This window comes from Chrysemys picta, chromosome 2, assembly GCF_011386835.1.
Source record: "Chrysemys picta bellii isolate R12L10 chromosome 2, ASM1138683v2, whole genome shotgun sequence".
Classification (NCBI taxonomy): Eukaryota; Metazoa; Chordata; order Testudines; family Emydidae; genus Chrysemys; species Chrysemys picta.
Window position 1 is genome coordinate 248,876,152 of NC_088792.1, and position 72,089 is coordinate 248,948,240.

The window sequence follows — 72,089 nt, forward strand, 5'->3', positions numbered from 1 at the left end:
GTGCCACCAGACTCCTTGTTGTTTTTAAAGTCTCATAGCAGTTTACAAATTTGTCTTATCTGCTGCTGGGATTCTCTGAATTGCCGCTCCCTTCCTTGTCATCTATTTTAAATATACTTTTGCTCCTTTCAATTGATTACTTTTTAAAATGTTATTTTCATTACTCTTAGCACTTCATCATTTACCTTTGTTATCATTGAGCAGATGCATGTCATTGTACTATTTAATTTATATTTTAATAACATACTAATCGAAAATATGTATAAGCTGCATAATACATGATGTTTAAATGACCTCACTCTATTAAGAGGTAATTGATACATTGGTACAGGAGGCAGGGTTGTTTGAAAGCTGAAGACTTTATGCTTCCATCCCACACCAATGTCAATTTTTTTCTTTAGACACGCTTTGTTGCATATAAAAGAAAGTTAGTGTAGCCAGTGGTGGGCAAAATAGGCAGATGTACCCCGATCGCTCACAATTTGCTGTCTATCCCAGGATCAGAGGACGGGAAAGGTGGGAAGGTAGCAAATTAGGACAAGTCAGCAAATAAGAACAACTTTGTATCAGTAACTGTTACCGGTAGCAAATCACACCAGAAGCAGTTGTTTACATTACCGGTCTCAGAGACCGGGCGGAGGCCCAGACCGGCACTGCAGGCAGGGGGTGATTGACAGGAGGGGCGGTGCACCAGGCAGCATGGCGGCCGCCATGGCACTGAGCTGCGGAGCGCGCTACAGGCCCTGTTCCCGGCAGCTGCTGGGACCAAATGCCCGCGGGCGGCTCGTGCGGCCGGCGGTCTGGGGAGGGAGCGCGGCGCCAGCCTCCAGCCGGCCCGGCCCCGGGGGAGAGGTGCAGTACTGCGCCGAGCTGCTGCGGTGAGTCCGGTGTGGAGCGGGCGCAGGGATGTAACCCCCGCCCCCACTCTGCGCACGAGCCCCGTGCGGGGGAGGGGCTGTAACCCCCGCCCCCACCCTGAGCCCCAGCCCCGTGGTGGAGGGAGGCTGTAACCCCTGTCCCAGTGAGCCCCAGCCCCGTGGGGAAGGAGGGCTGTAACATACTAAAAAAGCAATAAAAGGCATGACCCTAATTGATTTAGTAGTTGTTGTAAGTCACCTTTAAAATTAATCCTCATTTTGCGGGAGGTGAAGTAACACAAGCAATGTAAGTCTTATAGACTAACAGACGTGTTGGAGCATAAGCTTTCGTGGGTGAATACCCACTTCGTCAGATGCATGATCTTTCCATGAAATCGATGGGTGTCTTTCCATTGACCTCAGTGGGCTTTGGATCAGGCTCTAGAACAGGTTTAGAAAGTAGTTGCCCAAGGTCACCCAAAGTGCTTTCAGGGATTTGTTTTGAAAATTCACAGTAGATTTCCAGTTACTGTTTTTATCTCCACAAAGTACTTGTTTGCAAACCTAGTTTTCTTTTTGCCTTGACACTCATAATTAAATAGTTAAAACTTGCCCACTTAGTTTTTATTTTTACCTCATCTATGAAACAAACATAACTAAAATGGGGTGGGAGGGGATCAACAGTTATCATGAAAGTGAGTAAATGTGTGTCCAGATGTCTCTCTCTTGAAGTTAGGGGCTGAACCTTGAATGCAAAGTTTCACCCTATAAATGCAAGGGCTGAAAAAACAGGCACCTTAACCATATAAAGAAGAACAGGAGGACTTGTGGCACCTTAGAGACTAACAAAGGTGCCACAAGTCCTCCTGTTCTTCTTTTTGCGGATACAGACTAACACGGCTGCTACTCTGAAACCTTAACCATATAGACAGTTTTGAATTCTGCTTGCAATAAGAATAGGTGAACAGAACTATGCATTTTATGGTACGGTTTTGTGTGCTGTAGCTGTTTTTAATTGGGAGGGATAGCTCAGTGGTTTGAGCATTGGCCTGCTAAACCCAGGGTTGAGAGTTCAATCCTTGAGGGGGCCATTTAGGGAACTGGGGTAAAAATCTGTCTGGGGATTGGTCCTGCTTTGAGCAGGGGGTTGGACTAGATGACCTCCTGAGGTCCCTTCCAACCCTGACATTCTATGATTCTATGATAATGGCACTCCCAAGTGGCCAAAGGAGTGTACATCAGTTTAGATCAGCAGCATGCTACCTATAGTCAGTATGCCACAGCTGTAAACTTTATGCTGTGATTGGAATTGCAAACAAACAAAAGGAGGTATCTGCACTTCAAGCTGGGAGTTTGATTCCCAGTTCGAAGAGACATTCTTGCATTAGTGCTCAGTGAGCCTACATGCTAAAAATAGAGTGTACACATGGAAGCACAAGTGGCAAGAGAAGCTAGCTGCCCCGAGTACATGCCCATCCAAGACCTTAGGGGGTGGCTAGCCCGTCCAGTGGCTCGCACTACTGCAGCTATATTATATGTTTAGCTGTTAGTTTCATCAGAGCTAACGTGGGTATGTCTTCTCAAGCTGGGAATCACACCTGCAGCTCCAGAAGTAGACATACCCAGAAACTCCACAGGTTAAACAAACTGTTCTCTGCCAAGCTCCAAAGAGTGTTGTGTTTTATAATAAAATATTACAATCTCTGTAAGCGTGGTTTCATTAGAACACAAGATTGGAAGTCAGGAGATCTGGACTGTAATTGCAGTTTTGCCACAGACTTGCTTTGTGACTTTGGGCAAATCTCTTAAAGCCTGATTCTGAAAGGTGCAGCTGCTCCCGCTGGTGCACTGGGTGTTCAGATTACTTCCCAGGGGGGAGTGAATGAAATCTGTTCATTTAACTGTTTAAAATAAAAACATCTATTTTTGCGTTGGCCAGAGTTACTAGTTGATGTCACAGTTCACTCCTGTTAGAAGTAAGTTCAGTGCTGACCAGTCAAATGCTTAATTTACATATATTAGAGGGGTAGCCGTGTTAGTCTGGATCTGTAAAAGCAGCAAAGAGTCCTGTGGCACCTTATAGACTAACAGATGTATTGGAGCATGAGCTTTCGTGGGTGAATACCCACTTCGTCGGATGCATGTAGTGGAAATTTCCAGAGGCAGGTATAAATATGCAAGCAAGAGTCAGGCTAGAGATAACGAGGTTAGTTCAATCAGGGAGGATAAGGCCCTCTTCTAGCAGTTGAGGTGTGAACACCAAGGGAGGAGAAACTGCTTTTGTAGTTGGCTAGCCATTCACAGTCTTTGTTTAATCCTGAGCTGATGGTGTCAAATTTGCAGATGAACTGAAGCTCAGCAGTTTCTCTTTGAAGTCTGGTCCTGAAGTTTTTTTGCTGCAGGATGGCTACCTTTAAATCTGCTATTGTGTGTCCAGGGAGATTGAAGTGTTCTCCTACAGGTTTTTGTATATTGCCATTCCTAATATCTGATTTGTGTCCATTTATCCTTTTACATAGGGACTGTCCAGTTTGGCCGATGTACATAGCAGAGGGGCATTGTTGGCATATGATGGCGTATATTACGTTGGTGGACATGCAGGTGAATGAACCGGTGATGGTGTGGCTGATCTGGTTAGGTCCTGTGATGGTGTCGCTGGTGTAGATATGTGGGCAGAGTTGGCATCGAGGTTTGTTGCATGGATTGGTTCCTGAGTTAGAGTTACTATGGTACGGTGTGTAGTTACTGGTGAGAATATGCTTCAGGTTGGCGGGTTGTCTGTGGGCGAGGACTGGCCTGCCACCCAAGGCCTGTGAAAGTGAGGGATCGTTGTCCAGGATGGGTTGTAGATCACTGATGATGCATTGGAGAGGTTTTAGCTGGGGCCTGTGTGTGATGGCCAGTGGAGTTCTGTTGGTTTCTTTCTTGGACTTGTCTTGCAGTAGGAGGCTTCTGGGTACATGTCTGGCTCTGTTGATCTGTTTCCTTATTTCCTCGTGTGGATATCGTAGTTTTGAGAATGCTTGGTGAAGATTTTGTAGGTGTTGGTCTCTGCTCCAACCCCTCAGACAGAGACTTTCAAAGAGAAACTGCTGAGCTTCAGTTCATCTGCAAATTTGACATCATCAGCTCAGGATTAAACAAAGATTGTGAATGGCTAGCCAACTACAAAAGCAGTTTCTCCTCCCTTGATGTTCACACTTCAACTGCTAGAAGAGGGTCTCATTTCTCCCCCCCCCCCCCCCCCCCCGATTGAACTAACCTCGTTATCTCTAGCCTGACTCACTCTTGCTTGCATATTTATACCTGCCTCTGGAAATTTCCACTACATGCATCCGACGAAGTGGGTATTTACCCACGAAAGCTCATGCTCCAATACATCTGCTAGTCTATAAGGTGCCACAGGACTCTTTGCTAATTTACATATAGTTATAAATAAAATGTATAATCTCTTTTTGTTTGTCATATATAGGAAACGTGACTATGAAGGGTTTTTGTGTTCTCTGTTGTTGCCTGCAGAATCCCGCACCTCTGCTTTTGCTCTGAGAGCCTTCAACGTTGAACTGGCCCAGGCAGGTATTAAAATATATTTGTGAAATACTGAACTATAACAATCATTTCAAGACTCTAGGTTGAACTGTAAAAAAGTGTTATATGCTGAGATTAAAGTTTTGTGTTTCAAAGGGTGATAAACAGATGGTCCACCACAAACCCCCAGATCTAAACACCTGTAGAAACTGAGGAGGCTTAGAATCTAAACTTAGGAGTCAGCTGCACAATTCAGATCCATCTGGAGAGGATCAAACCAAAAACCTTGAGGGCAGATTCATTTCTAGGTCTATGCTGGCAGAGCCTTGGCAGACTTTCAGGAGGGAAGGTTGCAGATTTAAAAAATAACAACAATGTGGTTACATCTTCTCTCTGCTAGATGGCTGTAGTAGGCTATACTTCTCTAATGTCCCCTTGGGCAGAGGGTTGGCAGTACTTCTGTCTCTGGTGCACAGCCCTCCAGCTGTGCTGTTCAGGGCATCTGCCCCCTGGTGGGAGGAGTTAAAGTAGTCCAAACAAAAAGTCAGTATGCTTCCACAGCTCTCAAAAAGCAGAGCCCTGGGCCTTCAGGAAGCCAAGGAGAAAAATAAAAGAGAAAAGTACCTGCCCTTCTCTTTCCTGAGAGGGCTTGGGCAGCCAAGACTCTCAATCCATTTTCTGGTCAGCAACCCCTATTGCAAGGTGCTGGGGAACACCTTCAGAGTGCCACCCTACAGGCAGCAAGCATCATCCTCCCTTTTAAGGACCTGCTTATCTGCAGGCTTGACAAGCTTCACAAGTGTGCTGCTGTGTTAAGGCTGATTTTGCCCAGAGAAGCTCTTTAACTCCTTCTTGACTGGGTTGGAGATCTGCCCCACCACAGTGACCCACAAATTGCCTGTTGATGCTTGCAAGGAAGGCCTGGCTAGAACAGCCCAGGGGATGTGCTGGTTAAACATAATCCTGTTCGGCCTCTGTTGTCAGGACTCTTGGCAAACTCCTGGCAGAATTTAAAGCTGCCCTCCCTAGCAGTGGGAACGCTGCCTGTGATCCCCTGGCGTGGATTCCTCTGAGGTGAAACTGGTCCAGGACCTGAACTTTGTGTGATTGAAATCCAGATTCTGATCTGGATTTTGTGGTTCAGCCCAGTCTCATAATATGTGTGCCTTCAGAAGAATATTTGAAATAGCTGCTGGTCTTTGGGTTTCAGTAGTGCGATGCTGAATCTTTAAAAATATATTTTATATCTGTGATTAAAAAGCATAAGAAAATCTCAAGAGCAGTAAAACAAATACTAATCACAAAAACAAGAATTACATTAGCATGCAATAGCTTGCTGAAGTTTAGTATTTTAATTGTCAAGTGATACATATAAAAATATTATCTAGTAGCAATGTTTAAAAATTGCTTAGTAATCTAGTTGAACTGAAGTAGGTAGATGTGATTTTTGTGATAGGTAAAGCAAGTGACTAAGGTGAAATGTACAACAAAACAATCTTTTATAATTTACAGGAAGATTTGGGCAAAGTGTTTGATCTTCGCTGTGGAATATTAGATACATTTTTGTTTGTCAGAGGTATTGGCCCTTCCTGCGAACAGCTTGTCTATAGTCATAGACTTCTTATTGGAAAATTGCATGACTGGAGAAAAGCTGATTTTTACACAGGCATGATCGATGAAAAATCTTAATTGTTGCATATTTTGGTGAACTGAAGGCGAGCCAGTTGAAACTTTAAGTTAACTGTCAATTTTTTTAAATAAAATACCAGAATAACTTGGCAAAATGTTTAAAGAATAAAATTGTTCATTTAGTATGCTATGTCTGTGGGGTGAAATCCTGCCCCGATTATTTCCCCCTCCCTGAGTTTTGCCATTGATTTCAGTGGGGCTAGGATTTCACCCAACGTGTGTTGTTTCATTTGGGATATATGTGGCCATATTTTTGAGAGAAGCTGAGTGCCCACAGCTCCTGTTGATTCATGGGTAAGCTGCTGGTGCTCAGCACCTTTGAAAATCAAGCCGTTAATTATTAGGGGCTTGTCCCTGTGAGATGCTGAACCTGTAGGTTGCATTGGGGAGCTGAAAACTCAGCATCGCTGGCAAGGCACTTAGTGCCCAAACCTGCAAGATGATAAGGTATCCAGACTGCAAATAATTTAACATTCTGCTTTGTACATCATCACAAACAATTGAACACTGGAATCCAAGCTCTGCTGGCAGTTTTCTTGTTGATAGATATGTCACTATCTGACTTGTTCTCTTGCAGCTGTTGAAATCCTGATAGTAGTAAAAGTTTGACTCACTCTTGCAAGCCCTCAGTGTCTTTAGTGCCTTCATTTTGAAGTCATGTTAAAAAAAAGAAAAATAAAAAAGTACGTGTGTGTGTGTGTGTGTGTGTGTGTATAAAAATTGTATGTATTTTATTTTCTCTTTCTCCTACTCCTTTTGTATGTTGCTCACTGTTTTAGATTGTAAACTCTTTGGGCAGTGACTGTGGCCTAACAAATTAGGTGTTGTGAGGCTGAGTGTCACAACTTCTAACTTTTAGGCACCTAGAAAATCCCTGTGATTCACAAAGCGTGACCCCTGATTTACACTCCATAATTACTTTGGTGTAGCTACGTCGCTCAGGGGTGTGATTAATCCACACCCCTGAGTGACATAGTTATACCGATGCAAGTGCCAGTGCAGACAGTGCTATAGTGGCAGGAGAGCGTCTCCTTTTTGTAGTGGTAGAGATATAAAGCCAACGGGAGAGACCTCTCCCATTGTCTTAGAACATCTTCACCAGAAGCTCTACAGCGGCACAGCTACTGCTCATAGCTACTGTGCTGCTGTAAATTTGTAGCGTAGACCTGCCATGAGTTAAGTCCCTAACCTCCTATACAATTAGTGGGGAGAGACACCTTCAACTGTGATTCACAAAAGCCATCATGCTGGGCCGGGAGCCACCCAAGCTAGTCATCCAATAAGAGGGGTGTGTGCTACAATTCGCCCTTGTCTTGGAGAGAGGCACCTAAGTCTGGGCTGCAGGGAGGCGCCCATGTTGTCTTGGCATTCTCAGTTGCAAACACTCTATTTACAGTAGGTGCCTACTCTGTTAGCAAAAAGCCACAGAGGAGGAAGAGGACTTTTCTCAACTTTTAGCCCAGTGGTTAGGATACTCACCTGGGATATGGGAGACCCCTGGTTCAAGTCCCTCCTCTACCTGAGGGGAAGAAAGGATTTGAACATTGATGTGACTCCTCTTAAGTGAGTGCTCTAACCATTGGGTTATGGGATATTCTGATGTGGGGCTCCCTCAGTCTTTCATGTTGAAGTTGTTGCACTCTGACTAAATAAAGTCAATGGATTAGGGGACTAGATCCTAGGTCTCCCACTTCCTAGGTAAGTCCTTTATGAGTCCTCAAATGACCAAGTTGGTCTACACTACACTGTAAGTCGATCTAAGTTATGCTATTTAAGTTATGTTTGACTTCAGTTACATAACGGAGGTCGACTTACAGTAGTGTCTGCACTGAGCTATGTTGACAAGAGATGCTCTCCTGTGGACATAGCTTCTGCTTCTCAGGGAGGCGGAGTAGAGACTTGATGGGAGAGCACTCTGCCATCAATTTAGCGTGTCTTCACCAGACCTGCTAAATCAACACCGCTGCATTGTTCGCAGCAGTGCCAATTTAGCTTGGAGTGTAGACATGGTCTTACTTGTGAAAGATGCATACTGATGGCATGTGATCAGAAAAATCATTCAGGAAAGATGATACTTAGTTATGCTCTTTAAGTGTCGTAAACTAATTGCCTCCATTAGACTGTAAATTTCACTCGTAAATATATTCTTTCCAGATTAAAGACTCCATAACACAGAAGACCATAGGTTTGATGCGAATGCAGTTTTGGAGGAAAGCTGTGGAAGATATATACTGTGATAACCCACCACATCAGCCAGTTGCTATAGAACTGTGGAAGGTAAAATATCTTTCCTGTCTTAAAATTTACGTACAATTATTCTTTTACCTGCGGAAAATGTTTTGTTGTTTTGCATGTGCTATACTGCATACTAACTGTATTTTGTGTTATATAGATATTGTATGATATTTTGTATGTGTTATACTAAGAGCAGCCTGAAGCAAAAAAGGGAGAGATGGACAGTCATGAAGCTGATATCTAGGGAGAAGTTACCAGAAAAATGTAGCAACTAGTCAGAACTATGTTAATCAGAGAATTTGCCTTCTAACCAGGTGAAGGGACAAAATCATTAGAGTGACAATTGTAAATCAGTACCAATTAAAGTGTTTAAGTAAACTTTCCTCAGCCTCTGCTAGCCTTTTCCAAAGGTTTAAGAACCAAAAGAAGACTGAAATTAGTGTGATCAGAGACTAAAGCCAGAAAGGAGACCATACAAAGAAAGATACACTATCGGAGGCCCACACCCTCACAGTCAAAACTATAATGCACACTATTTCGTATTCCAATGCACTCTGACTCCCTAGAAAACTGCATAGCTGACAGTTGGTCATTTAAAAAAAAAAACTGGCACAAAATGCAAGTCCTGATTTGGATGCTGAGTCACAGGGATTCTATGTACCTGCCAACTTTTGAAATATTTTCTTCAAGACACCTTTATGTAAGTTCATGGAAGCTCCAGAACAACGAATTCAAGCATGCCTACAATTTAGCATCTCCGCTGGCCATGGTTGGGGACAAAATGACCAGCTGACCAAACCTGTTCGCTCTATTTAGGACCCCCACTGCACCAGATAACTGGTGGTTGCCTGTACTTAACATGGGAATAAATAGACCCCAATATGTTGCTTTACAGTTATGATTTCCAGCTGGGATAGGTCACTGCCTTAGGACCACAGACTAACATCTTAGACTCTCCATCTAAGGTATCATGTGCCTCTGTCCGTGTTGAAAGTGCAGAAAAAACAGGGAAACCCCCTGTAATGGTGGGTTAGTATACTACAATTCCTGTATGATTAGAGGGTTCACTTGAGGGCATCATGGCTCCCCATCTACTGCCTGTTGTTTATGTGAGGTCAGGGATCACAGCCCTTTACTATCCCCTTTTTCTGATGTTGGCACTGCTGAGTTAATGGACACACCTAGTGTGCTCTTCCTCCTGTGATGCCAAGCACAAGTCAGTACTTGTTTCTGTCAACAATCCTATTCAAATTATAAATAAGAAACTGTTGAAGAAAGAGAGAAAACACTGGTAATGCCAAGAAATAAACAGCATCTACTTGAGTCTCATCTAGGAGATCCAACATTATTCCCAGATATCTCCAACTCAGAATTTATTTATTTATTTAGCCACAACAAAGCTCTAATATAATTAAAACAGAAGCTGGCAAGTATTCTGGACCTTAGTTATAGATTACACTGGTGTACAATTTTTGAGAAGTCGTCTGCTTCAGAGATAAAATGTGCTATTTATTATGTATTTTGATGTGCTGAATTCAAATATGACAATGAAAACAATTGATTGGCTACTGTTTCTAAGATATTTAAGTTTTTACATTTTATGTCTATGTATGTTGTGTAGATAGTAGAGTTTTAATCATAAATTGTAAACCTAGATCTTTTCATGTGTTTATGGTTGCTTTACATGATGATGATATTTCACCTGTCCTGCTTATGTAACACTTTAAAAATCAGCAAAAGGGTTATATAAATAAAATTGATTATGAAACAAAAGGCAAAAAACTATTATGTAAATAGTTTAGTCCTATTCAGTGTCTACTCGGCGCTTCTTGGCTTGTCTCTTGTATTCATTAAATGGAGCATCTCTTGTCTCTGTCCAGCAATAGTCTGCAAGCATTGATGGGCTCCATTTGCCCTGATAGCGTTTCTCCATTGTTGCAATGTCCTGGTGAAATCGCTCGCCGTGCTCGTCGTTCACTGCTCCGCAGTTCGGTGGAAAAAAATCTAGATGAGAGTGCAAAAAATGTATCTTTAGTGACATGTTGCAACCAAGGCTTTTGTATGCCTTGAGGAGGTTTTCCACCAATAACCTGTAGTTCTCTGCCTTGTTGTTTCCGAGAAAATTTATTGCCACTAACTGGAAGGCTTTCCATCCCGTCTTTTCCTTGCCACGCAGTGCATGGTCAAATGCATCATCTCGAAGAAGTTCACGAATCTGAGGACCAACAAAGACACCTTCCTTTATCTTAGCTTCACTTAACCTTGGAAATTTTCCACGGAGGTACTTGAAAGCTGCTTGTGTTTTGTCAATGGCCTTGACAAAGTTCTTCACCAGACCCAGCTTGATGTGTAAGGGTGGTAACAAAATCTTCCTTGATTCAACAAGTGGTGGATGCTGAACACTTTTCCTCCCAGGCTCCAATGGCTGTCGGAGTGGCCAGTCTTTCTTGATGTAGTGGGAATCTCTTGCACGACTATCCCATTCGCAGAGAAAACAGCAGTACTTTGTGTATCCAGTCTGCAGACCGAGCAAGAGAGTAACAACCTTCAAATCGCCACAAAGCTGCCACTGATGTTGGTCATAGTTTATGCACCTCAAAAGTTGTTTCCTGTTGTCATAGGTTTCCTTCATATGGACTGCATGACCAACTGGAATTGATGGCAAAACATTGCCATTTTGCAGTAAAACAGCTTTAAGACTCGTCTTCGATGAATCAATGAATAGTCTCCACTCATCTGGATCGTGAACGATGTTGAGGGCTACCATCACCCCATCGATGTTGTTGCAGGCTACAAGATCACCTTCCATGAAGAAGAATGGGACAAGATCCTTTTGACGGTCACGGAACATGGAAACCCTAACATCACCTGCCAGGAGATTCCACTGCTGTAGTCTGGAGCCCAACAGCTCTGCCTTACTCTTGGGTAGTTCCAAATCCCTGACAAGGTCATTCAGTTCACCTTGTGTTATGAGGTGTGGTTCAGAGGAGGAGGATGGGAGAAAATGTGGGTCCTGTGACATTGATGGTTCAGAACCAGAAGTTTCATCCTCTTCCTCATCTTACTCAAGTGAGAATGATTCTGGTGCATCAGGAACCGGCAGTCCTTCTCTGTGGGGTACTGGACGTATAGCTGATGGAATGTTTGGATAATGCACAGTCCACTTTTTCTTCTTTGACACACCTTTCCTAACTGAAGGCACAATGCAGAAGTAACAATTGCTGGTATGATCTGTTGGCTCTCTCCAAATCACTGGCACTGCAAAAGGCATAGATTTCCTTTTCCTGTTCAACCACTGGCGAAGATTTGTTGCACAAGTGTTGCAGCATACGTGTGGGGCCCACCTCTTGTCCTGATCTCCAATTTTGCAGCCAAAATAAAAGTGATAGGCTTTCTTAACCATAGTGGTTATACTGCGCTTTTGTGATGCAAAAGTCACTTCACCACAAACAGCAGAAGTTATCTAGACTGTTCACACAAGTACGAGGCATCTCTGCTCACTTTGGCTAAACAGAAATGTGTCCCTTTGCAAAATCAAACACTGACAAATAAGAGAGCACGACACTGTATGATTTCTAGAGCTGATCTAGGGCAATTTGTTCAGCAGAGTGATGTAAGCTTCGTTATGATTGCATCATCCATGACTTCTAGGAATAACATGATGCAATTCATATCATGTATGACGCAATACCAGCTTCAGATTGCATCATTCATTGTTTTGCCTAAAAAGCAAGTACTGTCCAAACCCAGTCATAGATTTATTCATAGATCCAGTCAAAGATGTATTTTAGTCATTTCTGGTATAAATTGAGATCCCTTCCCTTTATAACTCACTTATCCTCTGCCATTCCCAAGTCAAGGGTCGTATATACTGACCCAATAGCATATCTTGAAAACTAGAGCCAATCAACAATTTTAAGCCTCATTTTCGTTCTCAGTGACCCAGAATTAGTAAAGTTTGACTGCATTTTATTTCAGAAGCATTTTGGCTGTAGAACAGTGTTCAAAGCCCCAATAGAACAGACTAAATGTCTTTGGTGCAAAGGGTAAAATTTGATATTGGTAACTTCCGGGCTCCAGGCTCATTTCCTTGTTTGTCCAGTGTCCCGACCGCACGTCGGGAAATAATCGGGACGTCTGGTCACCCTACTCTCTCTCTCTCTCTCTCTCTCTCTCTCTCTCTCTCTGCCCCAGTACATGCCAGACTGCCCACAAGCAAGCTGGTCTCTTTGTTCTCCCACAATGTCTGTGCTTCCAGGAATGGATTTGGTCCTCGGTTACTCTTTTTACGTTCCAGAGGTCCCCTCCTGTGTGGTTGTCTCTTGTCTGGCTCTAATAGATTCAGCCTACACTGGCTTGGAGTATTTCTAAACATGTTCTTCCCAGCTCTCCTCATCGGGGCCTGCTTGGATGAATAAGAATGGTTTCTTCTCAAAGGATAATTGTAGAAAACATCATGTGGATGAGCATCTGTATAAAATGCCAGATTTTGAGATAGTTAGACCTGCTGGTCATATACCCTCTTTCCAGGGAGCAAACCAATCTTGTAATGGGGGGAGGGGAATAGATCCATTTCTGCACCAAGGGTTGCTCTCACACCTGGCTTCTCTATCAGGCCCTTCAAACAGAATCAATTGCCAAATGAGCTAGTGAGAAATAGTTCAAAAAGCTTAAAAGCATTTATTGGATGTTCAATCAGCTTTGGGGGGCAAAGAGAACACTGAGGCAAACTAACAATCTCCTTGGATTACCTCATAATGGTGCACTCATATTGGTTCCTGGAATTGTTGTGATTTTATTTCTTGTGTTGTTGGACGCATTTGGAATGATCCTGTATGGTCATTTCAGTCTTTGCAGAGAGTAGCTGCTCAAAAAAGGACAGGTTGTTATAAAAATAAAAAACAATTCCTGTAAAAAAATAACTTGAAAAAGCAGTCCAAATTCATGGATAACCTGCAGACCTCTCTCGTAGCCCAATTCATAGAGCTTCTTTAGTTAATGTTTCTTCTATCAAAAACATTGCATACTATATTTTCATTACTAGGTTTGCATGGGGAACAATTGCAGTTTTACACGAGTTATCAGTTTGGTATATATTAAATATCTATTCCCAAATATTTTATATGCAATATGGCCCACATTTTCAAACTTGGTTCCCAAAGTTTGGTGAACAAATTCATATGAAGGCCCCTAAATAAAACTAGTCTGATTTTCAGAGGTGCTGAACGCTTGCAGCTCCCTTTGATTTTAAAAGACTAAATATGGATTTAGGCACTGAAGTTTAGACACCCATGCTTGAAAACTCTGATCTTTGAAAATGTTTTGTATTTTATCAGGAAACTCATCAGATTGTACATGAAATTACAATGTATGTGTGGGCTATCTTTTCAAAAGTGACCTCTAACTCCATCTTGAACGCCAGTTGAGACACTGAGAGCCTAATTCTAAACACATTTCAGTGGGAATTGTCAGTGTTCAGAACTTCAGTCAGGACCTGTATGTCTGAAGTTATGCACCCAAAATTAGAAGTAATTATTGACAATTTGGGCCATAGTATCTGTAATTCAACAGAACTCAACTTGCTGCTTCTTGACCACTATGGCACTGTTGCAGTCAATGCACTTACCAGACAGTTAGTGCTGACAAACTGGGAAACCAGTTGGGCATCTAAGGCCTAATCTAAAGCCTACTGAAATCATTAGAAAGATGTACCTTTGCAACATTTTTTTTAAAATATCTGCAGAAATAGTTATTTAGGGTTTAAATTAGATGTAAAGAGGCAGATAATGATCTATAGAAAGCCTTGATTCTGAGAACAGACTGCTCCTAAACTTCTATCATAAACAGTTAATCATGTCAGACTTATTATACTCAACAGGACATACTGGCTGCAAAATTGAGGGTGATTTTGAGGGAATTATTGTAAATAATAGGATTGAAAAAAACGGAATAGAATGGAGCAGCTGTGGAAGGAGGGCAAGAGTTTGACAGAGATGAGTGGCTGAACAGGAGATGGTAGAGGATTATCAGTTTTCTATATTAAATGTAATAATTATAATTAATATAAAATACTCATGTATATTAGAATATTATGTATAAACAGTATCTATTGACATAACATATATACTCATACTACTTACTGTTCTCCTGAAAAAACATTTGGGAAGTGAACAATGTGATCTGCAAATATTTTGTGGAAAGTTGTAATGGAATGAATGAGTAGACTTAATTACATTTTAAAGAAAATATATTTTTTAAAATTTCTCCTTCACTTACATGTTGGCTTGAGGCACAAGATTCTGTTTTTTCTGTAGCAGTAGTAAAGAGAGATCAGTTGAAAAGTTTTATACTTAATTTTCTTTATTACACACATTTTATTCTTCCATTTTGATTTAACCCAGCTGATACTGAGCAAGTCAAATCTTACTTTTAATAACAAAAAGATCATTAAAAAATTACAGCCTTGATCATACCTTGCTTTCAATAATTTTCCAAATTTTTCTTTTTTCTAAACTGTAACATAGCTTTTCTTTGTTCATTTCCAGGCTATCAAGAGACATAACTTGACTAAAAGGTGGCTTCTGAAGATTATTGATGAAAGAGTAAGTAATTTTTTAATCTGTTGTATGCATTTTAATTTTTCCTCTCATTTTTGACTTTTTGAATCATGTGTACCTAACCAAAACTTAGAGCTCATCTTTTCTGTTTCTGTATGGTTGTATTCTCTTCTTTGAACAGGAGTGTCCTATATACTGGCCCTTGGTAGTTTTTAAAAATTTCTCCCTTGCTTTAAAACTCCACTCCTTGAGACTCCATTTCATACTCTGTTATCTTTGTGGCCATGGTGGAGAGGGTAGAACTTCAATTTTTTTGCTTTAAAAACTAGTTTTTATGAAAGCTTGCAGATTGTCAGCTCTGAAAACTAATGCCCTCACTTTCGCAATATCAGTGCAAGCTTCCGAATGCCATCCTGCAAATTTATCTCACTGCTGACTGGAGGGTCTAGGGGTCTGTGGGCTTATGTGGTGCTTAGACCTTGGGCTGGCCCTCTGCACAGAGGTGAGTTTCCCTTCAAGAGATCAGAGACAGTTAGCTCTCACACACAGCTGGCTTCCAGTCAATTCTCATTTCTAAAAGATGCAGTGCTCTGCAATTTATAAGAACTCAAAGTGAAAAACTTTCTCAGACTGCCTTTTCATGCCATCCTATTCCTATCCACTTACTACATCATAGTCTCCTGACAGCATTCTGTGACCTTGTCTGTTTGGCTTTTAGAAATTACTTTAAAATATTTCTATATTGCCTCATATCAAGATGAGTTATGAGCTTAAAATCTCAAACAAATGTCATTTATGATTACATGCACTTTTATATTGCCTTCCCTACAAGATCTATATATATATAAGGTACTTATATGGCCCTGATTACCTTAGTTGTCTGAACGCTTCACAGTCTCTAATGTATTTATCCTCGCAACACCCCTATGAGGTAGGGAAATGCTAATATCCCCATTGTACAGATGGGGAACCGAGGCACAGAGAAGTTAAGGGACTTACTGAAGGTCACACGGGAAGCCTGTGGTGAAGCAGGCTATTGAATCTGGGTCTCCAGTCTCCTGGATCATAAATAAATTAATTATAAATTAATGGAGATATCCTATCTCCTAGAACTGGAAGGGACCTTGAAAGGTCATCGAGTCCAGCCCCCTGCCTTCACTAGCAGGACCAAGTACTGATTTTGCCCCAGATCCCTAAGTGGCCCCCTCAAGGATTGAACTCATAACCCTGGGTTTAGCAGGCCAATGCTCAAACCACTGAGCTATTCCTTCCCCCATCATACTTCCTATCAGAACACTTTATAAATATTTATTACTTTAACATCATCACATTGGTGTGAGGTAGATAAGTATTAATACACACATTGTGCACTGAAACTAAGGGACTTGGAAGTCCAGTGACTCGCCCAAGCACACACAAGCCATCTATGGCATAGACCATCCAGGTCTCTTGACTCTCAGGCCTGTATTTTTTATCCACAAGACCAGCCTTCCTGTCATAGTGAGTGAATGTTCTATTTCTGATCGCATTTGCATGAGACAGCCAAGTACACTCAGTAGTTTAAAAGTGCTTTTAAAAAGCACACACTAGAGGAACATATTCTGATATCTGTAATTTTCTTTCACTGAGATATAAGCCTCATTCACTGACAATGGAATAGAATTGGCAGTTAATAGTGTAAACATACTGTAAAGTACCTTCATCAGAACTAAGGGTGTGAGTCTGCAGTAGCATGGCATGAAGACTCCAAGGCCAGGTCTGCACTACAAAATTTGGTTGGCATAGCTGTGTTGGTCAGATGTGAAAAAACCACACCTCCTAGCTGACATAATTATACCAGCAAAAATCCCAGTATAGATGCACATATGCTGACAGTGTGCTTCCATCAGCATAGTTAATATTCAGTGTTGTTGTAGTCATGTCAGTCTCAGGATATTAGAGCTCGTCTCTTTCAGCAACAGAAATTGGTCCAGTAAAAGATATTGTCTCACCCACCTTGTCTCTCTAGCATAGCTAATGTCATTTGGGAGGGGTGGTAGTGTTCTTGCCAGCAAAAAAACTCCTGTTGGTATACAGGATCTATGGCGGGGACTCTGTCAGTATAGCTATACTGGCAAAGCACTTGTAGTGTAAACAAGCACCAATTGATTTAATGTTAATGCAATATTGCAAGAGAGAATTTAAATCCATAACAGTTGTGGTTCCTTCAGCAACCTTAGCTGGTTGCCCTTGCACATACATAATATTTTGTATTGTTGGAGATGTTTTAAAATGTATTCCTTAATGTGTATATGGTTTTATTCATATATACACACACACACACGTGATTCCTCCCCATCCCTTAATGTGAGTTACTTTTGTCCACTATACCCTAATGAAGGATTATGTAGATCTGCTTATAATGATCAGTTTGCACACAAAAAAACATATTCATGTTGGAATACAGACTCATACATATTCATGTTCTGTGCTCAAACTACAGGAGAAAAATTTGGATGACAGAGCATATCATAACATCCAGGAACTTGAAACATATGCTGACAACACTCATAGCGCTCTCTTGTATCTCACCTTGGAAATGCTGGGTATGTGCTTTTTCTTTATTTAGGGTTTTATGGAGAATTTATCAGTACTGCTACTATATTTACTAATGGGGAGGATTTTCAAAAGTGCTGATGGTCGAGCTAATTCTGCTCCCATTAAAGCCCGCAGTAAAGCTTCCATTGACTTTAACGGGAGAAGAATAGGTCAACGCTCAGCACTTCTGAAAATCCAACTTTAAATCTATAAAATTAAGGGCTGTCGATTAATCGCAGTTAACTCACATGATTAACTCAAAAAAATTAATTGTGATTAAAAAAATTAATTGCGATTAATCGCAGTTTTAATTGTACTGTTAAACAATAGAATACCAATTGAAATTTATTAAATATGTTGGATGTTTTTCTACATTTTCATATATATTGTATTCTGTGTTGTAATTGAAATCAAAGTGTACATTATTTTTATTACAAATATTTGCACTGTAAAAATTATAAACAAAAATAGTATTTTTTAATTCACCTCATACAAGTACTGTAGTGCAATATCTTTTTTGTGAAAATGCAATTTATAAATGTAAATTTTTTTTGTTACAAAACTGCACTCAGAAACAAAACAATGTAAAACTTCAGAGCTTAGAAGTCCACTCAGTCCTACTTCTTGTTCACCCAATCGCTAAGACAAACAAGTTTGTTTACATTTGCAGGAAATAATGCTGCCCTCTTATTTACAAAGTCACCAGAAAGTGAGAACAGGCATTTGCATGGCACTTTTGTAGCTGGTATTGCAAGGTATTTATGTGCCAGATATGCTAAATATTCGTATGCTCCTTCATGCCTCGGCCACCATTCCAGAGATATGGATGCTGCAGTAGCTGCCAGGTCACCTGCATTCTGAGTAACTGGAAGATCAGGGATCTCCTCACCACTCACATCCTCACTGGGGCCGGAAGGCTCACCGTGAACATTTGTGTCTATGTATCTCAGGAGAGCTCCTTCCTGCTTAGATAGAAAAGCTTCCTTTGCTTTTTGTTTTTTTCTGAATGCTGCCCCAGAGGGGTGTTTTCTTCTTTCACTCATGACTGCTGTTCTGTGCCAGCTACAGTAGCTCTCAACACTCAGTTGAAGGGGACAAATAAGCAGGCTGGTAGCAGGGCCTGAGTGAGGGTAGATATCAGCATCTTAAGGGCCTAACTGGCTTCTACTACTTCAGTTGACTGCCTGCTCTCCTGAAGAGGGTTCAGGGAAGCAGCAGGAAACAGGAACCTACCTGAGAAACTGGTGTTAATCAGTCCAGGCTCCTGGGGGTGCTAGAGAGATACATAAGAGGCTCCTCCTCCTCTCTCTCCCTGCAGCGCCTGCTGCTTTCTGTTATTCCCTTTCACCTTTTCTCTTGTCTGCCTGTTATGTCTCTTGTGCCCTCCTTCCTCCAGCACAGCACTCCACCATCTCTCTGCATCTAGAGCAGAGAGAATACGTATGCACCAGCAGCAGACACAATTTTCTACACTCTGGGTCCTAGTGGCGCCCCCCCACAGTCTGGCACCTGAGGCGGCCGCCTCAGTTTGCCTCATGGTAAGGCCAGCCCTGAACATATTTGAACCCTGTTATCAGGACCCAGCTCCCAGTCTTCTTTTCTCAAGACTAAACATACCCAGTTTTTTTTAACCTTTCCTCAGAGGTCAGGTTTTCTAAACCTTGTTTCGTTTTTGTTGCTCTCCTCTGGACTCTCTCCAGCTGTGGCCTCATCAGTGCTGAGTAGAGCAGAACAATTATTCCTGTATCTCAGGGGTTCTCAAATTTCATTGCACTCCGACCCTCTTCTGACAACAAAAATTATTCCATGACCCCGGGGAGAGAGGGGGAATCGAACCCTGAGCTTGCTGGAGCATCACTGCCCCAGGCATGAGGGCCAAAGCCTAAGTCCCACCAACCTGGGTGTAGGGACCCAAACCCAAACACAAGAGCTTCAGTCCCAGGCAGGGGGCCTGTAACATGAGCCCCACCCAGGGCTGTATCTTATAACACTCCTGTTAATATACCCTTGAATGGTATTTGACATTTTTGTAACTGCATTGCATTGATAGCTCATATTCAATTTGTGATTAACTGTAACTCCCAGATCCTTTTCAGCAGTACTACTGCCTAGCCAGTTATTCCCAATTTTTTAGATGTGCATTTGATTTTTTTCCTTCCTAAGTGTAGTACTTTGCACTTGTCTGTATTGATTGTCTTGTTGATTTCAGACCAATTCTCCAATTTATCAAGGTTACTTTGAATTCTAATCCTGTCCTCCAAAGTGTTTGCAATCTCCCATCTTAGTGTCATCTGCATATGTGATAAGCATGCTCTCCACACCATTATCCAAGTCATTAATGAAAATATTGAATAGTACTGGACCCAGGACAGACTCCTGCAGGATTCCCTGGATACACCCTCCCAATTTGACAGCAAATTATTTATAACTACTCTTAGAACAGTTTTTCAACCAATTGTGCACCCACCTTATAGTAATTTCATCTAGACCACATTTCTCTAGTTTCTTACAAGAATGTCACATGGTACCATGTCAATAGCCTTATTAAAATCAAGATATATCATGTCTACTGGTCCCCCCACCTCCCCATATCCGTTAGGCCAGTAACCCTGTCAAAGAAGGACATTGATTTGGCATAATTTGTTCTGAAAAATCCATGTTGACTATTATCCTCTAGGTGCTTACAAATTGATTGTTTAATAATTTGTTCCAGTATCTTTCCAGGTATCCAAGTGAGGCTGACTGGCCTATAATTCCCCAGGTCCTCTTTGTTCCTATTTTTAAAGATATGGTATTATGTTTGCTCTTTTCCATCACTCTGGGACCTTATCTGTCCTCCATGAGTTCCTAAAAATAATTGCTAATGGTTCTGAGATTGTTTCAGCTAGTTCCTTCATTACGCTAGGGTGAATTTTATCAGGCCCTGCCAGCTTGACTACATCTAACTTATCTTTAACCCATTCTTTCCCTGTGCTAGCTTGTGTTCCAACCCCCTTGTTGTTAGTGTTAATTGTGTTAAGCGTCTGGTCACAATTAACTTTTTTAGTGAAGACTGAAACCAAATAGGTATTAAACACCTTAGCCTGCTTGATGTCATCCATTATTAGTTCTCCTTCCCGCTAGGTAGAGGACCTTCATTTTCCTCCGTCTTTCTTTTTCCTAATGTATTTATAGAAACTCTTTTTTTATTGCCTTTTATGTTCCTTGGTAGGTGTAACTCATTTTGTGCCTTAGCTTTTCTGATTTTGTGCCTATGTTCTTGTGGTATTTTTTTGTACTCATCCTTAGCAATCTGTCCACATTTGTAGGATTCCTCTTTGATTTTCAGTTAATTAAAGAACTATATTGGCTTCTTACTATTTTTTCATCTTTCCTTCATGCCTGGATAGTTTGCTAATGTGCCTTTAATATTGTCTGTTTGAGAAACTGCTAACTGTCCTGAACTGCTTTTTTCCTTAGATTTTCTTCCCAGAGGACCTTACCTACTAATCTCTGAGTTTGTTAAAATCTGCAATTTTGAAGTCTGTTGTTGTTGTTCTGCTGCTCTCACTCGTTCCGTTCCTCAGAATCATGAATGCTATCATTTCATGCTTTCTTTCATTCAAACACCTTTCCACCTGCAGATTTGCAACCAATTCCTCCTGTTGGTCAGAATCAAAACTAAAATGGGTGCCCCTCTGGTTACTTCTTCCACTTCCTGAAATAAGAAGGGGCCCCCAACACATTCCAAGAATTTACTGAATGTTTTATGTTTTGCCATGTTGATTTTCTAACAGAAATCTGGGTAGTTCCCCATTTTGTGTTTTGGATATTTCTGTTATTTGTTCTAGAGATGCCTCATCCTTCATCTCCCGATTTGGAGGTCTACCTTGACATCGCTTCCCTTTTTCCCCCCTCCATTTCAATTTCAGAATGTCAAAATGTTTTGTTTGATTTCAACATTTTCTACTAAAACAATTCAGTATTTCTGAATCAAATTTTTTTAGAAATGTTTGTTCTGCAAAAAAAAAAATCAAAATTTCAAATTTTTGTCTAGATTTAGGACAAATCAAAAGTTGAAATGTTAGAATTTCCTTTGGGACCGAAATTCTGAATTTCACTTGGCTTTGCTTAGTATTTATTGCTGAAATTTGATTCCTGGTTTCTTGTTCACTGGGGTAAGGGGTTGCACTGATGTAACTACATTGATGTACTAGGATAAACTGTACCAGTGGAAGTCAGTTTTCACACTGGTGTAGTGTATCTGTAATAGGAGTTTGAACTGGTTTAGCTACATTGATATAGCTACACGAGTGCAAAAAATGCATTGTAGACTAGCCCTAAGAGATGTCTCACTCCAGAATGTAGTAATCAGTCAGCTAGTTTACTAACTTTCACCTCTGAGATTAGGTCTCAAGGACAATCTGTGAACATATGCTGTTTGAGGCAAATATATTCTTAACAGCTGTAATACAAAAGTTGTGTAGTTTCTGCTCATGAGACTTGTTAATATGCTACACTCAGACTATTCTATGGTTGTTATGTGGTTTTAACCTTTATTTCTGAAAATACAGGTGTGCGGGATATCCATGCAGACCATGCAGCCAGTCACATTGGGAAAGCACAAGGCATTGTCACCTGTTTAAGAGCAACTCCGTATCATAGTAAAAGACGAAAGGTCTTTCTTCCTATGGACATTTGTATGTTGGTAAGAAAGTATAGACTGGGAACAAACAATATAGTATCTCTAACTACATCTCTCAGCTTTAGATAGATAGTATTTTCTGTTAGACCAGAAAGTAAATGTCGAAGAGCCTAGTTGCTATTAGTAGAAGGTTCACTTCCTGTGGCTTGCAGTACCCCCAGCATGCTCTTTCAGTGATAGGGCTTTTCTTGGTCTTGTTGCTTTGCTTCTTTTGGGAGGTATGATTAGAGTGATTTTTTTTATTTATTTTAGTACTAGCTCACTGAAATTTTTTAGTACTAAAATGCAATTCAGTAGCATTTTAGGATTTTTCTTCATGTGCAGAAAGACCCCTGGAATGGGAATCAATTCCTTCCTCTCAGCACTAAATTTTCTAGTGTTGTTCCCTTTGTTTCAGAATGAGCTCCCTAGCCTCTCTTTGCTGTGCTGTGGTCATACTCTTGCTTTTTCTGTGCAACTCAATAGTAACTACAAGTATTTGCTCACTCATTGCTATAGCACGTGGGGTCTAGTTGTACAATTTGAGAGAAAACACCTAACTGGCACTGGAATTCAGCAGCCCTTACACTAACAGGTAATTGTCAGTGACACAAGGATTAAAACACAAGTTTCCCATTAATGTTCAAATGAGTCTGTGGCTAAATCTATAGGCATAGGCATTGAATATTTATTTAATAATTTATCTGTTTGCATTTTCAAATTATGACACCATTCTCATTGCTCTTATATAAATCCATCTAATTGTGGCAGTGCTTAAGGCACATGCACTAGTCTTCTATGAATATCATTTAAATGTGAATTAATATCCTTGATTTGCAAGTTTTGGTTGTTTTGTGTAGAATAATGAAGAGCTCCAAATTTGATAACCTTTGGCTTTGTTTTCCTGCTAGGTCAGTATTATGTGAATGGCACAGAAGCATAAAATGGCTGATACGTCCATCCCAAACAGTAACTCATGATGGGGGCTGATTAGGGCCTTCCAACTTTCATATCTTTGTTTCAATATAACTTAATATCATATACCCAGGTACACATACACACACCCACACAGAATTGTGCTTGTCCCTGCCATCACAGCCACGCATGTGACTATGAAACTTTTCAGTCATTGGTGGGTGTAGGAGATGGATGCAAAGGTAATCTCCCTCTTACCCAGACTGAGAGTGTTGCAGAGACAAGAGGTATCTTGGCAGCTAGTCAGAGTCACCAGATTGCTCTTGAATCCATATCCTCTGTGTGGCTTTGTCTTTACTATAAAATTTTACCATATTCAATCAGCCTTGTGAATAAGTAAGTTAGTTGACATGATGCTGAACAAAACTTGTCTTAGTCTGCATTAACCACAGTGTCATTGTCACCATTGTGTCACCTAATTCAATTCTCCATAAGTGTTCAAACATGGTACCATTTGTAGTATAGACAGGAGCGCCGCCAGCTTTTCTGCCACCCTAGGCGGCGGAAGGTCCCGCCCCGAAATGCCGCCCCCCATAGAGGCGGCGGAAGGTCCTGCCGCCGAAATACCGCCGCGGTCGCCGCCCCCCAAATTGTAGCACCGGCCCTGAGTATAGACCTGCACTATGACAATACCTTTCTTCATGGACCAGCTGTTTTTCCGGTGAAGCCGTAACTTTTTCCTTTACCCTGCGCTTAGCCTCAGTTGATTGTTTTTGTTTTGTTTTTTTTAACTTGACACGCAAGAAGTTGATTTCAGATTACCAGAATTTAAATTCTAGCTCAGTTATCCCTAGTTACTACAAAGTATTCAGAGAGTCAGTTTATGCAAAGACTGAGTTAGTTACTCTTTCCTGTCTTTTCCTTCACTGAGCTTTGCTTCCTACTGACTACTTTAAAAATATGCATAAGCGTTTTTCAGATTTTTGATTGTAGTCTGGCTGCCAGGCAGGCTTCTGGCTTTCCTACTCTCTTGTTAAGCAGAAATGGGTGTTTTGTTTTTGCTCTTCACTCTCAGCATGGAGTTTCGCAAGAAGATTTCATAAGAGCCAATCAAGAGAAAAATGTGAGAGATGTAATTTACAACATTGCCAGCCAGGCGCACGTTCATCTAGAACATGTGAGCTTCCTCTTTTCTTGTTGATAGCATATAATCAATTTTCATGTTAAGAAGTGTTGTCAAAATGTGGTGGTGTCTTGTTGGGGACCTTATTTATTGCATCAAATATTTTAAAAACACTTTTACCTTCATGTAGAAGATCAATCTCCCAGCCTATTCAGTCCTGGGTGCCTATGCTGAAAGTGATCATAAAAGTGCTGATTGCAATTACATTGAGGAGTACAGCCTTGTAGTGTTAAACTGATTGGTCCTTTGAGTTGGAGAATAAACCCACCAAAAAACTTATTCTAAAACAATAAAATAATTTTTGAATGGAGGTTCTCTTTATGGTAACACACTTGCATGAATTTATCTATATAGAGATAGCTGTATGTGTGTATAACTACTGACTGAAAGCTTTTGCACATACAGTAGAACCTCAGAGTTATGAAGACCTCAGGAATGGAGGTTGTTCATAACTCTGAACAAAACATTTTGGCTGTTCTTTCAAAAATTTACAACTGAATATTAACTTAATACCGCTTTGAAACTTTAGTGTGCAAAATAAAAATGCTGCTTTTAACCAGCTTAATTTAAATGAAACAAGCACAGAAAGAGTTTCCTTATCTTGTCAAATCTTTGTTTTAAACATTCTGGTTTTTTAGTGGTTTATGTGTAACCCACTGTTACTGTATTTGCATTTTTATTTTTTTGGTCTCTGCTACTGCCTGATTGTGTACTTCCAGTTCCAAATGAGGTGTGTGGTTGACTGGTCAGTTTGTAACTCTGGTGTTCATAACTCTGAGGTTCTATTGTATGTCATTATGAGATGTAGGTTATGCAAGGGTGTGCCTGCACAGATCAGATTCCAGGATCACAGCCATAGACTGTGTGCATGAGTTACTTTGTGTATTTTGGACACAGGTGCAATAATTATTAGGCATTCAGATTTTGCCTTTAAGTGCCAAACTTTTTTTTCCCTGGAAACTACCTACTATATGCATAGTGAGCTACACCAGCAATGTTTCTCTGGTTTTGTTTTTGCCCCACAGCCAGTCTAATTGGGATCACTGTTTCAAACTTCACTATTTGTGCAACGGCTTTATCACAGGTTGTTATTCACATGGATCAATTAGTGGATCTGAACTTAAGAAGCCACACTGAGACCTACTCTTTACCTCTCTGTTGCTATAAATATTGAAAATAAAACATACGGGCTATGCTTATAAAAAGCACTTTGGTACATACTACATAAGCACTTGTACATTTCCCCATTTCTCCAGAAAATATACATAGTACAAGAAGTGCTTTTAACCAGATGTTACAACAATTTGTGTGTGTGTGTGTATACATTTAATTAGTTAATTGCATTAAAAAACTACATTAAAAGAACATTAAGGTGCAAAGACAAGCTCTCAAAAGTTAAATGCCAGAATTAAGGTTGCCTGTGCAACATTAGTTCAGCCCCCTTGTGCTTATGCATTGTGATATTCTTTAATTACATAATTATACATAATGACAACCCCCAGCATCCCTGCCTCATTTAATGAATGGGTCTTCAATATTTCTTTTTATCCTTCACAGTTGGCGTGTGACACCAGGCCTTATTTAGCACCATCCAAACGCTGCACTAATTACAAAATTATTAATTCCCTCATGGGAATTTTTATGGTGCTCTCACTATAGTATCTGAATACATCACAACATCTTTGTGAGATGATGATGATGATTGATGATTATTATTATTACAGCTGGGCAACAGAGGCACATAAAGATTAAGGTCAAAATTGTCAAGTGTCCACTTAAATTTGTCTCCCTCCAATGTAAACTCTGAGAAAGTACTGCGGTCGATGCAGTGCGAATGTAGACGCTGTGTTACCTATGTTGACCCTAACAGTCCTTCAGCAGCTGTTCTACAATGCCCAACACTGACTGCTCTGGTCACAGTGGAGAAGTCCACTGCCTGGGTGTCAGAGACTGGAAGTTCCTCCACTTAAAACCCTGCGAATTTTTTAAATGCCTTTTCGTGATTGTCCATATTGGCGAGCACACCTAGCAGCTCTCCATTATTGTGTGCAGCTGCCCAGCTGACCATGCAGGCTACGCATTCCAGACGCACTCCAGCCTGGAATGGACAGGAGCTATTGGGTCTCCTGGGCCTGTGGGGAGAAGAGGCTGTGCAACTATGGCTATGGACAGGTTTCAGAGTAGCAGCCGTGTTAATCTGTATCCACAAAAAGAACAGGAGTACTTGTGGCACCTTAGAGACTAACAAATTTATTAGAGCATAAGCTTTCGTGGACTACAGCCCACTTCGCATCCGAAGAAGTGGGCTGTAGTCCACGAAAGCTTATGCTCTAATAAATTTGTTAGTCTCTAAGGTGCCACAAGTACTCCTGTTCTTTTTATGGCTATGGACTAGCCGTAGAAACATGGACATCTATGAGCAGATTGCTGAGGGGAAGCAGGAAAAGAGATATGATAGGAATTGACAGCAGGACTGTGTGAAAGCAAAGGAACTGTGTCAGGCATATCATAAGACCAGGGAGGCCAATAGTCAATCCTGTGCTTAGCTGCCACTCTTACAAGGAGCTGCATGCCATACTTGGCGGAACATGCAACTGGGAGGTCCAGCTCTGCCATGAGCCAGGACATGTTTGAGACTCCATCGCAGTCCAGTTTATCCTGGCAGTCGAGCATGGGTGAGTCTGATGGGAAGGAACCTTGGGTAAGTGTATACGTTTTTTCTATTACAGTGATGGCACCTCCCAATTTAGCAGGACACAGCTATTGACTTTTCATTAATTTACTTGTACTAGAAGAAATAGCGGTACAACAAAGAAAGGTAGCGTTATCTGCTTTTCATTCCCCTGTAGAGTTAGGTAAGGGGGGCCACAACATATACTACAGAACGTCTGGTGGTAGCGAAAGTACCCTGTTAGTTATGGTACACTATGCCACAACTCATAGGATTAGTGACAAATACAGTGTAATAATCATATAGGTACAGCAAGCACCACAAAATTAATAGGTGCATTGACAATGTTATATTAATAGATGTGTACCAAGCACCACACAATTCCTAACAGGTCTTCAGACTGCAGGGCCAGCTAGAGCAAAATCCACAGTAATGTGTTGTGGTGTATTGCCAATAAAGTCCTCTTTCAAAGCATCCCTGAGCGGTTTTGCTCTGTGCCTTGAGAGTAAATAATGCCAGTGCCCCTCCAATCTACCAAAAGCACATTAAACTGTCGTTTTTCACCTGCTGAGCTGGTAGTTGAGTCTTTCCTTGTTGCTGTTTAGGTGGCCAGCATATGGCTTAATGAACAAGGGGTATGCTGGCTCCCGAAGGATCACTATTAGCATTTCAACATCGCCAATGGTAATTTGCTGGTCAGGAAAGAAAGTCTGGGCTTGTAACTTTCTGAAAAGTCCTGTGTTCTTAAAGATGCGAGTGTCATGCACTTGCCTGACAGGACAACATTGATGTCAGTAAGGTGTCCCTAGTGATGCACCAGCGCTTGCATAATCACAAAAAATAGGCCTTTCTGTTGTACTCTGTGGCAAGGTGGTCTGGTGCCAAAATAGGAATATGTGTGCTGTCTATTGCTCCACTGCAGGTCAGGAACTCCACTGCTGCAAATCCATCCACTATGTTCTGCATATTGCTGAGAGTCTCAGTTCTGCATAGCAGATGATTAATGGCCCTGCACACTTGTATGACAACCACTCCCACAGTGGATTTTTCAACTCCAACATGATTTCCCACTGACTAGTATCAATCCAGCGTTGCAAGTTTCCATAACATGATAGCCCCTTGCTTTTCCACTGTCAGCGCAGTTCTCATTCTGGTGTCCCTACACTGGAGGGCTGGGGCAAGCTTGGCACACTGATCCCTGAATGTGGCCTTACGTGTCCGAAAGTTCAGCTCATCATCCCAAGCTGCATTAGGATGGAATCCCACCAGCCAGTGCACCTTTCTCGGGCCCAGAAGCAGTGTTCCACTGCTTGCAGCTGCTCTATGAACACCACCAGCCATCTTGAATGGTTTTATGTCCTACAGCAATATGCCCACCAGGAAATTGTGATGTTTCTCCTGGCTCCTCTTGTGGCTCTGCAGATATTGGAGGATCATGCATCCTGTGCATGCAGTGCTTATGACAATACCGCAGGCTCCGTAGTTCTGTCAGAGATAGCAGATGGTGACAAGTCCCATGTGGGTTTGTGAGATTTTCATAATAGGCACAACAGTTCTGGGATAGAGGTGGAGAAAGTAGCATAATGGGAACTGCACCCTGCAGTCCCAGTCACCCTGCATGACTTGTTTGTGCCCCACTGTGCATTGTACCGTCTTTTGGGAAGTGTTGGCACTGGATGGGGGCGAGTTGTACACTGGCATACTTACCCATAGTGCACTGCATTGTGCATCGGCACAAACACTCCTTGTGAGTATACACACTGCCAACACAAGGAGTCAGGTATGCACATTCACAAGCAATATAATAACTGTGGCGGCTTTATGCCAATGTGACCTGTGCCGGCAAGTTTTGTAGTGTAGACATGCCCTAAGTGATGTGATATGCTCCTGCAATGACAGTTACTGCAGATACTGAGGGAGTGTTAAATTTATAACCAGTAGAGGGCAAAATAAGCTATTGAAGAGAGTAAATTTCTTTAAAAGCTTTGTGATTAAAATACAATGAAAACAATCAAAATTGTATTGAATACAAGTGAAAGTTCTGTTGCAAAGGCAGTCCCTTTTAACAATCTTAAGTCCTGCTGACACCTTTTTTTTTTCTTTTTAAAAATATAGTTCTATTCTGAAATGTAACTCTGGAAAGATGGCTTCTCTTGTTTCTTTGTATGCTTCTCAGTTGCTCAACATCAAATGTGCTCAGTTTACCAAGCAAAAAGATGTTTTTCTAACTGTCAGCCTTGCAAGACATGGAAAGTCAAGCTGGATCCTTTTCTGGCTCATGCATCATGACCAGTAAATAGAACCAACAAAAGTGTATTGTAGGTTTAGTTAAGGGTGAACTTAGCCCCCCAAAACTGGAGGGTGGAGGGGGGGAGAAATTGTCCTTTATTTCTCCTGTTTAACCTCAAAGGTTAAAATAAAAAATCCTGCTCTTTGGAATATTTAAGGGATATTCCTTTCAGTTGAGGGCTGTTAAAGCTGTAGTTCAAGATTCAGCCTATTACTATTCCATTCTGTTTGTCCAGTTCTCCAGGGGGCTGTTTAGAAAAAACAGGGAATTCAATCATTGATATTCTTAGTATTTTTAAAGTTAAAAAAGCAGAACAAATGTTTTTGGAAAAAAACATTGATCCTGTATTTATAAATAAAGAAATATTAAAGGACAATTTTTTCTTTGTGGTTTTTCTTTTAGGTTCAATACCTTGATTTAAAAATAATGCAACTGCAGTTTATGCTCCAGTCCTGCAGTCAGATCTGTTGTCTCAGACCCCCGCAGCCATGTGGAGCCTCATAGAAATCAGTGGGGCTTTGCCCAGACCCAGTGGTCTGAGCTAGTGGATCTGATTGCAGCATTGGAACCTAAGGGTAGGTCTACACTTACCTCCGGGTCCGGCGGTAAGCAATCGATCTTCTGGGATCGATCCCGGAAGTGCTCGCCGTCGACGCCGGTACTCCAGCTCGGTGAGAGGAGTACGCGGCATCGACGGGGGAGCTTGCCTGCCGCGTCTGGACCCGCGGTAAGTTCGAACTAAGGTACTTCGAATTCAGCTACGTTATTAACGGAGCTGAATTTGCGTACCTTAGTTCGAAGTGGGGGGTTAGTGTGGACCAGGCCTAAGGCTATGTCTACACTACAGATACTACAGCTACTGTGCTACAGCTGTTCTGTGGTGGTGCCATAGTATAGATACTTGATACAGTGAGGGAAATGTTTTTTTTCATTGCTGTAGTTACAGCTGGTAGTTAGGTCGATGGAAGAATTCTTCCAACTACCTAGTGGTGCCTACACCAAGGTGTAGATTGGCTCTGTCTCTCTCAGGGATGTGAATTTTTTGTACTGCTGAGTGACATAGCCAGGTCAACTTAAGTTTTTGGTGTAGACCTGCCCCAAGTTATTAATTCTTATGATGTGGAGACCAGAAGTCAGCCCCCCACCTCCCTCTCGTACATTGCTAACAGGAATAAAAGTATTCAAACAAGCAGAACACATGGGGAGCAGATATGTGGAATAAAAATATACCAGTTTACCTACAGTTTAAGCCTGCGAAAAGGCACAGGAATGGTAACAGGCATCTCACAATATTAGACACTTGGTTTTGTAATTACTTCTATATATGCTGAAGGATGGTGCTTGGTTTTTTATATAAAGAAAGTTGTACTCTTCATTGCAGTATATTCAAATGTGAAAGATTTAAGCTCATAAGTTTTGCCAGTTTCAGCCATAAAACTCAGTATTTGAAATTCACTTTGACATGGTAACTTCCCTACTCAATATTTTTTTTCCTTCTCCTTTCAGGCTAGGTCTTTCAGTAAAAATGTTCCTGTTAAAGCATTTCCTGCGTTTCTCTATACAGTAAGTGTGATAACAGTGCACTCTTTAAGTGGTGAAGTAATTTGTGACTAGTTCAAGTTTATGAATGGTAATGCACCAAGTTAATTGTTAATTAGTAATAGTTTTTTTTTTATTTCAATGGGAGTCCTGGGTGCTTAATACATCTGAAAATTATGCCACCTAATTAGGTGCCTAAATATAGATTCAGATGTCTAACTGACCAATAGAAAATAAAACTATTTTTTAAGGACACAATTTCTCAAAAGGGTTTCCATGTATTCATAGACTGTCAAGAATGGTTTAGATGTTTATAAAATAATATTTCATATACTGCTGTTTGTATCTGATAGCTATTTGTGTACGGTATACATACTAAACCTTTTTTTCTTTTCTAGGTTGCTTTAGAGGATTATTTATATAAAATACAGAAAGTAGATTTCAACATATTCCATCCAAGCTTACGTAAGAAGAGTACGTTACTACCATTGTATTTATATATTAGATCCTGGAAAAAAAAATATTAAAAATAGACTTAACATGTCAGACTGAGAACTGCTTTTTTTAAACTGATAATTTTATAGAAATGTTTTTGTTAAATAAGCAATTTTGTTATACATTCTGTGAACTATTCTTAATTGGAAGTAACATATGAGCGTGACCTGTATTAGCTTGCTGATCATAGGAAAAGCTTGTTCTTGTCAGTAAATTAGGCAGATGTGATTTGGCAAACACATAGATATGAACTGTTCTAAGGTTACTCTTGTAGTCATTTTTTTTTTGTAATAACCACACTTATTATTTACTTAAAGCCAAATTTTACTTGGGATAATCCCCCATTAATATTATTTACTATTTATTCCTGGCAGCATATGCTATCTGCTAAATGCTTTCCTAACATAAAAGAAGACCTGATTCCTGCGCAAAAGAGCTTACAATCAATACTCTCGTATTCAGCTAAGCAACATTATTTAGTATTTTACAAATTACACATTACACAAAGCAACATTTCTTGTGTATGCCATTGGTTTGACGACACCACCACTTAAATCCTTCTCGATGCCTTCATCTTGTCCCCAAGTCCTTGCTCTTGAGTCCCCACATGGGCAGAAACCTGCTTCTGAGATATGCTGGATGTTGACACTTCCAACTCTCGATGGAGTTCCTCCATATTTCAGTGGGAATTGTTAGGTGCTCAGCATCTCTAAAGATGATAACCTAAATGCTCAATATTTCTGATATTTGTTTTCTTTCATAAAATGGTGCTTCCTAATGTCCATTTTTGTTTGTTGCACAAATCCTGTAGTTTCCTTTGCTATCATCCTTTTCCTGTTGCATAGATATTTTGCATTTAGAGGTTTTTCTTTCTTTTTTTTTTTTTTAAATCAGGATTAATCTCCCCAGATGCTTGGTTGCATAACAAGATCCTGTGTGTTTTATTGCACAGTGCTACATAATGAATTTCTGAGAGCATGAGCCTTAGCTTTTTCTGTCACAGGATCTGTTACCATGGAGGAAACTTTGGGAATCCAATATTAAACATTTAAAACAATTCCATTGAATGACAGACTAAAGCTGTGCTTCTTACCTTGATTATATGTTCAGTGATACAAGTATTTATCAGTCTTGCAGTTCACTATTTCTGAATGAGAAATTTCAATTTGAAGCAGTTTCTTTCAGGACTTTCTCTGGACTCTGTATTCTGTGTTGTTACGAATGCAGTAAGCAAAGTCGGCATGAAAGTAAAAAGGCATCTTGGGCATTATGCTGTCATGTATGAATACACTGGATTCTTCTTCCCAGGACTAGAAGTCAGGAAATCTTAAAGGTTCAGTATTGCGATCACCATCCCTTCAGTCAACTAGCTCATCATTGCTGTTTTTGAATCTGCCAAAAGGGTCTGCTTAAAAAAATAGTTACTGTTGCCACCACAGTGCTCCCTAATGCGCTACTAACAGGCCAGCAACACATTTTCTCTGATTTGTTCTGTTTTTTTTATAGAAAGCATTACAATTGGCTCATCCTGCAATTGGTCCACAACCGTCTTCCTACCATGCTGAGTCAGGGCAATAGAAGCAGCCCTATCTGTCTTTCATTAAGAGGAGTCTCTCTAGAAAGTTGAAATGCAGCAGGAAACTGATACAGTAACTTAGTGCTGAGTGGGAGAAGACAGGAAAAACCCTGCAGTATAGCCAACATATAAGTTGTTAACACTGAACTCGTGGCTTGGAAGCAGAGCAATGCCTTGCTTCAGTGCTGGATCTGAGGAGAGTTGACTGCCATAGCTACAGAAGAATCAATCAAAGGGCTAATCTGTGCTAATGTTAGTAACCATGTGATATAGTGAATGGCTAGCATACTGGTAGAGAGAGCTTGTCAGTGAATTAGTAAAAAGAGTATGGAATAAATCAGTTAGTGTTCTGTTTGGTCACATGAGAGTTTATGGTGACCTTAGAGAATAAAGCAACATGCTGAATCACAAATGGCAGTAGGCTTTTTTTAATGATACAATTTATTTTATCTCCTGTATACCCTTTAGGAGACCATTTTCCCCTTTCATGTGCATGCATAATTCTGGATTTAGGAATGATGTGTGTGCATGGAGTTGAGAATATGCCCTAAAATAATTTAAGTACCTCTCAACCTCAGTACAGATCTTAATTTGCCAGTGCCCCACCATATAATCCTATCGTTTATTGCTTGTAATCATGGCCATCAGAATTGGTGACTGAAAATAAATCTTTTTCCTTGTATAATGTAAATTAATCCCACATTCGTGGGATTAGAGTCTTTCTATTTTTAGTTATGTTCTGGATCTCTCACTTAAATATTTTCTCATATTTGTGCACTTCATGAGAGTTATGAACAACCAGCTGATTTGGTGTCGGTACTTCAGTAGACTAATTGGGGGACATTTTCAGAGACACAAATAGTGATAACTGCCATTAGTGCCTTTGAAAAACTCTTCCATTGCCTGTTGACTAGTAAGCATAAAACGACTGATCTGGTTGCCCAAATTCTGTTTTGATTCTGGAAGTGAATGGTATAAAAGCAATAGGTTGCATGTCTTTGTTTCAATGGCTGCAAAAATTAATCTGCTGGTCATATAATTTATTCTTAGAGGGCCCAGTCATAGAATCATAGGACTGGAAGGGACCTCAATAGATCATATAGTCCAGTCCCCTGCACTCAAGGCAGGATAATATAATAATTAGATCATTCCTGACAGATGTGTGTCTAACCTGTTCTTAAAAACCTCTAATGATGAAGTTTCCACAACCTCCCTAGGCCATTTGTTCCAGTGTTTAACCACCGTGACAGGAAGTTTTTCCTAATGTCCAACCTAGACCACCCTGGCTGCAATTTAAGCCCATTGCTTCTTGTCCTATCCTCAGAGGTTAAGGAGAACAATTTTTCACCCTCTTCCTTGTAACAACCTTTTATGTACTTGAAAACTATTACATCTCTCCTCAGTCTTCTCTTCTCCAGCCTGAACAAACCCATTTTTGTTTAATCTTTCCTCATAGGTCATGTTTTTTAGATCTTTAATGATTTTTGTTGCTCTCTGCTGACCTTTCTCCAATTTCTCCACATATTTCCTGAAATGTGGCACCCAGAACTGGACACAATACTTCAGTTGAGGCCATATCAGCACGGATTAGAGTGGAAAAATTACTTCTCATGTCTTGCTTACAACATTCCTGCTAATACATCCCAGAACAATGTTTCTTTTTCTTTCTTTCTTTTTTTTTTTTTTGGCGCAACAGTGTTACACTGACTCATATTTAGCTTGTGATCCCTTTCTGCAGTACTCCTTCCTAGGCAGTTATTTCCCATTTTGTATGTGTGTAACTGATTGTTCCTTCCTAAGTGGAGTATTTTGCATTTGTCCTTATTGAATATCATCCAATTTACTTCAGACCATTTATCCAGTTTGTCAAGATCATTTTGAATTTTAATCCTATCTTTCAAAGTACTTGCAACCCCTCCCAGGTTGGTATCATCCACTAAGCTCCAGGTTGGGACCCCAGGTTCAACAATTCCTAACCTGGGGTTACAAATGAGTGTAGACACTCAAGCCCTAGCTTAATAAACCATGGTCTTCTAACTTGAGTTCTCCTAACTCAAGGGTTTATATTGCAATGTAAACATACCCTGTGTACCCAGCAGTTGAATTCAACACAAAGTAGTGTGGAGACTGACCCTATCACTTCCATCCAAGGATCTTAACCATTGCTAATAAATTCTCACAACAGTTGTAGGAGAGAGTTGTTCGTATTCATTGTACAGATGTGACAACCAAACCATGAAGAGCTGAGTGATTTGCCTAAGGTTACATCAGAAGTCTGTACTGTAACAAAGACAAGAGGTTCTGACCTATACTCCTATATTTTAACCACAATACTATCTTTTACTGTCTAATGCTGTCTCAAGAAAACAATGTGAAAGGGTTATGGTCTACCTCAAAATGCTAAAAGCACTTTCAGTGTCCTCTAGAGTCAATTGCTTCAGCAAGGACTGCCTTCTAGGGGGAATTATGAGATCCATTCTGCTCCTACTCTTATTTTAGAAGGGGGGAGCAATTTTGTCCACTAGTTTTGCAAAACAACTGCAGTTTACAATAGTAATACCACTGTGCTGGGGACTGTTTAGAGCTAGATTGTGCCTTTTGCAGTAAGCCTTGCATAGAAGGTGGAATGAGGCTGTGCTAACCCAGGAATCCTGGGAGCCATTGTAACTCAGTCACAGCTCCCCATATGCTCCCCTCTTGCTTCAGCTAGGGAGTAATTTCCAGCAGCTCTTCAGAGGGTACAATTTACCACCACCTCATATTCCTAGCTGGCTCTGCTTTGCTGGCTGAGAGCATGGATGGGGCAGAGCCAACGACAGAAGAAGGTGCAAGAAGCCCTGCAGGAGGTAACTTTGGCATAATCTGCCAATAGGGAAAATGTATTCCTAATGTTCATTGCTGTGAGGTTGACTTGTGTTGTATTCCTTCAAAATCATTTTAAACCTGAACTATAGTAACTCTGGATGTTATATCCATATAAGTGTTCAATCTGTTTTTACAGTGTCCCTACCATGAAGAGTTCCATTTTTCACTATTGCATATTTTCCAAGGATTTACCTCCCTTTTCTCACCTGATATGTGTCCATCTTTATTTCAGGGGCTGTGAACCTTTGCTGTAAACTACTGATTTATTTTTAGAAGATAAGTTCTGTGGCCCTTAAGTATCCTCAGATCCCATTGAAGTTAATAGTGTAGAATCCTAAGCAATTATGACTAATATCCACAGTTACATTAAACAGAATAATAAAAAAGGAGATTAACCTTCACGCTTTAGGGTATAAGATGGGTGACCCTACTTGCCTGGAGCTAGGAAGCAACTTCCCTTAAGGACAGATTATTAATGCCTGTGCCTTGATCTCTCACATCCTCCTCTAAAACATATTGTACTTACTACTATTAGGGACAGGATGGTAACTAAATGGACAGTTAGTCTGCTCTTATATTTCAGTTGTTATATTCCATATTCTCTGGGCCATTTTGTATTTGCATAAAATCTGAAATGCAAGAGAGAACTGAATTTCTGCTCCAGGGTTCAGATTTCAGTCCACTGAAAGCCTGTAAGTGGGAGTCTTGAACCCCTTTCTGCCCACTCTACTGGGTGACTTCTGCCATAACAGTCTGTGTAGCAGTGAATGGTGGAGCATTGTGAGCACCCCAGAGGAAGTGGCGGGAGCATAGCTAGCAGATTCATGCAACTAGGGATTCACTAGCCTCCAAATTCCACACATGAAGAGTAGTGGGATATATCTCTTGTTCTATATGCCTGCTGTAGAGTTCAGGGAGCATCTACGACCCACTTACTGCAGGCTGCGGCTAAGGATTACTCAATCCTGTATGCATTACTCTGAGCACATGGCCCATTTACGCCTGCTATGAACTGGGGGCCAGATCAAAAGAGATGGAACTGTAAAAAAGTCTACAAATTATCTAATTCTCAACAACCCACGCACATGGCTGGAATTTGCCTAGAAATAGAAATCCTTTCCTTGACACGGTGCACAATCCACAGCTCATTTTAAACTGTATGTAGGCAGGATGTGACAAGCGAGGACATTTTTCTTTAATTTAGCTCTAACTGATTTGTCCTTTTTTAAAATTAGTTCAGTTGTCAGCCTGAACCCAAATATCATAATTTTTCCTTAAGTACCCAATGAATCAGTCTGCCCCCTTAATCTTCAGATTCACTGGCAACCTATAATGAGTTTCAGGATCTCCTTTACTAAACATGCCAACCCACAATGTTTTCCTAGAATCAAAACCAGACAGGAATAAACACTAGACTTTCTTTAGTAAGCAAATCTATTATACAGACATCCCAATGCTGTTTTCAACCTGATATACATCCATGATGTCTATAAATGGCAGTGTTCAATACTGAGGATTTTTTATATGTCAATTAAGGATATGTCTGTATTGCAACTAGAAGATGTGATTCCCAGCACAAGTAGACAGATTTGTGCTAGCTTAGCTCTAGCTTGTGTGCTAAAAATAGCTGTGTGGACATTGCGGCACTGGTGGCAGTTTAGGACACACTCAAGTCCAAGCCCACCTGATCCCCTGGGTCTGAGCTCAAGTGTCTGGCTGAGCTACTGCCAGAGCCACAATATCGCACTGCTAATTTTAACCCTCGAGCTCAAGCTGAGCTATCTGCACTGGGAATCGCACCTCCTAGCTGCACAGTAGACATACCCTAAAAGGCCCAGATTGATACCAATATCTATGGTATTTATAAGGTGTCTTTTACAGTGGTATCTAAACACAAATACTAATCAAAAACTGGATTTGTACATGTAAACTGGCACTTAGGTACTTATCTGATTTTCACTGCAAATGCAAGATATATCTATGTAGATATAGGATAAGTCTAGCTATATGCACTAGAGATGAGCAGACGGGAGGGGAAATATGTGAGTGCAAGAGACTCATTAGGCCAGATTTTCGGAGGCAGGGTGCCTGAGGTGTGGCTACAGAAACTGCATACAGACCTGTTGTGCCTGCAAATCTTGCATTTGCAAGTGAAAATCAGATAACTGCCTAAAGGCCAATTTGCATGTACAAATCCAGTTTTAAGAACAGGAATTGGTATTTAGATACTAAAATAAAGACACCTTATTAATACCATGATAGATGAGTTTAGATTTACTGATTGTCATGGATGTACACAGAAACACTCCAGGCACAATATAAGGACTTGCTGATTTGAAATTTTGGTCCAAAACGTTTTGCAAGATTTAGGTTTGCTGTGTTTTAAACATTCACTGAAAAATAAAAGGGAGCCACAGTACACGTGCAGTAGACTTCATAGCTGGTGACAGTAGTTCAAATCTTGGTTTGTTTATAAAAGTAAAATCAGCTAGGTGGCTTAATCTATTATGTCTCTATGAAATATTGTCCACTAGCCAATTTACCATGATTGACAGAAGAGCTGATGATTATAATGGTTAATATAGATAGGCTATTCAGGTCAGGATTGAGCTGCATTAGGAAAGCTTGTAGAGAACCTGCCTGCGCTATGCCTGGTTATAAACTCCCAGTGTTATTAGTCTCCTACTTGCATAGAATTTAAAAAAGGTCCAAGAAAATCCTCATTTAGTCAGTTAAAAACAAGGTAAAGTAAGTCTGAATCTCTTTGAGTTGCAAAGACAGCTCTATGAATGTAGTACTGTTATGCTTGCAATACAGACTGAAATGGTACAGAAACAGGTATGAAATTCCTCCATTTACATGAAACTGAATTTAAAAGCCTATTTTAAATAATATAATTTCTAACATTTTAAAGATAGATGATCTAAAATCGGAGCAACTGGCTTCAATCATTGACACTAGATTGCATCTTTAACCATTACATTACACAGTAATATTTAATATCTCTACGTGTGCATGTTTTTTTTTAAAAACTTATAATTTGCTCCTGACCACACAGACTAGTTCAAATTGTGCTGTGGCTTACTGGTTTAAGTTCTGTGGCAGATAGTGCTCCTAACATCAGAATTCACTGGACTGCTGCGCAAGTGTAAATTTTCTTTCCAAAGAAAGTGTGCTCCTCAAGCAGAAAATGAAGAGAAGGGGAGAAGATTTGAGATTGTAGGACAGATTAGTATCCCTCCTGCCTCAGTTTAAATATGGCACTTAGCAACCAGATGGGAACATTTCACAAGTGCACTTTGTACCCTCTTGTGTGGGAAATCCATTTCATATGCTTGCAGTGTTGGCAACCATGGCAGGAGAAATCTTCTCAACTAGCTATTCCTAGTGAAAAGGGTGCTTTCAGTAAGGGTATGTCTGCACGAGAGCTGGTGTAAATTCCAGCACAAAGAGACATACATGAGCTAGCACGCTAAAAATAGAAGTGTGGTCATGGTGGCACATGCATTGGGAAGGGCTAGCCACCTCCAGGACAATCCCATCGGACCATACATCTCCTTGAGTTGGAATTTTCACCTTCCAGTTCCAGTGTAGACATTTCTTGAAGGACCGAAGACCTGCAGTGGTCTTTTCTTGCCATCCAATAATCAACAGTAATCAGATGCTGTTTCTACTGTTTAGGCAAAGGAAAAGATACAAACACAGCATAACATCCACAATAAACCTGCTTTATTTGTCTCTTCCTACAGGTAGGAGCAATAAAATGTGCAGAGAATGCACCCCAAAGATAGCAGCCAATACATTCCTTTATATTTAGTTAGATTATGCACACTACAGTTAGAATTCTTGTTCACTGCAGAGCAGAATTTGTCCTGTCAAGTCTATAACTCTGAACAAGATAACCTATGAGAGGAATTCCATAAACTTCAGTTTATGATTTATACAAAGATAAATGGGGTTGATTTCTTCTAGGTAGGGCCCCAGCAAATTCACGGTCCATTTTGGTCAATTTCACAGGATTTTAAAAATTGTAAAAGTCATGATTTCAGCTTTTTAAATGTGAAATTTCACAATGTTGTAATTATAAGGATCCTGACCCAAAAAATTATGGGGTGATCACAAGGTTATTATAGGAAGGGTTGCAGTATTGCTACCCTTACTTCTGCGCTGCTGCTGGCAGCATCTCTGCCTTCAGAGCTGGGCAGTCAGAGAGCGGCAGCTGCTGGCCAGGAGCCCAGCTCTGAAGGTAGAGCTGCTGCCAGCAGCAGCATAAGAGTAAGGATGGCACGATATGGTATTGCTATATTTACTTCTGTGCTGCTACCTGCAGAGCTGGGCTCTCAATCAGCAGCCACCACTCTCTGGCTATCCAGCTCTGAAGGCAGCAGCACAGAAGTAAGAGGGGCCTGGTATGGTATTGCGACCCTTACTTCTGCACTGCTGCTGGCGGGGCACTGCCTTCAGAGCTGGGCACCTGGCTAACAGCAGCCACTCTCCAACAGTCTCTGAAGGCAGCACAGAAGTAAGGGTGGCAATACCAATATTGCGACCTCCGTAAAATTACCTTGCAACCCCCCTGCAACTCCCTTTTGGGTCAGGACCCCTGGTTTCCCCTGTGAAATCTGTATAGTATAGGGTAAAAACACACAGGATGTACTTGATTTTAACTGTTTTTTAATGTAAAGTAACAGTAACAGTCTTTTAAGATATAAGTAAGTTTTCTGTAGACTGCCTTTTACTCATATCAGTATCACATGTAAACACCATAACTGATCTATTCTATGTATGTTAAATTGCAGTTCTACTCTAAAGTGACTCTATAAAAATGGCATTGTGGGGCTCCATTCTTGTCTCAATGATTTCCATAGCAAATATGCAGATGACACTAAACTGGGAGGAGTGGTAGATATGCTGGAGGGTATAGGATACAGAGGGACCTAGACAAATTAGAGGATTGGGCCAAAAGAAATCTGATGAGGTTCAACAAGGACAAGTGCAGAGTCCTGCACTTAGGACGGAAGAATCTCATGCACTGCTACAGACTAGGGACCAAGTGGCTAGGCAGCAGTTCTGCAGAAAAGGACATAGGGGTTACAGTGGACGAGAAGCTGGACATGAGTCAACGGTGTGCCCTTGTTGCTAAGAAGGCTAACAGCATTTTGGGCTGTATAAGTAGGAGCATTGCCAGCAGATCGAGGGACATAATCATTCCCCTCTGTTCGGCATTGGTGAGGCCTCATCTGGAGTACTGTGTCCAGTTTTGGGCCCCACACTATAAAGAAGGATGTGGAAAAATTGGAGAGAGTCCAGCGGAGGGCAACAAAAATGATTAGGGGGCTGGAGCACATGACTTATGAGGAGAGGCTGAGGGAACTGGGATTGCTTAGTCTGCAGAAGAGAAGAATGAGGGGGGATTTGATAGCTGCTTTCAACTACCTGAAAGGGGTTCCAAAGAGGATGGATCTAGACTGTTCTCAGTGGTACCAGATGACAGAAAAAGGAGTAATGGTCTCAAGTTGCAGTGGGGCAGGTTTAGGTTGGATATTAGGAAAAACTTTTTCACTAAGGGGGTGGTGAAGCACTGGAATGGGTTACCTAGGGAGGTGGTGGAATCTCCATCCTTAGAGGTTTTTAAGGTCAGGCTTGACAAAGCTCTGGCTGGGATGATTTAGTTGGGGATTGGTCCTGCTTTGAGCAGGAGTTTGGACTAGATGAGCTCCTGAGGTCCCTTCCAACCCTGATATTCTAAGATACTGTGATTCTATGGTCAGTTTACCTGTAAAAACATTTTTTTCTAACTAGTCCTGGGCTCAGAGGGTGAAATTCTGGCTCCATTGAAGTCAACAGCAAAACTCCCACTGATTGCACTGGGGCCAGGATTTCAACCCAAGTCAAGCTGTGTTCTGTTCTTTTCATACACCATCAATAATAGAGCTCTTCTGTTCAAATTGGGCCCTCACTTACATCTGTGCATTGCCTTCAGTGGGTTGGTATAGGTGTAATTGATTAGAACTTGGCAAACAATTCTACTGATGTCCAGGTTGGAGTAGAATATAACTCTCACTCTTGGCTGTGCTTATAGGCATGTGACAATTCTCCAAAAAGGGCCTTATTTTTGAAATGTAATGTGCCCACGCTACACACACCCACATCATATATAATTTGAAAGCTCATTTTATGTACATTTAGATGAGGAGCTGTCAAGTGGTGCGGTAAGCCTCTAGACAAGGTGAAACAATGGTACCCAAAATGAGAAAATGTCATATTTTTCACAGTGCCAGAAACACTGTTTAACATGATTATAACTTTTTACTGTTTAATTTAATTTCAACACCTTAATGTGATCTTTATTGGTCAAAGCTAACAAATGACAATGCTTTAAAAGATTTGTATTGGTTTTGTATGGGCAAGTTTTGTGTTTTTTTGTTTGTTTGTTTGTTTGTTTTTTCCAGAAATGAAGAAATTTTTTTACCATGGGGCAAAAATGACAGATATCAACATTTTGCAATGTACTAACATGAAATGTTTCACACTGCACATTCTGAATTATCAAAGTATCTCACAAACAATTATAATAATTTTCTGTATTTTCAATTGAAATTTGCTGACCAGATCTGTCTCATTATATGTTGTCCACCAGAAGCAGATTGCATGCCCATAGTTTGTACTGCATAGTGAGTAGATATAAATGTATGTGATTTCCTAATATAATGCTGTAGCAGCATATTCTTCAAGGTTATGATTCACTGAATATGATTATCCTATTTGTATGCATATATCATTTTGGTATTTGAAGTTAGGAATATTGTCTATGCATCTATTACAAATATGTTTATACCTGGGGAAAGTCCATTAGGCAGAATGCAATCAGTCTAGATGGCTGGCTGGGAAGGGCCATTAGGGAAAACAATAGGTCTTAGAAGATGCTAATCTCCCACCGGGGAGCCTTCCTGAGGACCCTACAAACAGCCTCTGAGTCATGGCTGCTGTGTCCCTACAGGGGTATGTGACCAAGTCACCTGGCACTGGACTCCATCTTGGAATACTAGTGTTTTTGCACTGACCCGGCATGGGAACCAAGTGGGGAAACAAAGGGTTCCTGCCATATGCAAAAGCTATTTAAGGCAGGGGAGTGACATCATCGTGGTTCTTCACTGACTCCCCGCCCAAAAAAATTGCTGGAAACACCTGAGGAACAAAGACTGGACTAGGAGAGAAGGGCTGAACCCAGGCTAGAGGGATTTCTAGCCTGTGAAAGGAATACCTGGAGTTTTAAGCTGCAAGCAAGTGCAGCTTACCCTCAAGCATAGGTGCTGGAACTAGAGCTGCGGGGGTGCTGTAGCACCCTCTGACTTGAAGTGGTTTCCATTATATATAGGGTTTACAGTTTGGTTCAATGGCTCTCAGCACCCCCCTATAAAAATGGTTCCAGCTACTCTGCCTTCAAGAATATCTGCTAACTGCCTAAAAAAACAATTAGGGTGAGAATTTGCTACTTATATCCAATGTCTTTAGTATATTAAGCTTAGATTGCTTTTTTGTTTATTTGCTAAGTAATCTGCTTTGATCTGTTTACTATCTCTTATAATCACTTAAAATCTATCTTTTGTAGTTTTTGTACCTTGTTGTACCTCTTTTGTACCTTGTTTTTGTTTTGTCTAAAACCAGTGTGTGGAAATCATAACTGGGGGCAGAAAGCTGTTGCATATTTTCATCCACATTGAGGGTGGGGGCAAATTTCATGAGCTTATGCTGCACAGTTCCCTGTGCAGCGCAAGATGGTATAATTTTGGGTTTACACTCCAAAAGGGGGGTGCGTGCTTAGGAACTGGGACATGCCTTATCTGAGCCTTACCATGCAGAGCTGATCTCAGCATCTGTGTGTAGCTGCAGCTGGCTGTGTCCCTACCTGTATGTATGCTGGAGGGGGCTTGAGGGCCTGTCATAGCAGTACAGTATAAAGGGAGCCCAGGCTGGTGAGTCAGGTGGGCTCAGTGGTATCCCAGTTCCAGGTGGCACCCATCAAAAATGCTGCTCCATGTGTAAGCTTTTGTACATAAAATGTAGCGTTTAGTCCAGTGGTTCTCAACCTTTTGTACTGGTGATCCCTTTCACATAGCAAGCCTCTGACTGCGACCCTCCCCCCCCCATAAATTAAAAACACTTTTTAATATATTTAACACCATTATAAATGCTGGAGGCAAAGCAGGGTTTGGGGGTGGAGGCTGACAGCTTGTGACCCCCCATGTAATAACCTTGTGACCTCCTGAGGGGTCGTGACCCCCAGTTTGAGAACCCCTGATTTAGTCTACTGGGTAGAAGGTTTTATTTTGTATTTAATCATAGAATCATAGGACAGGAAAGCACCTCAATAGATCATCTAGTCCAGTCTCCTGCACTCAAGGCAGGATAATGTAATAATTAGACCATTCCTGACAGATGTGTGTCTAACCTGTTCTTAAAAACTTCTAATGATGGAGATTCCACAACCTCTCAAGGCAATTTATTCCAGTGTTTAACCACCCTGGCAGGAAGTTTTCCTAATGTCCAACCTAAACCTCCGTTGCTGCAATTTAAGCCTGTTGCTTCTTGTCCTATCATCAGATGTTAAGAACAATTTTTCTCCCTTCTCCTTGTAACAACCTTTTATGTACTTGAAAACTGTTATCATGTCCCCTCTCAGTCTTCTCTTTTCCAGACTAACCAAACCCATTTTTTTCAATCTTCCCTCACAGGTCATGTTTTCTAGACCTTTAATCATTTTTGTTGCTCTTCTCTAGACTTTCTCCAATTTCTCCACATATTTCCTGAAATGTGGTGCCAAGAACTGGACACAATACTCCAGTTGAGGCCTTATCAGCACGAATTAGAGTGGAAAAATTACTTCTCGTGTCTTGTTTGTTACAAACACTCCTGCTAATACATCCCAGAACGACATTTGCTTTTTTTTTTTTTTTTTGCGCAACAGTGTAACACTGTTGACTCATATTTAGCTTGTGATGCACTATGATCACCAGATCCCTTTCTGCAGTATTCCTTCCTAGGTAGTCATTTCCCATTTTGTATGTATGCAACTGATTGCTCCTTTCTAAGTGGAGTACTTGCATTTGTCCTTATTGAATTTCATCCTATTTACTTCAGACCATTTCTCCAGTTTGTCCAGATCATTTTTAATTACAATCCTAGCCTCCAAAGCACTTGCAACCCTTCCCAGCTTGGTATTGTCCACAAACTTTATAAGTGTACTCTCTATGCCATTATCTAAATCATTGATGAAGATACTGAACAGAACCGGACCCAGAACTGATCCCTGCAGGGCCCCGCTTGTTTTGCCCTTCCAGCATGACTTTGAACCACTGATAACTACTCTCTGGGAATGGTTTTCCAACCAGTTATGCACCCATCTTATAGTAGCACGATCTAGGTTGCATTTCCCTAGTTTGTTTATGAGAAGGTCATGCGAAACAGTATCAAAAGCTTTATTAAAGTCAAGATATACCACGTCTACTGCTTTCCCCCATCCACAAGGCTTGTTACTCTGTCAAAGAACGCTATCAGGTTGGTTTGACACGATTTGCTCTTGACAAATCCATGCTGATTGTTACTTATCACCTTATTATCTTCTAGATGTTTGCAAATTGATTGCTTAATTATTTGCTCCATTATCTTTCTGGGTAGTAGTTAAGCTGTCTGGTCTGTAATTCCCTGGGTTGTCCTTATTTCCCTTTTTATAGATTGGCACTATATTTGCTCTTTTCCAATCTTCTGGAATCTCTCCTGTCTTCCATGACTTTTCAAAGATAATCGCTAATGGCTCAGATATCTCCTCAGTCAGCTCCTTGAGTGTTCTAGGATGCATTTCATCAGGCCCAGGTGACTTGAAAACATCTAACTCGTCTAAGTAATTTTTAACTTGTTCTTTTCCAGTTTTAGCCTCTGATCGTACCTCATTTTCACTGCATTCATTATGTTAGACGTCCAATCGCCACCAACCTTCTGGGTGAAAACCGAAACAAAGAAGTCACTAAGCACCTCTGCCATTTCCACATTTTCTGTTATTGTTTTTCATCCCTCATTGAGTAATGGACCTATCCTGTTCTTGGTCTTCCTCTTGCTTCTAATGTATTTGTAGAATGTTTTCTTGTTACCTTTTATGTCTCTAGCTAGTTTGATCTCGTTTTGTACCTTTTTGTCCCTACATACTTGTGTTATTTATTTATATTCATCCTTTGTCATTTGACCTAGTTTCCACTTTTTTAGGACCCTCTTTTGTGTTTTAGATCATTGAAGATCTCCTAGTTAAGCCATACTTCCTATCTTTCCTGTGCCCCAAATAATATTTGTTTGAAAAACTGCTAATGGTCTTCAATTGTTTTTCCCCTTAGACTTGCTTCCAATGGGATCTTACCTACCAACTCCCTGAGTTTGCTAAAGTTTGCCTTCTTGAAATCCTTTCTCTTTATTTTGCTGTTCTCCCTCCTACCATTCATTAGAATCATGAACTCTACCATTTCATGATCACTTTCACCCAAGCTGCCTTCCACTTTCAAATTCTCAACCAGTTCCTTCCTATTTGTCAAAATCAAATCTAGAACAGCCTTTCCCCTAGTAGCTTTCTCCACCTTGTGAATTAAAAAATTGTCTCTAATACATTCCAAGAATATGTTGGATAATTTGTGCCTTGCTGTGTTATTTTCACCAACAGGTGTCTGCGTAGTTGAAGTCCCCCATCACCACCAAGTCCTGTGCTTTGGATGATTTTGTTAGTTGTTTAAAAAAAGCCTCATCCACTTCTTCTTTCTGATTAGGTCATCTGTAGTAGCCCCCTACCATGACATCACCCTCATTTTTTACCCTTTGTATCCTTACCCAGGGACTTTCAACAAGTCTCTTGCCTATTTCCATCTCAACCTCAGTCCAAACGTATACATTTTTAATATATATGGCAGCACCTCCTCCCTTTTTCCCCTGCCTGTCCTTCCTGAGCAAGCTGTACCCTTCTATACCAATATTCCAGTCATGCGTATTATCCCACCAAGTCTCTGTGATGCTGTGACGTTGCACTCTGTACAATTGTATGAAGATATGCTAATGAGTGTGAATATAATGTTACTGGAATATGCTTCATGCAAAAAGTCTCTTGTAAGATATCATTACAAATCTTATAATCTACTGAGTGTGGTCATCCTATTTGTATAAATGTAACACTCTTGTATCTGAAATTAGAAATAGGATATATAATTCTGAACTGGAATCCATCTTTAACCTGGTGCTTTTCCATTTAGAAGGAGGGGTGGGAACCCAGAGAGGGACAAAGGATTCCCGCTTTGTGCAAAAGATATATAAGGGAGTGGAACAGAACAAAGGAGGCTGCAGTCATGAGAAATCCCCTAGCTACCACCTGAGCTGAAACAAGGATTGTACCAGGGAAAAGGATTGGGCCCAGACTAGGAAGGTGTCTAGTCTGTGGTAGAAGCTTATTAAAACATCTCTGAGGGTGAGATTTTCATCTGTAATCAATTTCTTACTGTATTAGGTTTAGACTTGCATTTTTTATTTTATTTTGCTTGGTAATTCATTTTGTTCTGTCTGTTATTACTTGGAACCACTTAAATCATACTTTTTGTATTTAATAAAATCACTTTTTACTTATTAATTAACCCAGAGTATGTATTAATACCTGGGGGGGCGAATAGCTGTGCATATCTCTCTATCAGTGTTATAGAGGCTGAACAATTTATGAGTTTATCCTGTATAAGCTTTATACAGGGTAAAATGGATTTATTTGGGGTTTGGACCCCATTGGGAGCTGGGCATCTGAGTGTTGGAGACAGGAACACTTCTTAAGCTGTTTTCAGTTAAGCCTGCCGCTTTTGGGGACGTGGGTCAGACCTGGGTCTGTGTTTGCAGCAGGCAAGTGTATCTGGCTCAAACCAGGCAGGGCACTGAAGTCCCAAACTGCCAGGGAAAATGGACTCAGAGGTAGTCTCAGCACATCAGTTGGCAGTTCCCAAGGGGTTTTCTGTGATCCAACCTGTCACAGATGCCAACTATGTCACAGTTGTGTTTATTTATTAGCATTTCGAGTTTTTGCTTATTCCCCATACTTCTCGCATTAGTGTACAGACATATAAGATTTGATTTGATTCCCCACCCCGTTCTGTCTTGTTTCTCCCTTATCCCTGCTATAACAGCTCATGCGCCCCCCCCAAATTCTGACCCTTCTCCCAGGTCTCCATGTTTTTTACTTACCTGTGGGCTTTGGTCACCTGCCCCCTTCGAACCTAGTTTAAAGCCCTCCTCACTAGGTTAGTATCCAAATATGCTCTTCCTCTTCCTCCACAGGTGGACCCCATCTTGTTTAGCAGACCTTCTTCCTGGAACAGCATCCCGTGGTCAAGGAAACCGAAGAACTCCTGGTGACATTATCCTCGCAGCCAGGCATTCACCTCCAGGATGCCTCTCTCTCTGTCTGGGCCCCTACCCTTGACTGAAAGGATCGAAGAGACCACCACCTATGCTCCGAATTCCTTCATCCTTACTCCCAGAGCCCTGTAGTCACTTCTGATCTGCTGAGGGTCGTACCTCGCAGTATCATTGGTTCCCACATGGATGAGTAGCATGGGGTAGTAGTCAGAGGGCCAGATGATCCTCAACAATCCCTCCCTAACGTCTCGGATACGGGCTTCTGGCAGGCAGCATACCTCCTGGGATGCCATGTCAGGGCAACAGATGGGTGCCTCTTTCCCCCTCAGAAGAGAGTCACCAACAACCACTACCGTACGTTTCCTCCTGGGAGTGGTGGCTGTGATCCTCCCAGCCTTGGGGGTACATGTCTTCTCCTCCTCCACCTTTGGGGGTGATTCCTCATTGCTCGTTGTCAGGACAGCATAACAGTTCTCTGAGGGATAGCTCAGTGGTTTGAGCATTGCTCTGCTAAACCCAAAGTTGTGAGTTTAATCCTTGAGGGGGCCATTTAGGGATCTAGGGCAAAAATCTGTCTGGGGATTGGTTCTGCTTTGAGCAGGGGGTTGGACTAGATGACCTTCTGAGGTCCCTTCCAACCATGATATTCTATGATTCTATAACCCATTTGACCCTGAATCACATCCAGAGGTGCTTATCAAGATACCTACTGGACTGCATGTAACATCAGATGTACAAGAGATCTGAAAATAGCTGATATTGGTGAAGAACAAATGGAGAGATTTGTGAAAGATGGCTTGATTCTGATAGGACGCGTAGCTTCTTCAGCCCAGTCAAGAAATCTGGCATCAAAACATTTACTGAGATGGCCAATAAGACCATATTTAAGTTTGGCAAGGGAGGGACAATCACAGAAGCTATCAGCCCAGAAATTGTTTTCTGCAGAGCCCTATTCTTAGCAAGATACAGAGATGATGTTTCAATGGCAACTGTTCTTAGTCACTCACTTGGACCAGTGCCTATGTCCCTCTTCTATGGTGATGGAACAATGAGAAGAACAGACAAAGCTGAATTAGAGCATCAGCTGGAAGTTCAAGATGAAAGAATCTGTGAGCTAAAAGCATGCAACAAAGAAACCACATTGTACATCAGAGATGTCATGGCTGTCATACAAATGATGACTGGAGACAAATTCCTTGCATTCAGTGAACTGGCTGTTGTGTACTTGAGGCAGTCCTAAAAGAATTTGAAAAAGCTAATTCGGTCATCAAAGTCTTTGACAGATATGACAACAATAACTATGTGAAAACTGCAGAAAGACAGTGCCAGACAGGACCTAAAGTTGGATGCAAGAAATACCAGGTGATTGGTGGACATCCTGTACCTCCATGGAAAAAATTTCTACACATGGCCTCCAACAAGCAGCCATTTGAAAATTTTCTCTGTGAATATATAGGTCAAAATACATGAGAGTATAGGAGCACACCCAGCACAAACATGCCTTCATGATGGAGGCTTTTCCAATGGTGAAGAAGTAAAGTCCATTACTAGTATAGGTGCTGAAGAAGCCCAGGACTTGTACAATACTCAGGAGGAAGTGGACATAAGGATTCTTCTGCATGCATCTTAAGCAAAGTAACCTGTCATGGGCTAAGAGGGAAGGTTCTCTTATGGATTGGTAACTGGTTAAAAGATAGGAAAAACATCTGGTCTACACTACGGGTTTAGGTCGACTTTAGCAGCGTTAAATCGAATTAAGCCTGGACACGTCCACACGACGAAGCCCTTTCTTTCGACTTAAAGGGTCCTTTAAACCGTTTTCTTTACACCACCTCCGACGAGGGGATTAGCGATAAAACCGGCCTTTGCGGGTCGGAATTGGGGTAGTGTGGACGGAATTCGACGTTATTGGCCTCCGGGAGCTATCCCACAGTGCTTTATTGTGACCGCTCTGGACAGCACTCTTAACTCAGATGCACTGACCAGTTAGACAGGAAAAGACCCGCGAATGTTTGAATTTCATTTCCTGTTTGCTCAGCACTCTCTCACTGGAGAAACACACAGGGAAGACGGTTCGGGGAATGAGGAAGATGAGGCTGGAGGTACTGTAGGTAGCTCACAGCAACAAGGAAGCGGAGAAACCGGTTTCCCCAACAGCCAGGATATGTTTGTGACCCTGGACCTGGAACCAGTAACCCCCGAACTCACCCAAGACCCTCAGGGCACACAGGAGACCTCTGGTGAGTGTACCTTTGTAAATATTTGTAAACATTACACATGGTTTAAAAGCAAGCGTGTTTAATGATTAATTTGCCCTGGCAATCGCGGCCAGTACATCTACTGGAAAAGTCTGTTAATGTGTATGGGGATGGAGCGGAAATCCTCCAGGGACATCTCCAGAAAGCTCTCCTTTATGTACTCCCAAAGCGTTTGCAAAAGGTTTCTGGGGAGGGCTGCCTTATCCCGTCCGCCATGGTAGGACACTTTACCACGCCAGGTCAGTAGCACGTAGTCTGGAATCATTGCATAACAAAGCATGGCAGCGTATGGTCCCGGTGTTTGCTGGCATGCAGACAATATCCATTCCTTATCTCTCTTTGTTATCCTCAGGAGAGTGATAACATTCACGGTCACCTGGTTGAAATGGGGTGATTTTATTAAGGGGACATTCAGAGGCGCCCGTTCCTGCTCTTCTGAACAGAAATGTTCCCCGCTGTTAACCACGCGGTGGAGGGGAGGGGTGAAGTGATCATCCCAGAGAATCGTGTGTGTGTGTGGGGGGGGTGGTTTACTTGTTTGTGCCGCATGTTAACCGGGAAACCGCAGCCCCTCCTTTTACATTGAAAACCCATTTTAAATGGACAACCCAATTCATCCTTGATATGGGAAATGCGCTGCTGTTTGCAACCTTTCCCGCATGTTAAGAAGGTTAAAAAAGCCAAAACACTGTGGCCTACCATGGCTGCCTGCAAGCCGAAATATGCGACCTTGTAATGAAAGAGTGTACCCATTGTTCTCTAAAATGTGTCTTTTTTAACCACCTCTCCCTTCTCCTCCACCAGCTGCAAATGTTTCTCCTTCGCAGAGGCTAGTGAACATTAGAAAGAGAAAACGTAGGACGAGGGACGATATGTTCACGGAGCTGCAGATGTCCTCCCACGCTGATAGAGCACAGCAGAATGCGTGGAGGCAGTCAATGTCGGACATGAGAAAAGCACAATATGAACGAGAGGAGAGGTGGCGGGATGAATGGCGGGATGAAAAGAGCAAGTGGCGGGCTGAAGACGATAGGTGGCGTCAGCTTGCAGACAGACGGCAAGAGTCAATGCTCCGTCTGCTGGAGCATCAAACTGATATGCTCGAGCGTATGGTTGAGCTGCAGGAAAGGCAGCAGGAGCAGAGACCGCCGCTACAGCCCCTGTGTAACCAACAGCCCTCCTCCCCAAGTTCCATAGCCTCCTCACCCAGACGCCCAAGAACACTCCACCCCAGATGATCGCCCAAGCATCAGAAGGCTGGCCTTCAATAAGACTTAAAGTTTTAAAATGCAGTGTGTCTTTTTCCATCCCTCCTCCCCCACCCATCCCAGGCTACCTTGGCAATTATCCCCCTACTTCTGTGAGGAACTAATAAAGAATGCATGAATGTGAAAAAAACAATGACTTTATTGCCTCTGCAAGCGGTGCTCGAGTTGGGGAGGGTGGGGTGGGGTGGGGGGGTTGGTTTACAGGGAAGTAGAGTGAACCGGGTTGGGGGGGTGGTTTGGAGGGTTCATCAAGGAGAAACAAACAGAAGTTTCACACAGTAGCCTGGCCAGTCACAAAACTCGTTTTCAAAGCTTCTCTGATGCGCACCGCGCCCTGCTGTGCTCCTCTAACCGCCCTGGTGTCTGGCTGCGCGTAATCAGCGGCCAGGCGAGTTGCCTCAACCTCCCACCCCGCCATAAAGGTCTCCCCCTTACTCTCACAGATATTGTGGAGCGCACAGCAAGCAGCAATAACAATGGGGATATTCTTTTCGCTGAGGTCTGAGCGAGTCAGTAAGCTGCGCCAGCGTGCTTTTAAACTTCCAAATGCACATTCCACCACCATTCGGCACTTGCTCAGCCTGTAGTTGAACAGGTCCTGACTCCCGTCCAGGCTGCCTGTGTACGGCTTCATGAGCCATGGCATTAAGGGGTAGGCTGGGTCCCCAAGGATCACGATAGGCATTTCAACATCCCCAACGGTTACTTTCTGGTCCGGGAAGAAAGTCCCTTCCTCCAGCTTTCGAAACAGAGCAGAGTTCCTGAAGACGCGAGCATCATGTACCTTTCCCGGCCATCCCACGTTGATGTTGGTGAAACGTCCCTTGTGATCCACCAGGGCTTGCAGCAGCATTGAAAAGTACCCCTTGCGGTTTACGTAGTCGGTGGCTTGGTGCTCCGGTGACAAGATAGGGATATGGGTTCCGTCTATGGCCCCGCCACAGTTTGGGAATCCCATTTCAGCAAAACCATCCACTATTGACTGCACGTTGCCCAGAGTCACTACCCTTGATATCACCAGGTCTTTCATTGCCCTGGCAAATTGGATCACAGCAGCCCCCACCGTAGATTTGCCCACTCCAAATTGATTCCCGACTGACCGGTAGCTGTCTGGCGTTGCAAGCTTCCACAGGGCTATCGCCACTCGCTTCTCAACTGTGAGGGCTGCTCTCATCTTGGTATCCTGGCGTTTCAGGGCAGGGGAAAGCAAGTCACAAAGTTCCATGAAAGTGCCCTTACGCATGCGAAAGTTTCGCAGCCACTGGGAATCGTCCCATACCTGCAGCACGATGCGATCCCACCAGTCTGTGCTTGTTTCCCGGGCCCAGAATCGGCGTTCCACGGCATGAACCTGCCCCAGTGACACCATGATTTCCACATTGCTGGGGCCTGTGCCTTGTGAGAGGTCTATGTCCATGTCAATTTCCTCATCACTCTCTTCGCCGCGCTGCAATCGCCTCCTCAGGTGGTCCGGGTTTCGCCTTGGCATGTCCTGGCTCTGCATATACTCCAGGACAATGCGCGTGGTGTTCATAGTGCTCATAATTGCCGCGGTGATCTGAGCGGGCTCCATGATCCCAGTGCTAGCTATGGCGCCTGGTCAGAAAAAAGGCACGAAACTAGTATCTGATGGACCAGGAGAAGGAGGGAGGGCGGGAGGGAGGGAGGGCCGAGTGACGACATGGCGTACAGGAACAGGGAATTAAAATCAAGAAAGGTGGCTGTGCATCAGGGAGAAACACAAACAACTGTCACACAGAATGGTCCCCCCAAAGATTAAACTGAAAACCCTGGGCTTAGCAGGCCGTTGATTTCACGGAGGAAGGGGAAGCAAATGAATACAGAACAAATCTATTTTTTACATCTTAAGCTGGCAGCCGACGGTGCAGCATGAGTGATAGCCTCTCCAGTATGATGATGACGGATACCAGTCATAATATACCATCGTCTGCCAAAAGGCAAGGGGCTGCTGCTGTGTAGCAATGCAGCCCCACGTCTGCCAGCCCCACGTCCGCCAGCACCCAGCATCGCCCTCGGCCTCTTCTGGGTGCTTAGCAGACAATACTGGGCAATTGGCAGAAAATAGTATACTACGATTGGTAGCCATCATCATCGAAACAGTAGCATGTCTGCCCAGGTGGCCATGATTGACAGCCACTCCAGTACGACGACGATGGGTACCAATCATAATATACCATCGCCTACCAAAGGGCAAGGGGCTGGTGCAATGCAGCCCTACGGCTGCCAGCCCCACGGCTATCACTCATGCTACACCGTCTACCGCCAAAAGGCAGTTAGCAGCTGCTGCTGTGTAGCAATGCAGTCCCACGTCTGCCGGCACCCAGAGGACATATGGTGACGGTGAGCTCAGCTGAGCTGAGCGGGCTCCATGCTTGCCGTGGTATGTTGTCTGCACAGGTAACCCAGGTAAAAAGGCGCGAATCTATTGTCTGCCGTTGCTGTGACGAGGGGGGAGGGGCCTGACGACATGAACCCAGAACCGCCCGCGACACTGTTTTGCATCATCCGGGCATTGGGATCTCAACCCAGAATTCAAAGAAAAGGCGCGAAAGTAGTATCTGACGGACTAGGGGAAGGAGGGAGGGCGGGCCGAGTGACGACATGGCGTACAGGTACAGGGAATTAAAATCAAGAACGGTGGCTGTGCATCAGGGAGAAACACAAACAACTGTCACACAGAATGGTCCCCCCAAAGATTAAACTGAAAACCCTGGGTTTAGCAGGCCGTTGATTTGATGGAGGGAGGGGGAAGCAAATGAATACAGAGCAAATCTATTTTTTACATCTTAAGACGACGGTGCAGCGTGACTGATAGCCCTCGGCATCTTTCTGGGTGCTTGGCAGCAAATACTGGGCGCTTGGCAGTTAGTGTATGACTATGGTCTTCAGGCCTATTGCACGATCTGCTGCTCGGGGAAGACTCTGCTAATGTGCGATGACCCAACTTGTCATAGGACGGTTAACAGTCGTAATACAGCATCTACTGCCAAAAGGCAAGCCCCACGGCTGCCAGCACCCAGATCGCTGATGAAGGCTACCAGTCTACTGCACCGTCTACCGCCAAAAGGCAGTTAGCAGCTGCTACTGTGAAGCAATGCAGTCCCACGTCTGCCGGCACCCAGAGGACATATGGTGACATATGGTGACGGTGAGCTCAGCTGAGCTGAGCGGGCTCCATGCTTGCCGTGGTATGTTGTCTGCACAGGTAACCCAGGTAAAAAGGCGCGAATCTATTGTCTGCCATTGCTGTGACGGGGGGGAGGGGCATTGGGATCTCAACCCAGAATTCCAAGGGGCGGCGGAGACTGCGGGAACTGTGGGATAGCTGTGGGATAGCTACCCATAGTGCAATGCTCCGGAAGTCGACGCTAGCCTCGTACTGTGGACGCGGTCCGCCGACTAGAGCACCTAGAGCATTTTATGTGGGGACACACACAATCGGCTGTATACAACCGATTTCAATAAAACCGGCTTCTATAAATTCGAACTAATTTCGTAGTGTAGACATACCCAAAGGGTAGGAATAAATAGTTAGTTTTCAGAATGGGGAGAGGTAAATAGTGGTGTCCCCCAGCGGTCTTTACTGGGCCCAGTCCTATTCAACATATTCATAAATGATCTGGAAAAAGGGGTAAACAGTGAGTGGCAAAATTTACAGATAATACAAAACTACTCAAGAAGTTAAGTCCCAGGCAGCACAAAAGGATCTCTCAAAACTGGGTGACTGGGCAGCAAAATGGCAGATGAAATTCAATGTTGATAAATGCAAAGTAATGCACATTTGAAAACATAATTCCAACTATACATATAAAATGATGGGGTCTAAATTAGCTGTTACCACTCAAGAAAGAGATCTTGGAGTCATTGTGGATAGTTCTTTGAAAACATCCACTCAAAGTGCAGCAGCAGTCAAAAAAGTGAACAGAATGTTGGGCATCATTAGGAAAGGGATAGATAGTAAGACAGAAAATATCATATTGCATCTATATAATCCATGGTATGCCCACATCTTGAATACTGCGTGCAGATGTGGTCGCCCCATCTCAAAAAATATATACTGGAATTGGAAAAGGTTCAGAAAAGAGCAACAAAAATGATTAGGGGTACGGAACGGCTGACAATTGAGTAGAGATTAATAAGACTGGGACTTTTCAGTTTGGAAAAGAGACCACGAAGGGGGGATATGATTGAGGTCTATAAAATCATGACTGGTGTGGAGAAAGTAAATAAAAAATAAGGAAGTGTTATTTACTCCTTCTCATAACACAAGAATTAGGGATCACCAAATGAAATTAATAGGCAGCAGATTTAAAACAGAAGGAAGTACTTCTTCACACAATGCACAGTCAACCTGTGGAATTCCTTGCCAGAGGATGTTGTGAAGGCAAATACTACTATAACAGGGTTCCAAAAAGAACTTGATAAGTTCATGGAGGATAGGTCCATCAATGATTATTAGCCAGGATGGACAGGGATGGTGTCCCTAGCCTCCGTTTGCCAGAAGCTGGGAATGGGCAACAGGGGATGGATCACTTGATGATTACTTGTTCTGTTCATTTGCTCTGGGGAACCTGGTATTGGCCACTGTCGGAAGACAGGATACTGGGCTAGATGGACCTTTGGTCTAACCCAGTATGGCCATTCTTATGCATGCTGTATGTGCCCATATAGCTTTTGGTTCTCTTGGTGTCAAAGGAACCATTGTAATTATGTCACCTTATACAGTTGTTTTGGTCCTTTCTGTTCACTACTTTCCAAAAATGGAATGCACAGATACCATATGGATTGAAACAGGCACCATTACCAGCACAACTGACAAGTATTGCTTCATACCTCTGCATGCAACTTGTGACACACTCACTCCTGACTTTTCCAACATACTTCCTGCAGTACATGCATTAACAGGATGTGACTCTGTGTCATCCCTAATTGATACTGGGGGGAAAACATCTGTGTTTATTTAAATGACAAATGTCAAAACCCAGAAGGGGTTCATTTTGATCGTGTGACTCAGCCGGCAGGCTGAGCCACTGAAGACATGCCAAATGAGGTCAACAACCTATAGGGGGCGCCAGGAGAGGAAAAAGGCTTGCAGTACCGCATGTAGCATTAGGAGGCACTCAAGAGGTGAATGTCCCCCATTACAGATGCAAAAATAACTTTGTGTCCTTGCTTATTATCTTCCAAAGTTCCATGACTGTGCCTCAGGAGGCAGGAAGTCCTCCTGGGGGCTCAGCTTGTTGTGTCCATCAGGGAGTTGACAACATGTTAATTTTAGCAATCTCCTTCCCCATTGTGATAGGAAAAAGCTATCTCCCTTACTCACTAATTTGATGACTTTGTTTACTATTTATGTAAAAGTAACTTCAATGTCTCTACCCGACAACCAGACTGGTCAGACAAGAAAATACATTTCTTTGTCTAAAGCAGACTTGGCTTATACATTGCTTGCCAAACATATTTTAAGAACATAATTCTAGCACATATTTATAATTCTTTGTACACTCCCCATACATACACGTCTGACTTAAAACAACGCTTCCTCAGCTCTCGTTCCCTAGTGCCCCAACTCTACTTGCGCTACGTTGATGACATCTTCATCATCTGGACCCAGGGGAAGGAGGCCCTTGAGGAATTCCACATTGATTTCAACAATTTCCACCCCACCATCAACCTCAGCCTGGACGAGTCCACACAAGAGATCCACTTCCTGGACACTACAGTACAAATAAGGGATGGTCACATAAACACCACCCTATACCGGAAACCTACTGCCTGCTATACTTACCTAAATGCCTCCAGCTTTCATCCAGACCACATCACACAATCCATTGTCTACAGCCAAGCCCTAAGATACAACCGCATTTGCTCCAATCCCTCAGACAGAGAAAAACACCAATAGGATCTCTATCAAGTGTTCTTAAAACTACAATATCCACCTGGGGAAGTGAAGAAACAGATTGACAGAGCCAGAAGGGTACCCAGAAGTAGGGTGACCAGATGTCCCAATTTTATAGGGACAGTCCCAATTTTGGAGGGCTTTTTCTTATATAGGCACCTATTACCCCCCACCATCTGTCCCGATTTTTCACACTTGCTCTCTGGTCACCCTACCCAGAAGTCACCTACTACAGGACAGGCCCAACAAAGAAAGTAACAGAACACCACTAGCTATCACCTATAGCCCCCAACTAAAACCTCTCCAGCGCATCATCAAGGATCTACAACCTATCCTGAAGGACGATCCCTTACTCTCACAGACTTTGGGAGACAGGCCAGTCCTCACTTACAGACAGCCCCCCAACCTGAAGCAATTCACCAGCAACTACACACCACACAACGGAAATACTAACCCAGGAACCAATCCCTGCAACAAACCCCGTTGTCAACTCTCTCCGTATATCTATTCAAGGGACACCATCATAGGACCTAACCGCATCAGCCACACTATCAAGGGCACATTCACTTGCACATCTACCAATGTGATATATGCCATCATGTGCCAGCAATGCCCCTTTGCCATGTACATTGGCCAAACCGGACTGTCTCTATGCAAAAGAATAAATGGACACAAATCAGACATCAAGGATTGTAACATTCAAAAACCAGTAGGAGAGCACTTCAATCTCCCTGGACACTCAATAACAGACTTAAAAGTCGCCATTCTTCAACAAAAAACCCCATCAAAAACAGACTTCAACGAGAAACTGCAGAACTGGAATTAATTTGCAAACTGGACACCATCAAATTAGGCCTGAATAAAGACTGGGAGTGACTGGGTCACTGCAAAAAATAATTTTCCCTCTGTTGATACTAACACCTTCTTGTCAACTGGGAATGGGCCACATCCACGTTGATTGAAGTGGCCTCGTTAGCACTACAAAAAGTAATTTTCCCTCTGTTGATATTCACCCCTTCTTGTCAACTGTTGGGAATGGGCCACATCCACCCTATTTGAATTGGTCTCGTTAGCACTGACCCTCCACTTAGTAAGGCAATTCCCATCTTTTCATATGCTGTATATTTATACCTGCTTACTGTATTTTCCACTCCATGCATCTGATGAAGTGGGTTATAGCCCATGAAAGCTTATGCCCAAATAAATTTTTTAGTCTATAATGTGCCACAAGGATTCCTCGTTGTTTTTACACCACACAATGATTTTCAGGACCAGTGTGTCACCAGTTTGCATATGATACCTTACACAACACCTTTTAGATACAGATTATGACAACAGTGAGTTGGAGTACATTGAGTATGTCAGGCCTGACAAGTGATGCTGACACAGAATAGTAAACCACCAATAAGCCTCTGTGTCACAGACGGACAAGCTGCAATTTCTGCAGCAAGGAAGTTGATAGCAATGCTGTATGACCAGAGCAAGAAAGAAAAGGAGACCCAGAGACCTGAATTCCTTGTGTTGCCATGTGGCCACCAAAAAGGACTAGTCACTGGCCAAACCCCCACCATGTGAGGGCAGTTTTGAAGATCATATCAAAAGAGCATCTTGGCAAACAAAGATTTGGAAGTCTTTGCATACAGGCAAGCCAGATATTGGATCACTATTGCAACATGGATGGAAAAAAGTGGATGTCTGCTATTCACCCACTAATAGACGTACAATGCGGTAGAAACCTGGAACCAGATACTCACCTGATGTGAACTGACCCAGCTCCATTGAAGTGGGGGAGGAGCTGCTGGGGCTCCAGCGTTCCCCTCACCCATGGTGACTGAAAGCGCGGGGTCCCCGCTGCCGCTGGCAGCAGCTTGGAGCTGTGAAGTCTACCCCTGGCAGTTGGGAGCTGCGGGGTGCCCCCAACTATGGCAGAGGCTTGGAGCTGTGGGGGTCCCTCCGCTACTCACAATGGTAGCTTGGGTGGGCAGGGGCTCCTTGCCACCTGTGGTGCTGGCTGGGGACTGCGAGGGGGGCCTCGCTTTCCGCAGTGGCTGGGAGTTGCACGTGGGACCCACTGGCTGACAGCAGGTCCAGCCCTGCCACCCTGGGGCTGAAGCAAAAATGTCACGGAGGTCTCTGGAAGTCACTTTGTGACAAAATCTTAGTCTTAGCAATAGGTGCACACTCCCTGTGCAGCCTCCCGAATTCTGCCCTTCCACCCCAACCCCAACCCCATGCAGCATAACAGACCAGGTTTTCACTGTGGCCACTTGGGCCAAGGTAGGATTTGTTCCTTTTTTTAAAAAAATGCAGTCACCTTTAAAAGCGGGGCTCTGGGGGAGAAATACCAAAAACTTCCCTTTGGACACTCCACCCGTTAGTTTCTTAATTTGGATTTTTCATAGATTAAGGATTTGGGGCCATTTCTTTTCTGCCAAAAAGCCAGTAATTTCACAGCCCAATAATTAGGTGAATATGAAAACCGGAGAACCCAAACCCTACTGTCTTCATATAAGTGAAACCTTCTTAATGAACCAAAAATGTTGTACATTTTGATGTTGTGTCATTAGGCTGTGATACAATGTGGTCAAATCTGTATCTATCATAATTATATTGCAGGAAAAATATTACCATCTCCCGAAGTGTTTCATAGGCTGCAAAAAGCAATTTCAGGGTCTGTGAATATCCTCTACTGCTTGCACAATTTACCCTATAAAAATGGTGAGGTGCTATACCGGAAACCTACTGACCGCTACACTTACCTACATGCCTCCAGCTTCCATCCAGGACACACAACACGATCCATTGTCTACAGCCAAGCTCTAAGATATAACCGCATTTGCTCCAATCCCTCAGACAGAGACAAGCACCTACAAGATCTCTATCAAGCATTCTTAAAACTACAATACCCACCTGCTGAAGTAAAAAAACAGATTGACAGAGCCAGACAAGTACCCAGAAGTCATCTCCTACAAGACAGGCCCAACAAAGAAAATAACAGAACACCACTAGCTGTCACCTTCAGCCCCCAGCTAAAACCTCTCCAGCGCATCATCAAAGATCTACAACCTATCCCGAAAGATGATCCCTCACTCTCACAGATCTTGGGAGACAGACCTGTCCTCGCTTACAGACAACCCCCCAACCTAAAGCAAATACTCACCAGCAACCACACATCACTGAACAAAAACACTGACCCAGGAACCTATCCTTGTAACAAAGCCCGATGCCAACTCTGTCCACATATCTATTCAAGTGACATAATCATAGGACCTAATCACATCAGCCATACCATCAGGGGCTCGTTCACCTGCACATCTACCAATGTGATATATGCCATCATGTGCCAGCAATGCCCCTCTGCCATGTACATTGGCCAAACCGGACAGTCTCTACGCAAAAGAATTAATGGACACAAATCTGACATCAGGAATCATAATACTCAAAAACCAGTGGGAGAACACTTTAACCTGTCTGGTCATTCAATGACAGACCTGCGGGTGGCTATCTTACAACAGAAAAACTTCAAAAACAGACTCCAACAAGAGACTGCTGAGCTGGAATTGATATGCAAACTAGATACAATCAATTTAGGATTGAATAAGGACTGGGAATGGCTGAGCCATTACAAACATTGAATCTATCTCCCCTTATAAGTATTCTCACACTTCCTATCAAACTGTCTGTCCTGGGCTATCTTGATTATCACTTCAGAAGTTTTTTTTCACTTACTTAATTGCCCTCTCAGAGTTGGTAAGACAACTCCCACCTGTTCATGCTCTCTGTATGTGTGTATATATATCTCCTCAATATTTATTCCACTCTATATGCATCCGAAGAAGTGTGCTGTAGTCCACGAAAGCTTATGCTCTAATAAATTTGTTAGTCTCTAAGATGCCACAAGTACTCCTGTTCTTTTTTTAGAATAGGTGGTAACCTACAACCAAGGGATTAGCACAAATGGGTTGCCTAAAACAGTGGTTTTCAAACAGCGGGTTGCAATCCAGTACTGGGTCACGGTATGTAAGGCACTGGGTCGCGGTGGCTCTGGTAAGCATCGCCAACCAGGCCATTAAAAGTCCCATACGCGGTACTGCCCAGCTAAGGCAGGCTAGTCCCTACCTGTTCTGACACCGTGCGCCCCGGAAGCGGCCAGCAGCAGGTCCGGCTCCTAGGTGGGGGGGCTAAGGGGCTCTGCGCGCTGCTCCCGCCCCGAGCACGGGCTCCATACTCCGACCAATGGGTGCTGGGAGGGGGGGTGGTGCCTTTGGGCGAGAGCCGAACAGAGCCCTTGCGCTCCTCTGCCTAGGAGCCGGACATGCTGCTGACCGCTTCTGGAGCACAGTGTGGTTCACGGTGCCAGGACAGGCAGGAAGCCTGCCTTATCACCCCTGCTCTGCCGCTGACCAGGAGCCGCCCGAGGTAAGCCCGTGCCCCAATCCCCTGCTCCAGCCCTGAGCCCCCCCAAAGCCAGAGCCCCTTCCTGCACCCCATACCGCTCATCCCTGGCCTCACCCCAGAGCCCTGACCCCCTCCCGTACCCCAAACCTCTGCCCCATCCCTGAGGCCCCCCCAAATCCAGAGCCCCCTCCTGCACCCAACTCCCTACCCTAGCCCAGAGCCCCCTCCCACACTGTGAACCCCTCATTCCTGGCCCCATTTCTCACCTCCACACCCCAACCCTCTGCTCCAGCCCTGAGCCCCTCCCATATCTCAACCCCCTCATCCCCAGCTCCGCTGGGTTGCGGGCATCAACAATTTTCTTCAACTGGGTCGCCAGAAAAAAAGATTGAAAATGTACTGAAAAACTTGGGTGGGCAACTGAAGTAGTCATTTAAAACAGGAGTAAAGGATTCTATTGGGAAAATGAGATCCTTTTTGCAGCATTTTATTATACAGGGTGCAATACAATAGATCAGGTCGGCGAGCGCTTATTCAAAATAAAATATTTTCAGGACCCCCTTCCACTTTTTACTATGACAGTAAATTTATCATTGACTACAGTGATCTGCCTATATAATGTGTGTGTGTTTCACAAGGTTGACGGAGAATACTTGATGTGGAAGGATAAGGATGTGCAGGAAGTGAGGGAAGAAGATATTTTTTGCATTAGATTTGCAATAAAATTTGCAATGCTTCATGTCCCACCCACCCCCCAATTGCCTTTCATGATCCTCCCTGGGGGCTGCTCCCCACCATCAGCTGAGAAACACTGCAATATATCACGAGTTCCGAGCTTGGGGACTCTGACTAGCTGTAAGGGTGATGCAACTACTCTGCCTTTCCCATATTGCAAAATGGGAGGAGGGTGCCAGATAGATCCTGGCTAGATGAGAGCAGGATCCCAGTATGAAAAAGGCTGAAAAACACTGCAGTAGATGAAGTATGCTGAATGGTTAATAAATCTCTGCCTCAAGAGTCTTACAACCTAAGGGCTCAGCTTGTACAACTCATAGAATTGCGTGAGTGCTTCACAGAACAATTATTTCAGAGAAGGTGGCTGGATCATCAGAAGTTTTACTGAAGAGGGGAGGGAGGTTGGCATAATTTAGTATTAGTCTGTTGCAACTGTATGCACTGAAATGCAAAGAGTCGGAGTCTAGCTCTAGAGCAGGCAAAAGAGACAAAAAGAGCAGTCAGAAGAGAATCACATGGAGATCAAAGAAAGCAGGAGGAGATGACGACAGGGCTAAGAGTCTCATTAGATTTAATGAGGAAAGAAGCCTGCATAGAAGTGAAGTAAGGGTAAAATGTGGTCAGAGGAGCAGAAGATGCAGATCAGGTTTAATTGTGTCTTGTTTATCAAAATAATCCACTTCTTTCCAAAGTTTAGAACTGACTGAAGTTGTTCACACTGTTTTTATTTGCTCCACACTAAAATCGGGTTGGGATTCAACTCAAACATGCCATTTCCCCAGAAGTATAGTCATCTCATGAGCTGTGGGAACAATCCGAAACACTGTAAATAGTTCATTGACTCACCCGCATCAAGAGGACCCCTCCCTAAAGTAAGACTTTGAAAACACTCCTTAATTTAATAATCCACAATAAGGAAGGAGTTGCATCAACCAATGAGGAGACTTGGTGTAAGGTCTGCACTGGGGGAGTCTTTACAAGTGAGGGAGCTGGGGAAGGGCAGCTCTGTACAGGGGATTCTCTCCACTGAGTGTAGGGGGGACTCTCCAGAGAGTGAAGGGGGTGGGGGGCAGGCAGCTCTGTGGGGCGGGTGGAGAGTCTCCAGAGAGTGAAGGGGCAGGGCTCTAGGGAGGATTCTCCAGTGGGGGGGGGGGGAGGCTCTCCAGTGAGTAGAAAGAAGAACAGGAGTACTTGTGGCACCTTAGAGACTAACAAATTTATTAGAGCATAAGCTTTCGTGGACTACAAGTACAGGTGCCACAAGTACTCCTGTTCTTTTTGCGGATACAGACTAACACGGCTGTTACTCTGAAACTCTCCAGTGAGTGTGGGAAGAGGGGGTTGACTCTTTCACCCATTCGCCCGTTCCCCACAGCTCAGAGCCCGGGGGGAAGCTCCTGAGCTTCTTCGTCCCCACACCCAACCAAGCGCCGCGAAGCCCTTCCCCTCCTCTCCCAAGATGGCGATGGCGGCGGTGGCCCCTCCCCCTAGATCCCAAGGGCTGGGGCGGGGCCCCTGGAGCCCGTCCTCCCGCAGCTGCGGCCAGGGACGGTTATGTGTGAGCGCGGCTGGGCGGCTGTGGGACGCGGCTGGCAGTTAGCAGGAGCGAGCGCAGCTGGGGCCCGAGCGGAGAGAGCTGCGCGCGCCGGGCCGGCTCCCCCGGAGTAAGTTAGCGCGGTGCTCGAGGCACCGGCAGGCTCGGCTGTGGCAGGAGCCAGGCGGGCGGCGGCGGGCAAACTTTCCCTGCGGGCTCTCACTGCCTGGGCTCCGGCCGCTGCTCCGCGGCCATGTTGGGAGCCCGTGTCGCCGGGCTGGCTCGGGAGCTGCCCCTGTGGGGGTGGGCAGGGCGCGACCCCGTCCTCGGGTGCGGGATCTCGACCGACAAACTTCGCCCGCGGGAGTTTGCTCCTGGGGGACGCGTTTCCCCCGCATTTCCACAGGGCAAGGTGCTGGCGCTGGCCCCAGTCCTAGCCCCGTGCGGGGCGGCAATGGGGGGGCTCGGGCGCGACAGCGCTGGGAGTTGTAGGTGCTCCGTGCCCATCCCGGGCCGGTGGTTACTCACCCCTAGCCCCGCTGTAGGCAGTGCCAGCGGGCGGGACTCCAGTCCTGCCTCCCCGTAGAGGGTGTACCGAGTGCCTGGAGCCCCCTGCTGCCCTGGCCGGCTGGCCCGGGGGCTCCGCGCAGCGGGGATGTGAGTGTTGGGTTGCAGGAGGGGGAGACTCCCTGTAACTTGACAGTATCGGTTGTGGGAGTGGATTGTGACTGAAGGGGAGCGAGCGAGCTCCCCTGTATTTATTGTCACTTCGAAAGGACCCTGTGGTTGCGGCAGCCGCAGGTAAACCTCTCACTCGCTTAAATGGGAACAGGGTTGGGCCCATAGTCTTTAGTTGTCTGAATTTGTTGTTTCACTTCACTTATAAATCACCCTATATTCAAACTAAAACATCCAAATCCTGGGTAGCTGTGTGGAAATAAATATTTGGGTTTAGGGATTTATTTGGGGTTTGTGCACAGTATTTTGCAGGACAGATTGTTTTCTTGAAAGAAATGATTACATTTGTGTAATCTTGGTTGGGTTTTTTTTCGGGGTTGTGACAATCATGTAGGGATTGTGTCTCTTTTAAACTACCCTGCTAACTCTTTAAAAAGAGAGAGTGCTTAAGTATATAGTGTGTAAAAAATCATGATGCATGTTGTAACTTATCCCTTGAAGCAAATATATGTTCTGTAGCTCAGTAAATGCCAGTTGCCAGAAGAGGTATTTCTTTGGAGCTGCATATATATCTATTGATATACAGTGCCTATACAGACCAGCCTGCAGCCTGGTGTGTGTGGACAGACCCCTGTGCAAATGTGGAATACCCTTGAATTCAGTGGGTCTCCATGTGAGTGTGGGGATCTGCCTGTGTGTCATGTTGCCTAAGCATTATATAAATACTAGGATTTCTAGACAAATGCAATAGTATATAGGATTTACACCAGCATTCAGTTCCTGGCCACATTGTATATATAAAGTTTTTAAAAAGAACAGATAGATGTTGGCTGGCATAAATGTGATCTGTTTAAAGTTGTTGTTGTAGCCATGTTGGTCCCATAGATTTTAGAGACAGGGTGGATGAGGTAATATCTCTTATTGGACCAACTTCTGTTGATGATAGAGACAAGCTTTCAAGCTACTCAGCTCTTCTTCAGGTCTGGGAAACATCTTAGGGTTTGTCTTCACAGCCAGTGCTACAGCAGTGCAGCTGCAGCACATTAGTGAAGATGCTCTTACGCCGACGGGAGAACTTCTACCGTTCGTGTAGTTTAATCCACCTCCCTGCGAGGTGGTAGCTATGTTGGCGTGAGAAACTCTCCCATCAACATAGTGGTGTCTACATAGGGGATTAGGCCATTTTAATTATGTCGCTCCGTGGTCTGGATATAGGTCGGTAGGTCTGTTGTGTAGCCCTGGCCTTAAAGTGTGTGTTGACTGCTATGCTAAACTAAGTTCCACCTTGTATTTAGTTGTATTTTCCCAGACCTGAAAAAAGAGCTCTGTGTAGCTTGAAAACTTGTCCCTTTCATCAACAGAAGTTGGTTCTATAAAAGACATTTTCACCCACCTTGTCTTTTTAGTTCATCCAGGGCAGCTACTTACCTCTAATCAAATCTATGAATAAATGGTTAAATTTAAAGAGGTTTGAAACAGTTCGATATGATTACTAAAAAAAAATTTGTAAAACTGCCTGAATCTTCCGTTTGTCAACATGACTAAATTTGATAGCATTTCTGTAATTTGTATATTGAAGTATATATTTGATCTGTTGAAACAGTCTAATTTTAAATGTGATGCGTTATTCCAGGGGTTCTCAAACTGGGGGTCAGGGCCCCTCAAGGGGTCACAAGGCTATTACATGGGGGGTCACGAGCTGTCAGCCTCCACCCCAAACCCTGCTTTGCCTCCAACATTTATAATTGTGTTAAATATATAAAAACATGTTTTTAATTTATAAGGGGGGGTTGCACTCGGAGGCTTGCTGTGTGAAAGGAGTCACCAGTAAAAAAAAGTTTGAGAACCACTGTGTTATTCTGAAAGCAATTCAAGAAAAAAGACTTAATCATTATACCTTTAAAATAAGGCAAAAGAGAGAATATTACTTTCAGTTGCTTTTTTCTCTTTTGGTTTTGTGAATACTTAATGATATTTTTCTATGTTCGGGAACAATGAATTGCACTCCTAGTAAGTACTACTTGGCTACCTTTTTAGTCTAAAATGTCCCACTTTATTTAGAAATACGGCTGCTGCCCAGCTACTGATTTTAATCCTTGACTTCATAAGTATTTTTAGTAAGCAAAGCTACTGCACATACCTGGGACTATGGATTAAGGATTCCTTTAATACATTGAGTAAATTGACCATAATGGTCGAGAAGCATCATAAGACTTCATATTCATTAAATTTGTTTGGTTACTGTAGAGACTGAGGTCTAATACATTACAAACTCAAATAACTTATTTGGCAGTGTCTAACATTTTAAATTAAAACAAGATGAATTAACACAACTAAGGAAGTGAGACTAAAATTAAACTGATAAACAAATTTTTGACTACTTCCTCCCTTTTCCAAATAAGAAACTCAAATACTTGCTCAACTTCAAGATTTGTGCAGTTTAATTGGTTATTGTTAGTGATGGACTTCAGAGATGAAGGGAAAAATGATAACAGAAAATGTGGAAATGGCAGAAGTGCTAAATGACTTTTTTGTTTCAGTTTTCACCAGAAAGGTTAGTAGTGAATCTAACATAGTGAATGCCAATGAAAATGTGGTAGGATCAGTGGCTAATATAGGGAAAGAACAAGTTAAAAATTACATAGGCTATGTCTACACCAGAGACCTTACAGTGGCACTGCTGTACCACTGTAAGGTAAGATCTCCTGTGTATGTAGTTCTCCTGTTGGCATAATTTAACCACCCCCGACGAGCAGCAGCAGCTATAGCAGCGGGAGAGCGTCTCCTACTGACATGGTGCTATCCACGCCAGCACATCTGTCAGTGTAACTTATGTCGCTCGGGGTGTGAAAAAAGCTTTATTGACAAAAGTGCTAGTGTAGACATAGCCTTAGAAAAGTTAGATGTCTTAAAGTCACCAAGGCCTGATGAAATACATCCTAGAATAGTCAAGAAGCTGACTGAGAAGATATCTGAGCCATTAATGATTATCTTTGAAAAGTCATGGAAGACCAGAATGGTTCCAGAGGATTGGAAAGGGGCAAATATTGTGCAATCAATTTGCGAACATCTAAAAGATAATAACGTGATAAGTAACAGTCAGCATGGATTTGTCAAGAACAAATCATGTCAAACCAACACAATAGCTTTCTTTGATAGGCTTAACAAGCGTTTTGGACGGGGGGCAGCAGTTGATGTGGTATATCTTGACTTTAAGGCTTTTGATAGTGTCTTGCATGATCTTCTCATAAACAAACTAGGGAAATGCAGCCTAGGTGGAGCTACTAAAAGGTAGGTGCATAACTGGTTGGAAAACCATTCCCAGAGAGTAGTTATCAGTGGTTCACAGTCAAGCTGGAAGGGCATATCCAGTGGGGTCCTGCAGGGATCAGTTGTGGGTCTGGTTCTGTTCCATATCTTCATCTATGATTTATAATGGCATAGAGTGTACACTTAATGTTTGTGGACGATACCGAGCTGAAAGGGGTTGTAAGCGCTTTGGAGGCTAGGATTAAACTTCAAAATGATTTGGACAAACTGGCGAAATGCTTTGAAGTAAATAGGATGAAATTCAATAAGGACAAATGCAAAACGCTCCTTAGGAAGGAACAAACGTGCACACACAAAATAGGAAATGACTGCCTAGGATGGGGTACTGTGGAAAGGGATCTGGGGTTCACAAGCTAAATGAGTCAACAGTGTAACACTTTTGCCAAAAAAAAAAAAAAAGCAAACATCATTCTGGGATGTAATAGCAGGAGTGTTGTAAGCAAGACAGGAGAAGTAATTCTTCCGCTCTAGTCCACACTGATTAGGCCTCATCTGGAGTATTGTGTCCAGTTCTGGGTGTCACATTAGAGGAAAGATGTGGACAAATTGGAGAGAGTCTAGAGGAGAGCAACAAAAATTATTAAAGGTCTAGAAAACAAGACTTGTGGGGGATGATTGAAAAAACTAGCTTTGTTTAGTCTGGAGAAGAGAATACTGAGAGGGGACATAACAGTTTTCAAGTATATAAAAGCTTGTTACAAGGAGGACAGAGAAAAAATGTTCTTCTTAACCTCCGAGGCTAGGACAAGAAGCAATGGTCTTAAATTGTAGCAAAGGCAGTTTAGGTTGGACATTAGGAAAAACTTCCTGTCAGGGTAGTTAAGTAATGGGATAAATTGCCTAGGGAGGTTGTAGAATCTCCATCATTGGAGAATTTTAAGAGCAGGTTGGACAAACACCTGTCAGGAATGGTCTAGATAGTACTCAATCCTGCCGTGAGTGCAGGGGACTGGAGTCGACTAGATGATCTCTCGGGTTCCCTTTCAGTCCTATGATTCTGTGAGATGTGCTTCTTTGAACATTATACTGCTCTACAGCCAAAATGCTTCTGAAATAAATGTAGTCAAACTTTACTAATTCTGGGTCACTGAGAACGAAAATGATGCTTAAAATTGTTGATTGGCTCTAGTTTTCAAGATATGCTATTGGGTCAGTATATACGACCCTTGACTTGGGAATGGCAGAGGATAAGTGAGTTATAAAGGGAAGGGATCTCAATTTAAACCAGAAATGACTAAAATACATCTTTGACTGGATCTATGAATAAACCTATGACTGGGTTTGGACAGTACTTGCTTTTTAGGCAAAACAATGAATGATGCAATCTGAAGCTGGTATTGCGTCATACATGATATGAATTGCATCATGTTATTCCTAGAAGTCATGGATGATGCAATCATAACGAAGCTTACATCACGCTGCTGAACAAATTGCCCTATATCAGCTCTAGAAATCATACAGTGTCGTGCTCTCTTATTTGTCAGTGTTTGATTTTGCAAAGGGACACATTTCTGTTTAGCCAAAGTGAGCAGAGATGCCTCGTACTTGTGTGAACAGTGCAGATCACTTCACCACAAACATAGCAGAAGTGACTTTTGCATCACAAAAGCGCAGTATAACCACTATGGTTACGAAAGCCTATCACCTTTATTTTGGCTGCAAAATTGGAGATCAGGACAAGAGGTGGGCCCCACACGTATGCTGCAACACTTGTGTAACACATCTTCACCAGTGGTTGAACAGGAAAAGGAAATCTATGCCTTTTGCAGTGCCAATGATTTGGAGAGAGCCAACAGATCATAGCAGCAATTGTTACTTCTGCATGGTGCCTCCAGTTGGGAAAGGTGTGTCAAAGAAGAAAAAGTGGACTGTGCATTATCCAAACATTCCATCAGCTATATGCCCAGTACCCCATGGAGAAGGACTGCCGGTTCCTGATGCACCAGAATCATTCTCACTTGAGTCAGACGAGGAAGAGGATAAAACTTCTGGTCCTGAACCATCAATGTCACAGGACCCACATTTTCTCCCATCCTCCTCCTCTGAACCACACCTCATAACACAGGGTGAACTGAATGACCTTGTCAGGGATTTGGAACTACCCAAGAGTAAGGCAGAGCTGTTGGGCTCCAGACTACAGCAGTGGAATCTCCTGGTAGGTGATGTTAGGGTTTCCATGTTCCGTGACCGTCAAAAGGATCTTGTCCCATTCTTCTTCATGGAATGTGATCTTGTAGCCTGCAACAACATCGATGGTGTTGGCAGCCCTCAACATCGTTCACGATCCAGATGAGTGGGGACTGTTCATTGATTCATCGAAGGCGAGTCTTAAAGCTGTTTTACTGCATAATGGCAATGTTTTGCCATCAATTCCAGTTGGTCATGCAGTCCATATGAAGGAAATCTATGACAACATGAAACAACTTTTGAGGTGCATAAACTATGACCAACATCAGTGGCAGCTTTGTGGCGATTTGAAGGTTGTTGCTCTCTTGCTTGGTCTGCAGACTGGATACACAAAGTACTGCTGTTGTCTCTGCGAATGGGATAGTCGTGCAAGAGATTCCCACTACATCAAGAAAGATTGGACACTCCGACCGTCATTGGAGCCTGGGAGGAAAAGTGTTCAGCATCCACCACTTGTTGAATCAAGGAAGATTTTGTTACCACCCTTACACATCAAGCTGGGTCTGATGAAGAACTTTGTCAAGGCCATTGACAAAACACAAGCAGCTTTCAAGTACCTCCGTGGAAAATTTCCAAGGTTAAGTGAAGCTAAGATAAAGGAAGGTGTCTTTGTTGGTCCTCAGATTCGTGAACTTCTTCGAGATGATGCATTTGACCATGCACTGTGTGGCAAGGAAAAGACGGCATGGAAAGCCTTCCAGTTAGTGGCAATAAATTTTCTCAGAAAAAAGGCAGACAACTACAGGTTGTTGGGGAGAAAACCTCCTCAAGGCATACAAAAGCCTTGGTTGCAACATGTCACTAAAGGTACTTTTTTTGCACTCTCATCTAGACTTTTTTCCACCGAACTGCAGAGCAGTGAGCGACGAGCACGGCGAGCGATTTCACCAGGACATTACAACAATGGAGAAACACTATCGGGGCAAATGGAGCCCATCAATGCTTGCAGACGATTGCTGGACAGTGACAAGAGATGCTCCATTTAATGAATACAAGAGACAAGCCAAGAAGCGCCGAGTAGACACTGAATAGGATTAAACTATGTACATAATAGTTTTTTGCCTTTTGTTTCATAATCAATTTTATTTATATAACCCTTTTGCTGATTTTTAAAGTGTTCCATAAACAGGACAGGTGAAATATTATCATGTAAAGCAACCATAAACACATGAAAAGACCTAAGTTTACAATTTATGATTAAAATTCTATCCATACAATATACATAGACATAAAATGTAAAAACTTAAATATCTTAGAAACAGTAGCCAATCAGTTGTTTTAATTGTCATATTTGAATTCAGCACATCAAAATACATAATAAATAGCACATTTTATCTCTGAAGCAGACGACTTCTCAAATTGTAGACCAGTGTTATTTTTCATGGGTCTCGTTAGTATGTGGTGTTGCTCCAAATGATCTATAGTGCGTGGGCACAACAATATGAGAAAGTAGCATCTTTAGCTCTGAATTTAAACTATCATTTTAATTATATTTTTAGAGTTAACTTTTAATTGAAGAGTGGTTAAGGAGTTGAGTGCAAAATGAGATTCTTATTTCCGTTATGACTGCCCACTTCAATGGCTTCCTGTACTCTGGATCGACTAATTAAAAACTGTATATTTCCAGGAGTTTGTTTTGAGTATTACAGTTACTGGCTCTAAATGGCATTTATACTGAATCTGGCAGTCCATGGTGTGCTGAATATGAATCACTA

The 72,089-nt window shown here is 42.7% G+C and overlaps 3 protein-coding genes across 13 annotated transcripts in view; all 3 read left to right on the forward strand.

The window, feature by feature from the left end:
• Nucleotides 1–648: 648 nt before the first annotated feature.
• NDUFAF6 (NADH:ubiquinone oxidoreductase complex assembly factor 6) lies at nt 649–51,722 on the forward strand. Of its 7 annotated transcripts, XR_010598934.1 has the most exons (12): nt 650–878; nt 4,330–4,429; nt 8,229–8,351; nt 14,855–14,911; nt 17,349–17,451; nt 21,997–22,130; nt 24,097–24,198; nt 30,672–30,728; nt 31,103–31,178; nt 46,926–47,137; nt 47,986–50,306; nt 51,129–51,722. XR_010598934.1 is itself a non-coding variant. In XM_042845097.2 (10 exons), the coding sequence occupies exons 1-10, from the start codon at nt 700–702 to the stop codon at nt 48,003–48,005; spliced, it is 951 nt and encodes a 316-aa protein (XP_042701031.2). In that variant the 5' UTR covers nt 652–699; the 3' UTR covers nt 48,006–51,722. The 7 variants fall into 7 exon arrangements, 4 of the variants coding, with proteins under 4 accessions (XP_023961037.2, XP_023961036.2, XP_042701031.2 ...); XR_010598933.1 differs by having other exon boundaries at nt 47,986–51,722; XR_010598935.1 differs by lacking the exon at nt 46,926–47,137 and having other exon boundaries at nt 652–878.
• A 7,463-nt stretch (nt 51,723–59,185) lies between these two features.
• The window catches only part of LOC135981207 (uncharacterized), a 104,814-nt gene continuing 91,910 nt past the window's right edge, over nt 59,186–72,089 (forward strand). Inside the window, exons 1-2 of the mRNA XM_065582475.1 lie at nt 59,186–59,230; nt 60,080–61,165. Coding sequence (XP_065438547.1) covers nt 59,186–59,230; nt 60,080–61,147 — 1,113 coding nt within the window. The 3' untranslated portion in view covers nt 61,148–61,165. The remainder of the gene's footprint in view (nt 59,231–60,079; nt 61,166–72,089) is intronic.
• The window catches only part of PLEKHF2 (pleckstrin homology and FYVE domain containing 2), a 128,467-nt gene continuing 120,291 nt past the window's right edge, over nt 63,914–72,089 (forward strand). For 2 of the 5 annotated variants that reach the window (XM_065585942.1, XM_065585943.1), the window contains exon 1: nt 64,020–64,309. The gene's annotated coding sequence lies outside the window, so the exon portion shown is untranslated. The other 3 variants (XR_010598936.1, XM_005291612.4, XM_065585944.1) reach the window with 3 other exon arrangements.

Coding starts and splice junctions, on each gene's coding strand:
- NDUFAF6 (XM_024105268.2), top strand. CDS start 700: ATGGCGGCCGCCATGGCACTGAGCTGCGGAGCGCGCTACAGGCCCTGT. Junction 17,452..21,996: donor TCTCACCTTGGAAATGCTGG/GTATGTGCTTTT, acceptor CTGAAAATACAG/GTGTGCGGGATATCCATGCA. Junction 24,199..30,671: donor CGCACGTTCATCTAGAACAT/GTGAGCTTCCTC, acceptor TTCTCCTTTCAG/GCTAGGTCTTTCAGTAAAAA.